Source organism: Mesocricetus auratus, unplaced genomic scaffold (genome assembly GCF_017639785.1).
Source record: "Mesocricetus auratus isolate SY011 unplaced genomic scaffold, BCM_Maur_2.0 Super-Scaffold_100691, whole genome shotgun sequence".
Lineage (NCBI taxonomy): Eukaryota > Metazoa > Chordata > Mammalia > Rodentia > Cricetidae > Mesocricetus > Mesocricetus auratus.
Window position 1 is genome coordinate 27,118,553 of NW_024429267.1, and position 64,479 is coordinate 27,183,031.

At 40.2% G+C, this 64,479-nt stretch overlaps 1 protein-coding gene across 1 annotated transcript; it reads left to right on the top strand.

The window, feature by feature from the left end:
• The first annotated feature begins 5,525 nt into the window (after positions 1-5,525).
• On the top strand, positions 5,526-60,540 carry LOC121137579. The gene is made up of 12 exons (XM_040740153.1): positions 5,526-5,572; positions 6,424-6,519; positions 6,808-6,905; positions 40,797-40,870; positions 41,699-41,723; positions 47,349-47,424; positions 48,247-48,269; positions 53,391-53,464; positions 54,291-54,315; positions 58,358-58,428; positions 58,988-59,012; positions 60,398-60,540. Exons 3-12 carry the CDS (start codon positions 6,818-6,820, stop codon positions 60,529-60,531), a joined length of 615 nt encoding a protein of 204 aa, XP_040596087.1. The 5' UTR covers positions 5,526-5,572; positions 6,424-6,519; positions 6,808-6,817; the 3' UTR covers positions 60,532-60,540.
• The last annotated feature ends 3,939 nt before the right edge of the window (positions 60,541-64,479 follow it).

The window sequence follows — 64,479 nt, forward strand, 5'->3', positions numbered from 1 at the left end:
CTAGATGTCTGAGGGCTGGAGAGATGGCTCAGAGGTTAAGAGCACTGGCTGCTCTTCCAGAGTTCTTGAGTTCAATTCCCAGCAACCACATGGTGGCTCCATAGTGAGGTCTGGTGCCCTCTTCTGGCCTGCAGGCAGTCATGCAGAGAGAATACTGTATTCATAATAAATAAGTCTTTTAAAAATCAAACAAACCAAGAAAAAAGACCTAGATCTCTGTCTCACGTGCAACAGAAACTTGTTGTTTTTTGTCATCCAGGATTGTTGTGGTGAACTGTCTGTCATTAGAAATAAATACAGCCGTCTGTCTTTCTGCTGTACCATCGTGGTGTGTGGTTTGCATGATCTGAATTGCATTATGGGTCTGTGTGTTCCTGTAGCTCTGGTCATGGGGGGTCCATATTCCAGACAGCTAAGAATGTCAAGAAACACTGAAGCATACATAAAAGGTCAGTACTTCTTTTTAAAGAGGTTTTCCCTAAAATCCTGCTCCAAAAGCTTTATTCAAATATCTCTAGAAATGGTCATGGTAAGATTCAAAGAAAGGTGAAAATGTCTCTTTGGGCACTTTGATACCCCACCTATTCTTAGGGCAGGGAATATCTAACCCATCCATGGACAATGTCTTAGTTTGCTTCTTTTTTTATTTTTTATTTTTGGTTTTTCAAGACAGGGTTTCTCTGTATTGTTTTGGAGGCTGTCCTGAAACTCGCTCTGTAGACCAGGCTGGCCTCGAACTCACAGAGATCTGCCTGCCTCTGCCTCCCAATGCTGGGATTAAAGGGGTGTGCCACCAATGCCCAGCTGCTAGTTTGCTTTCTATTGTTGTGATAAAGGTCATGACCAAAACAAATTTGGGGAGGGAAGGGTTTATTTCAACTCACAGTTTTATATTCCACCATGAATGAATGTTAGGGCGGGAACTCAGGCAGAACCTGGAGGTAAGAGTTGACACAGAGACCATGGAGAAATAGCTGCCCCTCCTTTTTTGTGCAACCCAGGCCAACATGACTAAGGCCCACAGTGGCCTTGGACCTACATTAATCAGGAATCAAGAAAGCCACACAGACTTGCCTACAGGGCAATCTAAGGGAAGCATTTTCTCAGTCGAAGTTCCATTTTCCAGATGACTTTGGCTTGTGTAAAGTTGATAAAACAAAACAAATCAAACTTGTCGCTGTAATGATAAATGGCACACTTGTTGAGGGTGTAGGTAACTGTTTTTAGTAGAAATTACTTACAAGAGGAAACGGGCAACCTAGATGAGTCAAGTAGCTTTTGCTATGAAACCGGAATCTGAAAAAGAGAGAGTGCAACTCTGCTGTAGTATTTTATAAGAACCTCTGTACACGCATCTAGTCACGCCCAAAAGTGGGCCTGGATAGTGAGGTAATTCACTGTCCTATCATTACCACATCTGTATGTGCCTCTAGCTACTCCCTGCTTGTCACCCTCTGTCAAATGCCACGCCTCTCTCCAAGATCAGGTGTGGCTGACCAAACTGTATTTGTTCTTCCTTGGTAGCCTAATGTTTCCTGTACTGCCCCTTAAAGTCTCACAGTCTTTGGTGATCAGAGAGATTGTTGATGGCCTCTCGTCTAGTCCTGTCAGAATTCTTCACCCAGGCTCCTACGTGGGTGAAAGTCTGGTAGATGGACCAGGTGCCTGCAAGACTGCCAAACGGGGTAGAGCATTCTGGTGTTGGTCTTGTAGCTGCTGGGCCAGTGGTGCTGAAGATGGAGAGTCCACATTCCATTGACTGCTAGTGTCTCTGGGTTTTCACGATGCTGGTGGTCTGGGATCAAGACAGTGGGTGTGCTTTGCCTACCAGGCCTAGTATGGAATGCAAGCATGGTGGTATTTAACTCTTCACAGCCCTGTGAAGTTGCTCTGATTAAACCATTATGAATCACAAATTGAGGCTTCAAAAAGTGAAATCACACACATACAAGACTTCTGTTCAGCTGGCCATCTTAAGAGACCTCTCTTAAGGTCTCCTAGGTCTGGACTCCTGACAGGGGATCCAGGTGCTTCCAAGGTTGTAATCTGCATCCCAGGCCACGAGATCCCAGCATCCTGCCGTGTGACCTTCCATGTCAGGGCCCAGGGCCCTAGCAGTCTGAGCCAGCCATGGAATCCTATAAACAGCAGAGGTTCTTCATTTTATCAGGATCGTTCAGGGTCTGGTCCATGTCCTGTACTACACTACTTCTCTAACACCATTGAAAATAAACTTTCACCTTTGTAATTTGTAGTGCTGAGGAACATCTACATTTAAAACGAAATCAGAGTCTATTATTTCTAAATTTTCTTAAGTTTCTATTTTATTTCTAAAGTTTTTACTAGGAAATAAAAAGTCAATAGCTAGTTATGTGTGCTCCTCCTTTCTTTCTACAGGAAGCCAAGTGTCCATTATCTTCTTGAAAACAAGCTGCCACACAACTTTAATTCCAGATGCAGGCAGACCTCTATGAGTTCGAGGCCAGCCAGGTCTACATAGTGAAACTCTGTCTCAAAAATGAACAAATGAACAAACAAACAAACAACTCCCCCAAACCTCAAACAAAACAAAACCAAGCTGTTATTCCTATTTCCGTTTTGCCCAATTGAGTTGGTGTTGTTATTGTTGTTGCTTTGTGTCTCCTGTGTGTGTGTCTGTGTGTGTGTCTGTGTGTGTGTGTGTGTGTGTGTGTGTGTGTGTGTGTGTGTGTCGGTACTCAAACCCAGGTGTTCATAACACACGTGATAACCAATCTTTTTAAAGCAGCCACCCACATCATTCACGGGCTTCAATTTCTTTCTTCCTTTTTTTTTTTTTTTTTTTTTTTTTTTTGGTTTTTTGAGACACGGTTTGCTGTGTAACAGCTCTGATTGTCCTGGAACTTGCTCTGTAGATCATGGGCTTCAATTTCTAGTTCTTCATTCCCCGGCCTGTTCTAGGTTGGTTTCTACTTTATGCCTGCATAGAATTTGTGTTTATCCAACTAACTTCCTGGTTGAATTCACATTCCCTATTTCCTAACTTGACTTTCCTAGAACAATGCTTAACTCTAAACTTTATATGAAAATTGCCTAAGCATTTTTTTTTTTTTTTTTACATCAGAAGTGTTCTTTCCTTCTCAGAAGGAAAGTGTCAGTTACATAAAGTAATTCCATCCTGGACCAGACTCGGTGCTCATGAAAGTCGATGAAAGCAAACACGTGTCTGATTAGTGACCTTTTCATCTCTCTGTGTTATTAGGGAGTTGTAACGGAAAAGTTACTTTCTTTATTTAAGTTTTATTTTTCAAACTGTTGTTTTTAAAAGTTAAATCACTTTCCCCTTCCGTTTCTTCTCTACAGCCCTACCCATGTTCCTGCCCTACAACTCCTCCCATGTCATCCACCTCACTCTCAAACAGATAACCTCTTTTTCTTTATTATTATTGTTACACACACACACACATCAACACATGTTTAGATAGATGCACACTATGTAAACGCAGCCTATGGTTTCTGTTGTGTGTATATGGATGGTTTCAGGGCTGGCCACTTTGAATCAGATAACCAATCAAGGCCTCACTCCTAGGATAGACTAATTCTCTCTTCTTAGCAGATATTAGTTGCCTGTGGTTGTTTGTCTAGGGGTAGGACCTGTGAGATTTCCTTGCTTTGGCATGAGTATGTCTATCTTAGTCAGTGTTCTATTGCTGTGAAGAGACACCATGACCAAGGCAACTCTTGTCAAAAAAAAAAAAAAAAGAAAAGGAAAGCATGTGACTGGGGGCTTGCTTATAGTTTCACAGGGTTAGTTTAGTGTCATGGCAGCATGTGTGGTGTTGGAATAGTAGCTGAGAGCTTTACATCCTAATTTACAGGCAGCAAGTAGAGGGGGGGAGGAGAAGAGGGAAGGGGAGAGGGAGAAGGGAGAAGGGAGATTGGGCCTCACATGGGCTTTTGAAATGTCAAAGCCCACCCGTAGTGACACACATCCTCCAACAAGGCCACACCTCCTACTCCTTCCATCACAGCTCATCAATGGGGGCTGAGCATGCAAATGTGTGAGCCTATGGGGTCAATCTCATTCAAACCACTGCAGTGTCTATTGATACGTCATTGTTCATCTCATTCAAACCACTGCAATGTCTATTGATATGTCATTGTTCAGATCTTGTTTATGCAGCCATTTCTTCCTTCCTGCCTTTCTTCCTTTCTTGTGTTCTTCAGACAGGGTTTCTCTGTAGCTTTGAAGCCTGTCCTGGAACTCACTCTGTAGGCCAGGCTAGCATTGAACTCACGGAGATCTGCCGGCCTCTGCCTCCCTAGTGCTTCCAGATGGGTCAGAGGTTAAAAGCACTTGCTACTCTTCCATAGGTCCTGAGTTCAATCCCAGCAACCACATGGTGGTTCACAACCACCTGTAATGAAATCTGGTGCCCTCTTCTGGCCTGCAGTCATACATGGAGGCAGAATGCTGTATGTTATATGCAGAATAAATAAATGCTTTTTTAAAATTAACTATTACACAATCTAAAATCAAAGGGTCAAGAGGAAATGCAACAGCTTACTTTACCAAGATGGCCCCCAATTGATGCTTGATAGGTGCCCACTGAGATTCCCAACTGAGAAATCTCAACTTAGTTCTCAATAAGTAAAGACGTTGAAATCGGGCAAAATTCTGTCATATTAAAAAAATACAGTCAGGTGCTGATGGCACATGCATTTAATCCTAGCACTCGGAAGGCAGAGGCAGACAGATCTCTATGAGTTTAAAGTCAGCCTGGTCTACAGAGTGAGTTTCAGGACAGCTCGGCCTGTTATACAGAGAAACCCTATCTTGAAAACCCAAATCAAAATACTAACCATGGTAGTACATAGCTGTAATTCCCAGCACTCTGTTGGTAGAGGAAGGAATATCAGGAATTCACGGTCAGTCTTGAGTGTGTAGTGAGTTGACGACTTCAGCTATGTGTGTCAAATGAACAACAAACAACAAAAAATCTCAAGCTAAACTAAACAGGATATAGTACAGCAGGTTAAGTGCTTGCCTAACATGCATGAAGCTCTGGGTTCGATCCCCCGCACCACAACCTTTCGATTTGATGAAGATTTTCTAAGATTTACCCCTCAAGTCTAATCTTTGATTTCTGTAATTTGATATTTTCTCTGGTACTTCCTTTTTCCATGGTTTCAGTTGCCTCTTATACCCCAATCTCACGGGGATTTTATTTACAGACATTTTGATTTAGAAAATTATTTTTTAAAAATAATTTATTTAATTTGCATTTGTGTGAAGGTGTCAACCCCTGAAACTGGAGTTACAGACAATTGTGAGACCTCATGCGGGTGCTGGAAATTGAACCCAGGTCCTTTGAAAGAATAGCTAGTGCTCTTAACTACTGAGCCATCTCTCCAGCCCCATTGTTTTAGCACATTTTGTTTTGTTTTATTTTGTTTTTACGAGACAGGGTTTCTCTGTATTGTTTTGGAGGCTGTCAGTCCAGTCTGGCCTTGAACTCACAGAGATCCGCCTGCCTCTGCCTCCCAAGTGCTCACACACAGCCCCATTGGAGCAGCTGCTGAGGGCCAAATGGTAAGTGATACTTGGGAGAGAATGTGAAAGCTGAAGAGGGAGGCTTAGCAGAACACAGCAAGACGCTTGTCCTGATTATGAGGAAGCCGCTGTTTTTTGGGATGCTGGCACTTTATTAACAGCTAATGAAGAAAGGGTGACTGAATGTTAAGATCCCTTGGAAAGCTGGGCGTTGGTGATGCCCACCTTTAGTTCCAGCACTTTGGGAGGCAAAGGAGTGAGTTACAGGACAACCTCCAAAACAATATAGAGAAACCCTATCTCGAAAAACCAAAAACAAACAAACAAACAAATAAAGATCCCTTGGGAGACACAGCCTGTCTTTCTTTCTTTCTTTCTTTCTTTTTTTTTTTTTGGTTTTTACGAGGCAGGGTTTCTCTGTATTGTTTCAGAGGCTATCGTTCCAGCCCAGCCTCGAACTCACAGAGATCTGCCTGCCTCTGCCTCCTGAGTGCTGGGATTAAAGGTGTGCTCCACCACCGCCCGGCCAGCCTATCTTTCTACTGAGTGATACTTTATGCCCAGGTCACTGGAAAGGAAACACTAAATTCATATCTTTTAAAAGTGTCTATGGCTGAAGACTAAATATGAAAGTACTTTGTATAGTCAACTAGAGAGAGAAGCACCTGGGAATCCCAATCTTATTCATATTATCAAGACATTAGTCATAATTATCAATCATTTCTTTTGAGCAAAGAGGTATGATATTCAGTGTTTTGAAATCTAAAATTCATTGTTACAAAAAGTAAAAAAAGAATACTGTGCTCCTTTTACTTTCCCTTACTGATTGTATTTATTGTCCACCAGGCTGTTTATTAAGTTGATATTCATTGTTGATATTCATATTACAGGAGAAACTTCTAAAACAAATGGCATCTCTATGGGAGAAGATCCAAGAAAATCAGGAGAATCTAGAGGCAGAGAATAGTATGACAAATCGGTGGAGAGTGAGTATGAGGTTCATGCTTAAAATCTGGTTGAGGCAAATATTTTTAAAAATTCCCTTTAGGAGGATGGAATGCTGGTATTAAATGAGTCAGCCACCAACTCCCAGCTCAGGAGACAGTCTTCGTCTTCCGTTGTGAGTTCCAAGGGTTAAACTGAAGTTGCCAGACTTGTATAGGAAGAGATTTATTCCCTGAGCCATTTGTCTGAACCTGGAGTGAGGTTTTTTTCCTAATCACTCTAAAGATGTCTTTAGCATTAGGCAGATCAATATTTTCTTCTCCTTTCAGGAGTGAGTCAATGCAGCTGTGCATGCCCCAGGCTATGAAACCAGAGCTCAGTGCCCTGCCCATCACTGGACTGACTGAAAGGTTCCAGTCCTTCAAAGGTGAGTGTGAACAATGATGAAATGACCAGAGGTACTCTTCAACAGTGAGATAACCTTTACACAGAAATATTTACTTCCCCAGAATGATGTCTAGGTAATCACATTATAATCTTATTTAATTATGTGGGCATTTTACAAACAAACAAACAGAAACGAATATCAATATCATGTTGTGTGTAATCATGGCAGAAAAGAGAGTATCAGTTATTCATTGAGGCATAAGGAATGGCAAATTAATTAAGGATAGTCTAATTCAAATTAAGTGTACCCATTGATGGATATATTTGGTTATTTTCCTTTAAACATTTTAGCAATTGATTTCTTATACTACATTATAGTCTTTAAAATTTTTATTAGTTTATTTTTTTACATTCCAATCCCAGCTCCCCCTCCCTCCTCTCCTCCCCCACCCCCCCTTACGTCCCATCTGCTCTTTGGAGAGGGTAAGGCCTCCCCTAGGCAGTCTACTAAGTCTGTCCATCATCTCATTGAGGCAGAACCAAGGCACCCCTCCACCCGCCACACTCCTGTCTAGGCTGAGCAAGGTATCTCCATATAGAATGGGCTCCACTAAGTCAGTTTGTACATCAGGTGTTAGATCTTGGAGTCACTACCAGTGGCCTCATATATTGTCCCAGCTGCACCATTGTCACCTATATAAAAGGAGTCCAGTTTGGTCTTAATGCAGGTTCCCCATTTGTCAGACTTGAGTCAGTGATCTCTCACTAGCTTGGGTCAGCTGATTCTGTGGGTTTCCCCTTCATCTTCTTGACTCCTTTGGTCATATTATCTCTCCTCCCTCACTTCCATTGTTGTACTCCAAGAGCTTGGCCCATTGGTAAGTTGTGGATTTCTGCCTCTGCTTCCATCTACTCCTTGAAGAGGGTTCTAGCTTCTCTGGGGTTATGGATTGTAGGCTGGGTATCTTTTGCTTCATGTCTGGTATTAACTTATGAGTGAGTACATACTATATTTGTGTTTCTTGTTATGCATTATCTCACTCAGGATGGTTTATTCCAGTTCTGTCCATTTGCCTGCAAGTTTTAGTATGTCATTGTTTCTTACTGCTGAGTAGTGAGTACTCCATTGTGTAAATACACCCCATTTTCTTTATCCATTCTTTAGTTGACGGGCATCTAGGTTGCTTCTAAGATCTGGCTATTACGAATAATGTTGCTGTGAACATAGTTGAGCAAATGTCCTTGTGGAGTGAATTTCTTCCTTTGGGTATATGCCCAATAGTGGTATTGCAGGGTCTTGAAGTAGGTTGATCACTAGTTTCTTTTTTCCCCTAGACAGGATTTCTCTGTGGCTTTGGAGGGTGTCCTGGACTAGCTTTTGTAGACCAGGCTGGCCTCAAACTCACATAGATCCTCCTGCCTCTGCCTCCTGAGTACTGGGACTAAAGGCATGCTCCACCACCACCTGACTTGATTCCTGATTTCTGATAAATCACCATACTGGTTTCCACAGAGGCTGTACAAGTTTGCACTCCCACCAGCAATGGAGGAGTGTTCCCCTTTCTTCATATTGTCTCCTGCATAAGCTGTCATTGGTGTTTCTTTTCTTAGCCATTCTGATGAGTGTAAGATGGAATCTCAGAGTTTTGATATGCATTTCCCTGATGACTGAGGATGTTGAGCATTTCCTTAAGTGTCTTTGCACCATTTGAGATTGTTCTGCTGAGAATTCTCTGTTTAGGTCTGTATCCCATTTATTAATTGGATTATTTGGTAGTTTGGCATCTAGTTCTTGAGTTCTCTCTTTGCATATTTTGGATATCAGGCCTCTGTCAGATGTTGGGTTGGTGAAGATCTTTTCCCATTCTTGTTGACTTTCTTCTTTGCTTTTAGAAGCTTCTCAGTTTCAGGAGGTCCCATTTTTTTAATTGTTGCTCTCAGTTCCTGTACTACTGGTGTTCTATTTAGGAAGTGGTCTCCTGTGCCTATGAGTTCAAATGAATTTCCCACTTTCTCTTTATGAGGTTCAGTGTGGATGAATTTATATTGAGGTCTTTGATCCATTTGGACTTGAGTTTTTTGCATGGTGATAGATATGGATCTATTGGCATTCTTCTACATGTTGAAGACAGTTACACCAGCTCCATTCGTTGAATAGGTTTTCTTTTTTCCATTTTATATTTTTAGCTTCTTTGTTAAAAATTAGGTGTTCATATGTGTGTGAGTTTTTAATATCAGGGTCTTCGATAAGATTCCAGTGATCTATTTGTCTGTTTTTATGCCAGTATGGCACTGTTTAATTACTATCGCTCTATAATAGAGCTTAAAGTCAGGAATGGTGATGCTGCCAGATGATCCTTTATTTTATAGGTATAATCTATAGTTTTAAAATACACAAGATAGGGTGCACACTAATAATCCCAACTCTAAAAGCATTGAGAAGTGAGGATTGCCATTGAGTTTGAGGACATTCTGGTCAACATAGTGAGTTCCATGCCATTCAAGGATGAATAACAAGACCTTGTCTAAAAGGGACTGAAAAAGAAAAATCATAAAGTAATTAAACAAAGCGTCATATCATGAGCAATGAAAATGGAAAAAACTGAGACAGAATCTGAACCCTCCTTGTAGATCTAAAAATCAACTGTAAGCTCCCAGGAAATAAGTATCAAGAACCAGAGGTTAAAGGAGGACAGTTACTACCACGGATACACTTCTAAAGCATACTTAGCTCTTCCTATAGTATAAATATGATTAATTACTTGGAAATCACAACACCATTATGAAAGCCATCACTACTCACATCTAAGGAATGAGCTTTTTATTTAGACCCATGAGAAGTGTTTGCTGTCATTGCAATATACACATCTTCCTTTTGCCAGGTTTAATTAAAAGTCTCCTGCCAGAAGTAGAGTGAGGCTCCCTTCTTGACATCATCTACAAAGTCACAAAACTTTTAATCATTCTATTCTGTTTCTTGTGGAAATCCTTGACTTTGATGTGTCTGAGCCACATTTAACCCCTAGTCTTATCTTGTTTTTAAAATCCAAGAAGACTCCAGAACTTCTCTTACCTGAGAAATGTAAATGGTGATTTCAACTAAAATGTTGACTCTTCCCACAGGACAAGTATTCTTTCTAGAAAAAAACTCTGCCCCTTGCAAGAAAAACTTATTTAATGTCATGAGAAGATCTAGCTTCAGACCTCACCATCAGGACCCATCTATAGATTTTTCTTGGATGCTATACTGCCTTCTGGAGATCGCAGAGTTGCATCTCAGGGAAATATTACTGGGATTTGGTAGTGAGGGACTCTTTGGACTGGGTTGTAGGAGTCTGAATCAATTCCTCACTTAGGAAGAGAAACCTATGTGTTGGATGTATGGTTGTACTTCTTGTGTGTTTTAAGGAGGGTAATCGGTCCAATTTCCTCTCTACATGGCCATTTATCCATATTTATATAGAGAAGCCAGTGAGCCAGGTTGGTGTGCTCCTTGATTGTGACGAATGGATGTTTAAGTTTCCTGGATGTTGCCAGGAGTTCCCTAATATACAAGTTTTCTCCTGGATCCATCAGTTTCCCTGCCCAACCTTTTTTCTGCAGGTGTAGTGCGGCATTTTAGTATATTTGAAGTATTTTCTGCTGTAATGTTACATGTAGAGTGCAGCCTGCCCCTCCATCTGCCTGGACCCTGCCACAATTGCAGTCCCCAGATAACACACAGGATGCTATATTAATTATGAAGCTGTTGGCAGTTTGCTTGTTTCTTACTGGCTAGCTCTGACTTAATTATTTAACCCATAATTGTTAATCTAAATATGTCTCTTACTGGAGAAAGGGTCCAGACCTCTTACTCCTATGGCGGGTACATCGTGACTCCAACTCTGCCTCTCTTTCCCAGAATCCTCCTTGACTCCTAGTCCCACCTATCTTGCTTCCCTATTGGCAAACAGTGCTTTATTCAACAACCAATAAGAGACAGATTTACAGAATGGCATCTCCCATCATCTCCTCTTTTCTGTCTAAAAAAAAGAAAGGTTTTAACTTTAACATAGTCAAATTATATATAACAGAACATGTATAAAGTAAGAACATAGTTACGATATTTTGGCCATTAACATTTAGTAAGATTTAAAGAAAGTATCATCTGTCCTATCATTGTGTGTCTAAAGTCTTATATGTAGCTTATCTTTTATCATAACTTTTTTATCATAGCTTTTGTAGACCAGGCTGGCGTTCAACTCACAGAGATCCACCTGCCTCTGCCTCCTGAGTGTTAGGATAACACCCAGCTCTTAGTGGTTTTTATCTTGTTTTGTTTGTTCAAACTTGTCAGAGTTACTCATTAGGACAAAGGCTAAAGCCCTTAGTTCACTGCTAGAGCCCTTTTAAGTAAGCATGCTGAGGAACCTCATTGAATTATAGCACACATATAAACAGCATATAGCAGTTTATATGTGTGTGTATACGTATATTCATCCATGTATACATCCAGCTTTGTAACATTTTACTATCTTATTGGTGCCAGGCAGGAACACAGATGTCCTGGCTATTTTTATTTAATCTTAACTCATGCTACAGTCATCTGAGGAAGGGAACCCTCTTTGACAAAATACCTTTATAACAGTGGACTGTGGGCCAGCATTTTCTTAAATATCAATGAGGGAATGAGCATAACATTGTTGAAAGGGCTTTCCCTGGGCTGCAGATGGTGGGCTCTATAAGAAAGCAGACTGAGCGTCCATAGGGAGCAAGCCAGTAAGCAGGATTTCTCCATTGCCTGTGATTTAGTTTCTACCTCCATGTTCCTGTCCTGAGTGAGTTTTTGTCCTGGCTTTGAACATAATAAGGAAGTGTAAACCAAATAAACCCTTTTCTCCCCAAGTTGTTTTGGTGAAGGTGTTTGATCACAGCAATAGTACTCCAAAATAAGACAGTTTATTACCAGTATAGTGGGGTATCGCTGTAATAGATTTGACCATGTTGATTTGGGGAACGTTGTGGAAAGATTGGAGACCTTGGCTACAAAAGCCTTTGAGTGTTAAGATCCCAGTGACCTGTTCTATAGAATCTTGGAAGGCAAAAAAGGTAGATACCTCCTCCCCTGGGCTCCAGACTAGGGCCCACAGCCGTGGCTGCCTTATGGGAGGCCAGGCTGGTCATAGAAACTCCAGATAAGACTCCACACACTGTCCAATGCACAACTGTGGTGATACTTTGTCCTCTAAGAAAGCCTGCCTGAAGATCAGAGGGTGGAACCAGCCACTGTACAGCCATAGAGGTCTGGAGGTCTGTACAGATAGACAGGAAGTGATATGACTGGGCATAGAAAGGAATACAAGGCAGGGGAAGACAAGTAATCATTTGCTTTTCAGCCTGAGGATTTTATAGATGTTAGAGTTCTAGTGTCTGGCTACTCTGCTTCTCTGATCTTTAGGTCTCACACCCTAATATCTGACTCCAGGTTTTTATTAAGATCAATTAGGACTCATGCTACACATGGCACCAATTGTAAGGCATGAATTCATGAACAAGACAATTGCCTGTGGACTTGCAGCCATCAGCACATGCTGGAGATTCACACTGGACTCTTGTTAGAGTTCCCACCTCACAGGCTAGGTTCTTCTCTCTTCCCCAAGCCTGAAAGTGAGTTTGGAATTTTGTTGTTGTTGTTGTTGCTGCAGTCTATCTGCAACAAACTCCACAGACCCCAAACTCCAGAGCACCTGGACTCCAAGTGGCAGCAGCTGGACTTACCTGCTCTACACTGGCTGACTCTGCCTTCAGGCAGCTCCTGCCAGATGTGTTTCTCCCATGCAATCTTGTTTGTGGTTTTTCTGACTTCTGGCTTCCTCTCCCCTGTGGGATGCATGCTTCCCTTAGACCCCCCCTCTCCTGGGGTTACCACTCTCAGAACATGGCTGTCCTCAGCCAGCCTGTTCACCACTTGTGTTCTCTGTTCAGACATGCTATGCCTCCATTCCAGTGTCACTGCTGGCTGATTTGGTGAAGACAGTTCAGGGCTGAACTCAATAAAATAGAAACAAAAAAAATTATACAAAACGTCAGCTAAACTAAGAGTTTCTTCTTCGAGAAATCCAACAAGACAGACAAACCCTCATTCAAACTAACCAAAAGACAGAGAGAGAATATCCAAATTAACAAAATCAGAAATAAAAAGGGGAACATAACAACAGACACTGAGGAAATTCAGACAAACAAGTCATACTTCAAAGCCCTCTGTATTCCAAATAAGTGGAAAATTTAAGGGAAATGGACAATTCTCTGGATAATTACCACATATCAAAATTCAAGTCAAGATCAGACAAGCAAATTAAATAGACCCATAACCCCAAAGGAAACAAATAGTCATCAAAAGGCTCCCAATCAAAAAAAAATCCCAGGACCAGATCTTTGCAGTGCAGAATTCTACCAGAATTTTAAAGAAGAGCTAATATCAACACTCCTCAAATTGTTCCACAATGTAGAAAGGAAGGAACATTGACAAACTTTTTGTGATGTTATGGTTACCCTGACACCCAAAATATACAAAGATTCAATGAAGAGAATTGTAGACCAATCTCTTTCATAAACATGGATGCAAAAATACTCAATAAAATACTGGAACCCCGAATCCTAGAACATATCAGAACATCCACCATGATGAAGTAGACTTCATACCAGAGAGCAGGGATTGTTGAATATAAGAAAATTCATCAATGTAATCTACCATACAAATAAAAGGAAAGAAAAAAACCCCACATGATCATCTCCTTAGATGCTGAAAAATCCTTCCACAAAATCCAACATCCCTTCATGATAAAGATCTTGGAGAGATCATGGATACAAGAAACATTCTTAAGCCACGTGTTGGCCCCTCATGCCTTTAATTCCAACACTTGGGAGGCAGAGGCAGGCAGATCTCTGAATTTGAGGCCAGCCTGGTCTCCAGAGCTAGTTCCAGGACAGCCTCCAAAACAGTACAGAGAAACCCTGTCTCAAAAAACCAAAAAATGGTTTCTGTGGCAGCATCAGGTAAACAGGCTGGCTTCCTGACCTGTGTTCCAGTTCCTGCGGATTGCCTGGGAACTGCACAGAGCTCCCAATCCCGGCGGGAGCCAAGCACCCCAGGCTCCAAGTCTTCTCTCCTACCAACAAGACCAGGAAACCAGAGTAGTTCACGGAGGCAGCTGTTCCTGCAGCAGCATCAGGTAAACAGGCCGGCTTCCCGGCCTGTGTTCCAGTGCCTGCGGATCGCCTGGGAACTGCACAGAGTTTCAAATCCCGACCGGAGCCAAGCACACCAGACTCCAGGTCTTCCCTCCCACCAAGGAGACCAGGAAACCAGAGGAGCTAGGGAGACCAGGGGAGTAGCTATTCTGGATCAGGTACAACAGGACCCAACATAGGGTCCAGGGAACCAGGTAGGAGGCTGAGCGCCCCAGATTCCTGTTCTTCTCCACCCACGGGACCAGAACAAGGAATAGAAGAACCACCAGATTATTGGACTTGCTAGCACCCACCAAAAAGGGAACTCTGGTCCCCAGACCAGTAAGGGGCTCTTTTTGCACCCACTAGAAGAAGAGATGGAAAAGAGACAATACAAAAACACACTCAGCAACAGAAAAACAAATATGACACCACAAGATTCTAGAGACTCCACACCAGCAAGACTCCAACATTCCAATGCGAACGAAGCAGAAGAGAACGACCTTAAAACCACTTTCATGAAAATGATAGAGGCCCTAAAAGAGGATATAGGAAAATCCCTCAAAGAAATGGAAGAAAAAACAAACCAAAAAATGCAAGAAATGGAAGAAAAAACAAAGCAAAAAATGCAAGAATTGGAAGAAGAAGCATACCAAAAAAGGCAGGAAATGGAAGAAGAAACAAAGCAAAAAATGCAAGAATTGGTAGAAAAAACAAAGCAAAAAATGAAAGAAATGGAAGAAGAAACAAAACAAAAAAAGGCAGGAAATGGAAGAAGAAACAAAACAAAAAATGTAAGAAATGGAACAAAAAGCAAACCAAAAAATGCAAGAAATGGAAGAGAGAACAAACCAAAAAATTCATAAAAGGCAACAAATGGGCGAAAAGATAACCCGAAAATTGCAAGAAGTAATGCAAACACTGCAAGGGTTGAAAACTGAAATAGAGACAATAAAAAAAAAAGCAATCTGAAGAAAGGCAGAAAATAGAAAAGCTGGGCAAACAGTCAGGCACTACCAATACAAGCATTACCAACAGAATAAAGAGATGGAAGAGAGAATCTCAAGTGTTGAAGATACACTAAGAGAAATGGATTCATCAACCAAAGAAAACCTTAAGTCCAACAAATCCTTAACACAAAACATCCAGGAAATATGGGACACCATGAAAAGGCCAAACCTAAGAATAATAGGTATAGAAGAAGGAGAAGAAATCCACCTCAAAGGGGCAGAAGACATATTCAACAAAATCATAGAAGAAAACTTTCCCATCCTTAAGGAAGACATGCCAATGAAGGTACCAGAAGCCTACAGAACACCAAATAGAGTGGACCACAAAAAAAATCCCCTCGCCACATAATAATCAAGACCCCAAACATACAGAATAAAGAAAGAATATTAAGAGCAGCTAAGGAAAAAGGTCAAGTAACACATAAAGGTAGACCTATCAGAATTACACCTGACTTCTCCATGGAAACTCAGAAAGCCAGAAGGTCCTGGATAGATATTCTACCTACACTAAGAGACCATGGATGCCAGCCCAGACTACTATACCCGGCAAAGCTCTCAATCACTATAGATGGAGAAAACAAGATATTCTATAACTAAACTAGATTCAAGCAATACGTATCCACTAACACAGCCCTACAGAAAATTTTGGAAGGAAAACTCCAACCCAAGGAAGCTAACTACAACCAGAAAAACATAGGCATTAGAGAATCCCTCTCTACCAACATCCAAAAGAACAAGGGGTGAAATTCCACACATAATTCCAACAACAACAACCACTGCAAATCGAAGAAGGATGAGCAATCAATGGTCATTATTATCCCTCAATATTAATGGCCTTAACTCACCCATAAAAAGACACAGACTAGCAGAATGGATTCGAAGACAGAACCCTTCCTTCTGCTGCATACAAGAAACACACCTCACCCTCAAAGACAGACATTACCTGAGAGTTAAAGGTTGGGAAAAATGTTTTCAATCAAATGGACCCAAGAAACAAGCAGGGGTAGCAATCCTAATATCTAACAAACTAGACTTTAAAATAAAATCAATCAAAAGAGATGAAGGAGGTCATTACATACTCATCACAGGTGAAACCCACCAAGATGAAGTGTCTATCCTGAACATCTATGCCCCAAATACAAAGGCATCCACATTCGTAAAAGAAACATTATTAGAACTTAAATCTCATCTAAAGCCCCATACAGTTATAGCAGGAGATTTCAACACACCACTCTCACCACTAGACAGGAATACCAGACAGAAACTCAACAAAGAAGCAAAGGGTCTAATAGAAGTAATGACCCAACTGGGATTAACAGACATCTATAGAACATTTCATCCACATAAAAAAGAATATACCTTCTTCTCAGCACCACATGGAACCTTCTCAAAAATCGACCACATACTTGGCAACATATCAAACTTCAGCAGCTACAAAAAAATTGGAATAACTCCATGCATCTTATCAGACCACCATGCTTTAAAATTAGAATTCAACAACACAAATTGCAGAAAACCTACAAACTCATGGAAATTGAATAATGCTCAACTGCACCATCCCTGGGTCAAAGAGGAAAAAAAAAAAAGAAATTAAAGACTTCCTGGAATTCAATGAGAATGAAGACACAACATACCCAAACCTATGGGACACTTTGAAAGCAGTGCTACGGGGGAAGTTCATAGCACTAAGTGCCCACATGAAGAAACTGGGGAACAGTTATACTAGAGAATTAACAGCACAGCTGAAAACTCTAGAACACAAAGAAGCGAACTCCCCCAGGAGGAATAGACGCCAGGAAATAATCAAATTGAGGGCTGAAATCAATAAAGTAGAAACTAGGAAAACAATACAAAGAATCAATGCAACGAAGAGTTGGTTCTTTGAGAAAATCAACAAGATAGACAAACCTTTGTCCAAACTTACCAAACAGCAGGGAGTGAACATGCATATTAACAAAATCAGAAATGAAAAGGGGGCATAACAACAGACTCTGAGGAAATCCAGAGAATCATTAGGTCATACTTTGAAAACCTGTACTCCACAAAATTTGAAAATTTAAAGGAAATGGATGACTTCCTGGATAGCTATCACTTGCCAAAACTAAATCAAGAACAGATAAGCAATTTAAATAGACCTATAACCCCTATGGAAATAGAAGCAGTCATCAAAAGTCTCCCAACCAAAAAAAGTCCAGGTCTAGATGGCCTCAGTGCAGAATTCTACCAGAAATTCAAAGAACAGCTTATACCAATTCTTCTCAAAGTATTCCACACAATAGAAGCAGAAGGGTCTTTGCCAAACTCTTTCTATGAGGCTTCAATAACCTTGATCCCCAAGCCACACAAAGATACAACTAAGAAAGAGAACTTCAGACCAATATCCCTCATGAACATTGATGCAAAAATACTCAATAAAATACTGGCAAATCGGATCCAAGAACACATCAAAACAATCATTCACCACGATCAAGTAGGTTTCATCCCAGGGATGAAGGGATGGTTCAACATACGAAAATCCATCAACGTAATCCACCATATAAACAAGCTGAAAAACAAAAATCACATGATCATCTCACTAGATGCTGAAAAAGCCTTTGACAAAATCCAGCACCCCTTTATGATAAAGGTCTTGGAGAGATCTGGGATAACAGGGACATACTTAAACATAATAAAAGCTATATACAGTAAACCAACAGCCAACATCAAACTAAATGGACAGAAACTCAACGCAATTCCTCTAAAGTCAGGAACAAAACAAGGCTGTCCACTCTCCCCATACCTTTTCAACATGGTACTTGAAGTTCTAGCTATTGCCATACGACAACAAAGGGGATCAAGGGGATACAAATTGGGAAGGAAGAGGTCAAACTTTCACTGTTTGCAGATGATGTGATAGTTTACATCAATGACCCAAAGAACTCTACCAGCAAACTCTTACAGCTGATTAACACCTTCAGCAAAGTGGCAGGCTACAAGATCAACTCAAGAAAAATCAGTAGCCCTACTATATACAGATGATAAAAGGGCTGAAAAAGAAATCAGAGAAACATCACCCTTTACAATTGTCAAAAACAACATAAAATACCTTGGGGTAACGCTAACCAAACAAGTGAAAGAACTGTATCGCAAGAACTTTGAATCTTTAAAGAAAGAAATTAAAGAAGCCCTCAGAAAATGGAAAGATCTTCCATGCTCTTGGACAGGTAGGATCAATGTAGTAAAAATGGCAATCCTACCAAAAGCAATCTACAGATTCAATGCAATCCCCATTAAAATCCCAGCACAATTCTTCACAGACCTTGAAAGAAAAATAATCAATTTTGTATGGAAAAACAAAAGACTCAGGATAGTCAAAACAACCCTGTTCAACAAGGCAACGTCCGGAGGTATCACCATCCTGACCTCAAGCTCTATTATAGAGCTATAGTCCTGAAAACAGCTTGGTATTGGCACAAAATTAGACAGGTAGACCAATGGAATCTAATTGAAAACCCGGATATTAACCCACACATGTACGAACATCTGATCTTTAACAAAGAAGCTAAAAAGATACAATGGAATAAAGAAAGCATCTTCAACAAATGGTGCTGGCATAACTGGAGGCTGGCATGTAGAAGAATGCAGATCGATCCATGTTTATTGCCATGCACAAAACTTAAGTCCAAATGGATCAAAGACTTCAACATAAATCCAGCCACACTGAACCTCTTAGAAGAGAAAGTGGGTGGTATCCTTGAACGAATTGGTACAGGAGACAGCTTCCTGAATATAACACCACTAGCACAGACAGTGAGATCAACAATTAATGAATGGGACCTCCTGAAACTGAGAAGCTTCTGTAAGGCAAAGGACACAGTCAGCAAGACAAAAAGGCAGCCCACAGAATGGGAAAAAATATTCACTAATCCCACATCTGACAGACGGTTGATCTCCAAAATTTACAAAGAACTCAAGAAGCAAGTCTCAAAAACATCAAAGGACCCAATTAAAAAGTGGGCTGCAGAACTAAATAGTGAGTTTTCAATAGAGGGGTCTAAAATGGCTGAGAGGCACTTGAGAAAGTGCTCAACATCCTTAGCCATCCGGGAAATGCAGATTAAACCAACTCTGAGATACCATCTCACTCCTGTCAGAATGGCTAAAATCAAAAACACCAACGACAATTTATGCTGGATAGGATGTGGTGAAACACTCCTCCATTGCTGGTGGGAGTGCCAACTGGTTCAGCCACTTTGGAAATCAGTATGGAGATTCCTCAGAAAAATGGGAATAAACCTACCACAAGACCCAGCAACTCCACTCTTAGGCATATATCCAAAAGATGCCCATTCATACAACAAGGATGTCTGTTCCACTATGTTCATAGCAGCATTATTTTTAATAGCCAGAACTTGGAAGCAACCTAGATGTCCCTCAACTGAAGAGTGGATAGAGAAAATGTGGTACATTTACACAATGGAGTACTATTCAGCAGAAAAAAAAAATGGAATCCTGAGATTCGCAGGCAAATGGATGACACTAGAAGAAACCATCCTGAGTGAGGTATCCCAGTCACAAAAAGAGAAACATGGCATGTACTCTCTCATATATGGATTTTAGACATAGATCTGAGGAGTGCCAGCCTACAATCCCATGGCCAGAGAGTCTGGGAAACAGAAACTCATTTAGTGGTTGATCGAAGAAGAGGCAGACTCCCTCAGTTAAGTACTGAGCTGAACTCAAGAAAGCCAGTAACAGAGAGGGAGGACTGATGACCAAAGGGATTAAGACTGGGCTGGTTTAACCCCCAGAAACAGCTGACCTGACAAAGGTTAACTCTTGAATCCCAGGCATTAGCCTGGGAATCTAGCATGGGACTGATCAAGATCCCCTGAATGTGGGTGTCAGTGAGGAGGCCTAGGTAATCTATTAAACCTTGGGCAGCAGATCAGTACCCATCCCGAGTATACACACGGACTTTGGACTCCCATCCAACAATGTGAGGTGCACTCTCACCTTGAACTCTTGGGGAAGGGTCTAGGCCCTGCCCTATATGAAATGACAGACTATGGGCACCCCCATGGAGGGCCTCACCCTCCCTGGGGAAATGAGGAGATAATGGGGGGGGTTGGGAGGAGGGCACGGGAAGAGGGGAGGGAAAGGGAGAGGGCCCTGGACTGACTTGTGAAGCAACCTTGTTTCTTATCTAAATTTAAACTGAAAAATATATATATATAAAAAGAAAGAGAAGTGTGCTTAGGATTAATTTAATAGTACTATATTTTACCAAAGGCATAATATCTGTCAAGCAATTTTTCCATTTTGATGATAACCAGGAAAAACATGCAGTATCTAAAAAGACATATTTAATGTTAAGTTTAATAGCATCGCAATTCAAAAAAAAAAGGGAATTCTTAAGGGAATTAGTTAAAACAGAATTATTTCCCATATTAAATTATGGCAAACTATTACAATGGAGGAAGTTAGTTCTTTGTATGATAATATAGTTGACAGTTTGAAAATGGAACAATTTAATGAGAGGTTAACTAATTTAGGTAGGATTTATGTAATGTCAATTATAAACATTATCAGTTCTATCATTTTTGTTTTATCACTAAAAAGCTAGTTAATATGAGTGCTAAGGTGCAATTTTTAGAAAAATTTAATAAAACAGATCATAGAGCTTTTTAGAATCAGAAAGAGGAGTTTAATGGAGAAACAATTTCAGGATTGTCTTCTAAGGATAGAGAGAAACAGCCTAAAGTTTTCAAATAACCAGCTTTAGTTCATCCAGTCTCATTACAGGAATAACTGCCAAATGATAGATATCCCCAAGGCTGTGTAAGAGTTAAATCAGCTCCTGTGGAAATGTTATAAGGAGATTCAAGGAAACAATAGTCTCATATGCATGCATTCACTTTTTGTGAAGCTGATGTTAAATTTATGGTCAGTTTGTAATACAATTATCCCTAGATACTGGAGAGACTTGGTTATAGCAGTTTTGGAGCCTGGTCCCCAATTAATATGGAGAACCTGGCTGAAAGAAGAGGCTAAGACCATTGGATAACAATGTAGGCCTAGAGGCATGGAAATCTCCCAAGACAAACTTCTTGGAGAGGGAGATTATGATGATGTACAAAGGCAATCTGTATATGATGACTACATGCCCTAGACTTATGCCATGAAGCAACTTTGCAGGCTTGGAACAGAATTGGAGAAGTAGGAAAGAAAATCGAGTCATTTATTAAAGTTATATAGGGCTCAAAGGAAACCTTAAAGGATTTCTTACAAAGATTGACTTCAGCAGTAAATAGAATGATACCAGTTCAGAAGCTAGACAAATAATAATTGAGTCTCTGACTTTTGAAAATGCTAAATCACAATGCAAAAAGTAATTAGGCCATTAAAGGCAAGATTAGCACCCTTAGAGGAATGGATACAATCAGTATTGAATCTCATGATGAGGATGATGCTTGGATAGCAGAAGTGATTTACAGAGGTTAGAAGAAAAACAAAAATGTCAAGTGTTTAATTGTGGCAACCAAGTCACCAAGAAAGGGATTGTAAACAGGGTGTTCTTAGAAAAAACTTATTTTTTATTTAAATTAGAAACAAGCTGGCTTCACAAGTCAATCCCAGCTCCCTCTACCTCCCCTCCTACCCCGCCCCTCAGGTTCCCCAGTCCCTTCACCCAATCCCTACTTCCATCCCCCAGGGAGGGTGAGGCTCCTCCATGAGGATCTTCAGAGTCTGACATTTCATTCAGGCCAGGACATAGGCCCTCCCTCAAGAGTCCAGGCTGAGAGAGCATCCTTCAATGTGGGATGGGCACCCAAAGTCCATTTGTATGCCAGGGATAAATACTGATCTACTCTGCAAGGCCCCATAGACTGCCTAGGCCTCCTCACTGACACCCACATGCATTTTTCAAGCAGAACATGACGAAGGTGTAACAAAGGCAGACATTAGACTAATGAACATAGATCAACAAGGGGCAGCCAAGGTAACCCTTTGTCACTGGGAAACTCCTTTGAGGCCTCTGTCAGGCCCCCATGTCAAATTCAGTTCAGTTGTTTTCTGTTGCCACCAAAGACCAAACAAATGCCTTTGATCTGGGCTACCACCTGTGGCCATGAGGGTGTCCAAGAGCCATGCTGCCACCAGGGCCATGCTGATCTGAGTGGCCTGTGCTGCCTTAAGGGCCATGGTGATGTCTGGCCCAAGCTGTTGCCAAGTACCATGAGTGAGTCTGTGGTCCTACTACAGCTGGGGTCTTTGATGATGACTGTGTCCCTGTTGGGGTGGGGGGTCATTGGAACCGTGCTGTGCTGAGCTAGCCCCACCTTTCACTGGTCCTGGGATAGCTGGCTCTGCCCATTGATGGATACTGAAGCAGGAGAGATGGTCCAGCCCCTCAGGAGAGTTCTGACCCCGCCCCCACACTCAGGAGAGATGGCCCCACCTATCACTACAGGCATGCATTTCACCTGGGCCACACACTAACTCTTACTCCTCGGTCAGAGACATAGGCGAACCATCCCTGAGGAGCAGGAGCACTGCACCCCACCCCTTGTCTTCATGTAGTAATATGGATGAGAGAAAGATGCCCTCACCTCCTCACCCATTACCACCTGGAACAGGTGACAGAGCTGGATCCGGGGTTACAAGAGTGAGATGAATAGCCTTGACACCCACTGGCTGTTGCACACAAAAGACCAGGCTTTGCACAACACACTACCCTATTTATTCTACAACTTCTGCAAGTCTTCTCTCACTTTTCTTTTTGGTTGTGGTTTTTCTTTTGGGGGGGATTTGCAAGAGCAAGGGACAGGTATATTAGTGTGACCTGAATGCATGATGTTAACTCCTTAAAGAATCAATAAAAGTTTAAAAAAAACTGGAGGTATCATCATCCCTGATTTCAATTTGTACTCCAGAGCCATAGTAATAAAAATTGCGTGATACTGGCATAATAACAGGTATTCTGATCAGTGGACACCTGATTTTTTTTTAAAGAAGCCAGAGTCCTGCGACTTTATTCCTCCTTTGAGCTTGGGCCACTGGCTTCTCGTCACTTCCCTCATTCCATGGCCCTGAAACTGCAATCTGTGCTCCTGCCTCAGTCCAAGAAACCCAAGTCGGTTCCTGCCGTGAAACTGGAGGACAAGTAGGCCTCTCTTCGCCTGCCTAAGGGAGAAAAAGAACAGCAAGAAGCAATTGAACACATTGACGAAGTACAAAATGAAATAGACTTAATGAACAAGCCAGTGAGGAAAATTTGAAAGTAGAACAAAAATATAACAAATTCCAAAAGCCACTTTTTCAGAAGAGGTCAAAATTGATCACCAAAATTCCAAATTTTTGTGTAACAACATTTGTCAACCATCCACAAGTGTCTGCACTGCTTGGGGAGGAAGATGAAGAGGCTCTGCATTACTTAACCAGAGTTGAAGTGACAGAATTTGAAGACATTAAATCAGATTACAACAACAACAAATCAAACTGCAGAGTGTCACAGTACAAAATAATACAAAAGACAAAGTGGGGGCTTCTTTTCTGAGAAGACTGGCATCAAAGTTGGCTTTTAGAGATAAACAAGATGTCACCAATCGGAGAGTGCAGCATTGTGAAGTGTGTAATTGTGCTTCACCCGTGTGCTTTGTGGTAAGCTAAAGTGTGGACTCCAGTGTATGAATGATGTGTTCAGAGAAGAGTCAGGCATCCAGCTCACAGTAACCCTGAGTACCGGGTTATAAGTTTTGAGTACTGCATTGTGAGCTGAAAGTAAGAGGGACATTTGAAAGGTTTAACATAGGAGAGCAACATGGATAAATCTGTATCTTAGGACTTGTAATTGGACAACTGTATTACTAATGGCTTGGATCCTAGGGAAATTGGTGTCATGAGAACCAGATTTATGTAAGTCCTGTATCTGAGAGAAAGTGTGGTATTAGACTTTCTGAACTCAGTTTATTTCACCTAATGATTTCAGTTGCACCTACTTTCTGACAAATGTCGTGATTTCAGTTTTATTTACAGGATCATAAAACTCTTCTGTGGGGGGTCTGGAGAGATGGCTCAGTGGTTAACAACACTAGCTGGTCTTCCAGAGGTCCTGAGTTCAATTCCCAGCAACCACATGATGGCTCACAACCATCTTAATGAGATCTGGTGCCCTCTTCTTGCCTGTAGGGGTACATGCAGACAGAACATTGTATACATAATAAATAAATAAATCTTTAAAAAATTCTACTGTGAATATGAATCATGTTTCCTTTGTCCATTTATTGTTGATGGACATTTAAGCTGATTCTAATTCAGGCAATTATAAATAGTACAGAAATAAATGTGGAAGTGTAGGTAAGGTATTTCTGTGCTGTGTTAGCTTAGCATCCTTTACATACATACATAAGTAACATAGGAGGTTGAAGTGGTCATTCAATTTTTAATTTTTTGAGGAGCCCCCATACTTATTTCCACAGTGGCTGCACAGGTTTGGCTTCCCACCAGCAATGATTAAGGATTTTCCTCCCTTCGCCCCTCCCCTGTCCTCTCATACATTTTGTTATTTGTTTTCTTGATCATGGTCATTCTAACTGGGTAGAATTGGAATTTCAAAATAGTTTTGCGTCTCCTTGATGATTTTGAACACTTTTCCAAGTACTTACTGTCCATTTGTGTTTCTTCATTTGAAATCTATTCAGTTCATGGGCCCATTTACTGATCTGGATGCTTTGTTTTTATGTGTTCCTTTTAACAGTGCCTTAGAAATTAATGACTTCTCTTATGTGTATTTTGTTTCTTCATTCTAGTGTTGTTTCCTTTGCTGGGCAAAGTTGTTTTCATTTCATGTAATTTCTCATTTGTCAATTCTTAGAACTATTTCCTTCGTATTAGAGTTCTTTTTCAAAAATGCTTGCCTTTGCCTGTGTCTTCAGGTGTTTTGCTTAGATTTTCTTCTAACTTTTGATAAGTTTCTTGTCTCACTTTAATGTCTTTCATCCATTTTGAATTGATTCTGTGGAGGGTGAGAAATGGAGATCCAGTTGTATCCTTTTACAGTGTAAATCATTTGCCTGGAGTCATTTGTAAGAGAGGCTATTTTGTCTCCAATTTATATTTTGAACAGATGACTGTGGCTATAGGACTTTAATCCCAAGGTCATCTATTCTAGTCTGTTGACCTACATATGTGGTTTGTGATAGTACCACACTGTTTTTGTCACAATAACTATGTAATACAATTTGAGATTGGACATTGAGACATATCCTGTATTATTCTTTCTGCTAAGAATTACATTAGTTACTAGGAGTTCTGTGCTTTCATATGAGCTTTCAGATTGTCTTGTTCTGTGAAGAATACCATTGCCATTTTGACAGGAATTGCTTTGAACATGTACATTGCTTTCAGTAACATAGCCATCCGTATACACAATATTCTGCCTATCCAAAAGAACAAGAAGTAGTTCCAACTTCTAGTGTCTTCCTCAATTTCTTTCTTTGGTTCCTTACATTTCATTGTAGGTCTTTTACTTTCATGGATAGGCTTATTCCCAACTATTTTTAAAAGCTATTATGAATGGAATTTCACCCTAACTTCGTTCCCAGTGAGTTTACTATTGATATATAGAAAGAGTACGATTTTCGTGTTAATTTTTATATCCTGCTACTCTGCTGTGTTTGTCAGAGTTTATAGTTTACTTGTAGAATTGTTGGGATCTATTATGTATAAGGTTGTGCTGTCTGCAAATAGCAGTAATCCACCTTCTTTCCGTTCTGTTTGTTTTCCCTTTCTCTAATTCTCTTGTCTTAAGGCTCTAGCTAAGATTTTGTATTTAATAACAATGGAAGGAATGTATACCCAGTTTTCACTGTAGATTTCAGAGAAAATGCTCCCAGTTTCCTCCAGTTAGTGTAACACTAGTATTTGTTGTATACTGCCTTTATGATCTTGAGATTATCTTTTCTTCTGTTCCTAGTTTGGCATTTTATCATGAAGGGATGATAGAATTTATCCAAGATCTTTTTTTTCATTAATATGATTATGTGCTTTCTATCTCTAAGTCTATTCATGTTCTGAATTACACTTATTTATATTGAAACATTCATGCATCCCTGGTTTAAAACCAACTTGGTCTTGTTATGTGGTTTTCTTAATATATTCTTCATTTCAGCTTACAAGAATTTTATTGAGACTTCTTGGATCAATATTCAGAGAAATTGATTCATAATTATTTTTATGGTTCTGTTTAAGTTCTCTGTAACTTCCTGTTTAAATTTTGATAGTCAATTTGTCTAAAATTTATCTGTTTATTCTATATTTCTCAGTTTGGGGAGTTTGCAATGCACCCCTTAATGATTCTTTGCATTTAACTAATTTTTCAGTTTGGGTGTTTTCTCTCTTTTGACAAGTTTGGCAGGGTTTTGTCAATCTTTTTAAATTTTTTATTGGCTCTATATAGTATTCTTTTTCATCGCTGTTTTCTTATCTTTTGCCTTGATCTTCATTATTTATCTACTACTTTAAGTTTGAACTGTTCTTGTTTTCTAGAACCTTGAGGTACATCCTTAAGTTACTATAGATTGTTTTGGTTTTAAAAAGTACTCAAAACTTTGATATAATGTAGTTTCATTTTCATTTGGTTCTGGGTTTTTTTTTAGTTTCTTCAACAGCCCTTCTTGTCATTCAGTAACATACTGTTCAGTTTCTGTGTATTTTCTTCAACAGCCCTTCTTGTCATTCAAGAATGTACTGTTGCGTTTCTGTGTATTTGTCATTTCTGTAGTTGTCCTTGCTACTTAATTGTAGGTTTTTCTTTTTTTGTACTGTGATCCGCTAAGATAAAATATATTATTTTAGTAATTTTGCATTTACTAAGATTTGATTTGTGGTCTAGAATGTGGTCTGTGTTAGAGAAGGCTGATAGGCTCCTGAAAAGGATGTTTATACTGGTTCTCTTGGAAGAAATGTTCTGTGTACATCTGTTAAGTCCATTTACTTTATAGTATAATTTAACTGTGGTTTTTTTTTGTTTTTTGTTGTTGGTTTTTTTGTTTTTACTTTTAGTTTGGATGGCTTCTCTTGAAATGAGAGTAGGGTATTAAAATTACCCAATATTAGTGTACTGGGATCCACCTGACCGCTTATGTCCATGGAACTTAGTTTTATGACATTGGTGACACAGATATTTAATGTATGTATTTTTACATTGCCATATTTTCTTTTTCTTATTTATTTATTTTTCTTTAAAATTGTTTTTTTATTCTTTATACCAATCCCAGTTAACACTCCCTTCCCTCCTCCTGCTACCCCCTGTTTCTCCCCACTCCAACCTCCACCCATTCCTCAGAGAAGGAAAAGCTTCCCATGGGGAGTCAAAGAACTCTAGCACCTTACTTTGAAGCAGGACCAAGGCCTTCCCTCCCCCCATATGTAGGCTGAGCAAGGATACCTCCAAAGAGAATGTGCTTCCAAAAGCCAGTTCAAGCACCAGGAATAAATCCTAGTCTCACTGCCAGTGGCCCCACAGACTGCCCAAGCCACACCACTGTCACCTACATTCAGAGGGCCTACTTAGGTTCTATGCGGTTTTCCTCACTGTCAGTCCAGATTCAGCAAGCTCCCACTACCTTAAGTCAACTGTTCCTGTGGGTATCCCAAACTGGTCTTGACACCTTTGCTCTTGTTGTCACTCCTCCCTCTCTTCAGCAGGACTCTGGGAGCTCTGCCCAGTGTTTAGCTGTGGATCTCTGCATCTGCTTCCATCAGCTACCCAAACCTATGGGAGACAATGAAAGCAGTACTAAGAGGAAAGTTCATAGCATAAGTGCCTACATAAAGAAAGTGGAAAAATATCACACTAGTGACTTAACAGTACACCTGAATCTCTAGAACAAAAAGAAGCAGACTCATCCAGAAGGAGTAGACAACAGGAAATAATCAAATCAAGAACTGAAATCAATAAAATAGGAACAAGGAAACAATACAAGAATCAATGAAGCAAAGAGCTGGTTCTTCAAGAAAATCAACAAGATAGACAAACCCTTATCCAAACTAACCAAAAGGCAGAGAGAGATAATGCAAATTAACAAAATCAGAAATGGAAAGGGGGATATAACAACAGACACTGAGAAAATTCAGAGAATCCTTAAGTCATACCTTGAAAACATGTACTCCATAAAAATTGGAAAATCTAAAAGAAATGGACAATTTTCTGGATGGGTGCCACATACCAAAATTAAATTAAGAGCATATAAGCAATTTAAAAAGACCTATAATCCCTAAGGAAATAGAAACAGTCTTCCAACCTAAAAAAGCCCAAGGCCAGATGTTTTCGGTGCAGGATTCTACCAGAACATCAAAGAAGAGCTAATACCAGCACACCTTAAATAGTTCCACACACAGAAGGAACATACACAAATATTTTATGAGCGCATATTTTCTTAATAATTGTTCCATTTTTCAGTATGAAGTAGTTTTCTTTGTCCCTTCTAATTTTGATTTGAATTTACTTCATTTGGTAGAAGAACATCTTTGTCAGATTCTTTCGTTTCCATTTGCTTGGTTGTTTCCCATCCTTTTGTGATTAGTCTGTGGTTGTCTTTACTAGTATGTTGTGTTTCTTAGCAATAACAGAAAGGTAGATCTAGTGGTTTTTGTTTTGTTTTTTTAATTCAGTGAGCCAGTCTTTTCTTTTCATTAGTGAATTGAATCCTCTTGTATTTAAGGTTTTTATGAAGCTATACGTTCTGTGTTTGATAATTTTGTTAGCTGTTTATTGTTTGATTTTCTTTCTAATCTTTCTATTAGGGATTTTCTGATTTATGGTGCTAGACAGGATGAACTCTTTTTCAGCTCTTCATTGTTTAGGCATTTCTCCCACAAAATGTGTTTCCTGTGCTCTTGTATTTGAGCCTTTCTTCTCTCCACTTCCTTTTTTTGTCTTTTAAAATTTAAATTATAAACAAGGTTGCTTCACATGTCAATCCCAGCTTCCTCTCCCTCTCCTTCCCCTATTCCCACACCCTCCCACTAATCCCTCTCTCCCCTCCCCCAATCCCCACTCCTTTCCCCAAGGATGGTGAGGCCTTCCAGGGGGTTTTCCATAGTCTGCCATTTCACCCAGGGCAGGGCCTAGGCCCTCCCCCAAGAGTCCAGGCTAAGAGAGCATCTCTCATTGTGGGATGGGCACCTAAAGTCCATTTGTATGCCAGGGATAAATACTGATCTACTACCCAAGGCCACATAAATTGCCTAGGTCTCCTCACTGACACCCACATTCAGGGGGTCTGGTCAGTCCCATGCTGAATTACCAGCAATCAGTCTGGGGTTCAAGAGCTCTCCCTTGTTCAAGTCAGCTGTTTCTGTGGGTTAAACAAGCCCAGTCTTGACCCCTTTGCTCATCAGTCCCCATTTCCGTCACTGGGTTCCTTGAGTTCAGCTCAGTGTTTAGCTGTAGGTGTCTGCCTCTGCATCTATCAGTTATTGGTTGAAGGTTCTGTTACCCAGACTCTCTGACTGTGGGATTATAGGCTGGCACTCCCCTACTTTATATCTAAAATCCATATATGTGTGAGCATATACCATCTTTGTCTTTTTGTGACTGAGTTATCTCACTCAGGATGGTTTCTTATAGTTCCATCCATTTGCCTGCAAATTTCAAGATTCCATTGTTTTTTTCTGCTGAGTAGTACTCCATTCTGGATTTTAGACATGGATCAGGAGATTGCCAGCCTACAATCCCAAGAGTCTGGGAAACAGGAAGGACCCTAAGAGAGATATGCATGTTACCCCAGAGAAGGGGAATGAAGCAAGATCTCCTGAGCGGATTGGGAGTATGGGGAGAGAGAAGGAGAGTGGATAGAGGTGAAGATGAGGAGGGGAGAGGAGGACATGGGGGAGCACGGAGGTTGAATCAGGGTAAGAATAGAGGAGAGCAGGATGAGAGATATCATAATAGAAGGAGTCATCATAGGTTTGAGGAGAGGTCTGGCACTAGTGAGATTTCCAGAGATCTACATGGATGACACCAACTGGCAAACTAAGCAATAGTGGAGAGACTACCTTAAATGCCCCTCCCTGATAATGAGTTTGATGACTACCTTATGTGTCATCCTAGAAGCTCCATCCAGTGACTGATGGAAGCAGAGGCAGATACCCACAGATAAACACTTTACTGAACTTCTAGAATCCAGTGACAGCGAGAGAGGAGTGGTGAGAAAAGGGGTCAAGACTGGGCTGGTGAATCCCACAGACACAGCTGACCTGAACAAGGGGGAGCTCTTAGACCCCAGACTGATGGCTGGGAGGCCAGCATGGGACTGATCCAGACCCCCTGGACGTGGGTGTCAGTGATGAGGTCTATGCAATCTATGGGGCATACAAATGGACTTTAGGTGCCCATCCCACAATGAGGGATGCTCTCTCAGCCTGGACTCTTGGGGGATGGCCTAGGCCCTGCCCTGAATGAAATGACAGGCTCTGGAGATCCCCCATGGAGGGATTCACCCTCCCTGGGGAATGGAGTGGGGATTGGGCGGGGACTGGGGTTGCTAGTGGGGGCCGGGAGAAGAGGAGAGGGAGCTGGGATTGACATGAAAAGCAAGCTTGTTTCTAATTTAAATAAATAAAAAATTCCATTGTGTAAATGTTGCACATTTTCAGGATCCCCTCATGGACTTCTAAACTGTTTCTAGTTTCTGATCTTTAGAACAGCAATGAACATGGATGAGCAAGTGTCTCTATAAGAGGATGTAGAGTCATTTGGGTAGATGCCCAAGAGTGGTATGTTTGGATCTGATCTTGAAGTAGATGTATTCCCAGTTTCCTGAGGAACCACCATACTGATTGACATAGTGACTTTATAAATTTACACTCCTATCACCACACCCTTGCCAGCATGAGGTGTCATTTGTTTTATCAATGATCTTGTTCATTCTGACTGGTATAAGGTGAAATCTCAAAGTAGTTTTAATTTGCATTTCCCTGATGGCTAAGGGTGTTCAGTGTTTCTTTAAATACTTCTCAGCCATTTGGGCTTCATCTCTTGAGAACTCTCTGCTTAGTTCTGTACCCCATTTTCAATTGGGTTATTTTCTTGAATCTCAGTTGTTTTAGTTCTTTATGGGTTTTAGAAACTAAGCCACCATAAGATACATAATTGATAAAGATCTTTTTTCCAACCTACAGCCTAATGCTTTCTCTCAATGATGGCACCCTTTGCCATACAGAAACTTTTCAGTTTCATGAGGTCCCAATTATTAATGATGGGTTTTTAGTGCCTGTGCCACTATTGTTCTGCTCAGAAAGTATTTCATTGTGCCAGTGGGTTCACTTTTACTTCCATTAGATTCAGTGTATGTGGCCTTATCCTGAGGTCTTCACTCCATTTGGGATTGAGTTTTGTTCAAGGTCTTAAGTATGGATCTATTTCAATTCTACACATAATTATTCAGTTTAGCCAACCACATTTGTTGGAGATGCTTTGTATTTTCAATTGTGTATTTATGGTTTCTTTATCAAAAATCAGGTCCCCATGGGTGTGTACTTCTTTCTGGGTCCTCAATTAAATTCCATTGACCAACATTTCAGTTTTTGTGCCAGTACCATACTGGGAAGTACAATGTGAGGTCAGGGATGGTGATATCTCCAGCAGTTCTTTTATCATTCAGGATGGTGTTAGCTATCCTGAGATTTGTGTGTGTATGAGTGTGTGTTTCCATGTGAAGCTGAAAGTTACGTTTTCAATTTCTGCAAAGAATAGTATTGGAATTTTTGGGAGACTTGCACTGAATCTGTGGATTGCATTTGGCAGAATGGACATTTTTATAATATTAATCCTACTGTTCCTTGAACATGGGAGATCTTTCTATTATTCAATGTCTTCTTCAATGTGCTTCTTCAATGTCTTAAATTCTCTATTACATAAGTCTCTCACTTGCTTGGTTAGAGTTATTCCAAGGGTTGTCTTTTTTATTTTTGCTTGTTTTTGTTTTTGTTTTTTTGAGGCTACTGTGAAAGGTGTTGCTTTCCTGATTTCCTTCTCAGTCTGTTTGAAATTAGCATATAGGAAGGATACTAATGTATGTATTTGTTAATTTTTAATCCTGCTACTTTTCCTAACCTGTTTATCAGCTATAGAAGTTTCCTGGTGGGGTTTTATGGTAATTTATATATACAATCATATTATCTGCAAATAAAGATACTTTGATTCTTTTCTTATTCATATTTCTTTGGTATCTTTCAATTGTCTTTTTGTTGTAGCTAAGACTTCAAGTAATATATTGAATAGGTATGGAGAAAGTGGTCATCTTTGGCCTGTTCTTGATTTTGGTGGAAATACTTTGGGTTTCTCTGCATTTAGGTTGTTGTTGGCTGTGGGCTTTCTGTAAGTCACTTAGTTATGTTGATGTGTGTCTTTTGTATCCTAACTCTTCATGAAGGAGTGTTGGATTTTGTCAAGGGTCTTTTCTGTATCTAATAAAGTGATCATGTGGTTTGAGCTTTTAGTTTGTTCATGCGGTTGCTTACATTGATTGACTTATACAGGCTGAACCATCACTGCATCTCTAGAATAATGCTAGCTTGATCATGATGGGTAATCTTTTTCATGTGTTCTTAAATTTGTTTTTTTTTATCATTTTTTATTTTAATTTTAAATAGCTTGTTTTACATGTCAATCCCAGTTCCCTCTCCCTCCCCTCCTCCCGCACTCCCCTTCCCCCCTCCCTCCCACCCTATTGCCAAATCCTTCCACATAGGGGATATCTAGAGTCTGTCATTTTACTCTTGGTAGGGTCAAGGCACTCCCCTAAGAGTCCAGGCTGAGAGAGCATCTCTCTTTGTGCTATAGGCACATGAAGACAGTTTGTATACCAGGGATAGACACTGATCCACAGCTCAGGGCCCCATAGGTTGCCCAGGCCTTCTCACTGACACTCACATTTGGGGGGGTCCAGATCAGTCCCATGCTGGCCTCCCCACTGTGGGTCTGGGGTCCAAGAGCACTCCCCTGTTCAGATCAGCTGTCTCTGCTGGTTTTGCCAGCCCATTCTTTGCCAATTTTCTCATCACTCCTCTCTGTCACTGGGTTCCTTGGGTTCAGTTCAGTGATTAGTTGTGTGTTTGCCTCTGCTTCCATCAGTCACAGGATGAAGGCTCCCGGATGGTTATAGACATCAAGTTCATTATCAGGAATGGGCATTCGAGGTGGTCCTTCCACTATTGCTTAGCTTGCCAATTGATGTTATACCTGATGTCACTCTGGTGCCTGATCTGTCTTCGATCCTATGATTCCCTCTTCCCCCTATTCTACCCCCACTCCCTCAACTTCCTGTTCCCCCATGACCAACTCCCTTCCTCTTTACACCTTCTATTCTTCCCAGGTCCCACTCCCCCCCACCCCTCGCCGTGTTCCCCATCCATTCAGAGGATCTTGTCTCCATCCTCTTCTCTTGGGTACTATGCATATATGCATATCTTTTAGGTTCTTTCCTGTTTCCCAGACTCTCTATCTGTGGAAGTGCAGACTGGCACTATCCTGATCCATATCTAAAATCCATATATGAGTGAGTACATATCATGTTTGTCTTTTTGCGACTGGGTTACCTCACTCAGGATGGTTTCTTCCAGTGCTATCCATTTCCCTGTGAATTTCAAGATTCCACTGTTTTTTTCTGCTGAGTAATACTCCATTGTGTAAATGTACCACATTTTCTCTATCCACTCTTCAGTTGAGGGGCATCTAGGTTGCTTCCTGGTTCTTGCTATTACATTTCCATGAATTTGCAGGGTTTCTGCAATTTTTATTGTTGTTGAATTCTACCATTAAAGCATGGTGGTTCAATAAAATACCGGTGGTTATTCCAATTTTTTGTATCTGTTGAGGTTTGCTATGTTGCCAAGTATGTGGTCGATTTTAGAGAAGGTTCCATGTGGCGCTGAGAAGAAGGCATATTCTTTTGTGTTTGGATGGAATGCTCTATAGATGTCTGTTAAACCCATTTGGGCCATAACTTCTATTTGTTCCTTTGTTTTTTTTTTTAAGTTTCTGTCTGTAGGTCCTTTCTAGTGGTGAGAGTGAGGTGTTAAAGTCTCCCACTATAAGTGTGTGAAGTTTTATGTGTGATTTGAGTTTTAGTAATGTTTCTTTTATGAAGGTGGATGCCTTTCTATTTGGGGCATAGATGTTCAGAATCGAGACTTGATGGATTTTTCCTGTGATGAATATGGAATGTCCCTATCTCATATTATGATTGATTTTAGGTTGAAGTCTAATTTGTTAGATATTAAGATTGCTGCACGTGTTTGTTTCTTGGGTCCATTTGATTGGAAAATCTTTTCCCAACCCTTAACTCTGATGTAACATCTGTCTTTGAAGGTGAGGTGTGTTTCTTGTATGCAGCAGAAGTATGGATTCTGTCTTCGTATCCATTCTGGTAGCCTGTGACTTTTTATAGGAAAGTTAAGACCACTAACATTGAGGGATATTAATGACCCTTGATTGTTAATTCTTATTTGTTTTGGATTTGGTGGTGGTGGTGGTGGTTCTGTATGTGGATTTCCCCCCTTTTTATTTTGGCTGTTAGTAAAGTGGGATTATCTATTGCCTATGTTTGTGTGAGTTTAGTTAACTTCCTTGGGTTGGAGTTTTCCTTCTTCATTCAATTCTAAAAAGTTTTAATTTCCAACCGAGCAGTGGTGGCACATGCCTTTAGTCCCAGCACGCAGGAATCAGAGGCAGGCGGGTCTCTGTGAGTTTGAGACCAGCCTGGTCTACAAGAGCTATTTCCAGGACAGCCTCCAAAGCCACAGAGAAATTGACTCAAAAATAAAAAAGTTTTGATGATTTCCTTCTTCATTTCTGTCTTGGCTCCATTTTCATTAGTAGTTAGTTGTTCAGTTTCCATGTTTTTGTACACTTTCTGTTTCTGCTGTTGTTGTTATCTAGGTTTGATCCATGGTGCTCAGATAAGATACAGAGTACTATTTCAGTTCTTTTGTATCTGTTGAGACTTCATATGCAGTTATATGGTCAATTTTGGAGAAAGTTCCATGAACTGCTTAGAAGAAAATATATTCTTGTATATCTGATTGAAATATTACTTAGTTATCTACAAGGTACATGTAGTTGAGGGTATTATTTAAAACCAGCATGTCTCTTATTGGGTTTTGTCTAAACAACTTGTGTGTTGAATAAAGTATATTGAAGTCACACTTGCTGTGTGAGGATCACTGATTTTAGCTGTAGTACTTTTATGAATATGGGTGCCTTTGTGTTTGGTGCATAAATGTTTAGAATTGTAGAGTCCTCTTAGAAGATTTTTCATTTGATGAGTATGTATATTTTGATTTCGGAATTTGTGGTGTTTTGTGTGTGTGTGTGGGTGTGTGTGTGTGTTTCTGAGAGAGAAAGAAAGAGAGACAGAGAGACAGAGAGAGAGACAGAGCATGGATTTGGATTGGTAGGAAGTTGCCATGGTATTGACACACCCCTAGATAGTGAGGCTATCTTTGCAGATTGAAGGAAATGCCAAAGACCTGATTTGCTTAGGATATTAGTTTCATGTACAGGGCAGCCTTCCCTCCAGCCTGGTTTCAGAGCTGCATCAATCCCAAATGAACACACAGGAGGTTATATTAATTATGAAGCTGTTGGCCATTTGCTTGTTTCTTACTGGCTATCTCTCACTTAAGTATTTAACTCATCTAAGTATTTCTCTTACTGGAGAAAGGGTCTGGACCTCTTACTTCTATGGAGGCTACATGATGTTTCCTTTGTCTCTCTTTCTCAGAGTCCTCCTTGACTCCTAGTCCCACCTATCTTGATTCTCTATTGGCCAACAGTGCTTTAGTGACATATACACAGCACTTCCCCATAAGTATGGGTTGTGTTACACTTGGTTATTCTCTGGAATATTTGTTTAATGATGCAAAATTGTGTCGCTTTGCTTTTCTAAATCACCTTATTGGACAAATAAAGAGATGAATGGCCAATAATTATGCAACAGAAAGAATAACTGGGGCTGTCAGGTAGAAAGAATAAATTGGAGGAGAAATCTGGGAAGAGAGATCAAGGGTCAAGAATAGGAGGACAGATGAAACCCATGGGTCAGTCAACCAACTACACAGCGTGCCATGGAGTAATAAGGAAAAGAAGGTATATAGAATAGAAAGAATAAAAGTACAGATGCAAAAGGTACATGGTATAAAAGTTAAGAAAAGCTGGCTAGAAGCCAAGATAAGGCTGGGCATTGATGCAGGCATTTGTTTTGTTTTGGTTTGGTTTTACGAGACAGGGTTTCTCTGTATTGTTTTGGAGGCTGTTGGTCCAACCTGGCCTCGAACTCACAGAGATCCGCCTGCCTCTGCCTCCCGAGTGCTAGGATTAAAAGCGTGGACCACCACTGCCCAGCTTCATGCAGGCATTTGTAGCACATGCCTTTAATCCCAGTACTGGGGAGGCTGAGTCCAGCCTGGTCTACAGAGCAAGTTACAGGACAGCCTCCAGAGCAAGGCAGAGAAACCCTGTCTTGAAACTCCACAAATAAAGGCTTTGCATTTATAAGTAAGAATAAGTCCTTATTTGGGATCTGGGTGGTGGTTCCCCATAGAGCGAGAATTGAAAAAAAAACTACAGAGATCTTTTCTGAAAAGCAAAAACATAACAGTGTAGAGAAGGTAGGAGTTTGGTGAGGAAGGCATGGCCATGTATGGTGTAGTCATTACCCTGTCTTAGGTAGAATTAATCAAGGCTGTACAGATAGACAATGAGGATTCACCTGGAAAGTGATGTGTACACACACTTTTTATTCCATTACCAATGCATCTGGCTGCTGTTCTTGTCAGTGTACAGTGAGATCATATCCAGGTTTGGCACGTTGAGCAAAAGTTTCTTTTCATCCTAACCATTGAATGACAACTTGGCTTTGAGTGATTTTGAACCTGAACTTTTCCAGAAAATATTCAAGCCTTGTTTACCTCTTAATGTGGTCCTCTGATCCAAGAACCACTCACTGAGAGGCTACATTCAGGTTTGATGCATAAAACACTGGAGGAAGACCTCATATTTCTGTTAATCTTGGCCCCTCCTAAGACTTCTTAAATGAACAGTGAATGAATGTAAGGAGTGAAAATAAATACTTTCTCTATCCTTGGTTATGTGAGATAACCAAACCTCATGCTCCCTGGATTCACTCATATGTAGCTGACTCTTCTGCCATTTAACAGATACTACAGAGCAATTCTGTTGTTTATGTCCATTTTTGTGAGGGCAAGGTTTGTGTGGGGCGGAGGAGGTATTTACTTTAGAGTTGATGGTTCTTAGTAAAGTACGCTGGCATTTATAAAAACCCAACCTGTAGTCTTGGGGTATATGAGCATATTTGACTAGATAGCAGCTGTTGGATATCATAGAATGTATTGTATTATGAGTTCACTATGGGACTTCTATGACACCCTGCTGATATGTGCTTAGATATAGTCATGCCTCAGGTCTGAATGTCAGTACACTCAGAGAGTTTCCTCATGTGTACATGGTTATAAAGTGTGGAGTTAGAGTTATAATTGTGTTGGAATTAGACTAAATGGGGAACTGTTGTAATTGTCGAGGTATGTCATTACTAGTCATTGAGTACTCCTTCAATTAGACTAGCTAATATTTGTCAAAATATCTTCTTTAATAACTTCTGTATTTTAGGACTATGTCTTATATAATGTGTGTATTATATTCTCTATGAAAAAATTGACTTTATAATTTAATGTATATATGTGTGTGTATTATATATATTATACAATTTCATATTCACTCCCTCAAGTTTGTCCTTAGTAGATATACCTATATATAAATACTGCAATATTCTTTCATAAATATACATGTAAGTACTTGGTTCTCTGTATTGAAATTATTCATCTCAGAAACACAGAGTGACCCACAGCAGGAGAAATATTATGATAAATTTCACACTGTAACGAGATTGTTTTGTCCTGAATGAGTGATCGCTATTTGAGCTCATGAAGTAGAGACTGAGGTGAATTATAGAGACTGATGAACTAAGTAGAGAGTTGATATCAATTTCGAGTCATCAGTAAATATAAAGGGTGTGTATATGGTGAACGAAAAGAATTGTTTGCAAGAGCAATTGTGTTTCTGTGTATATAGAACCACAGCTCTGAAAAGACATGTTAACTCTTATTTCTGTTTTCATACGTTATGTGATTTAGTTATCCTGACCTGCTTTCAGAGCTCTTTCAGAAAGCTGAGCTATAGCTGTCTTCATGAATTGATCAAAACTAAATGTAGAGATGCCCTCATTTTATGGAGAGCTGCTATAAAAGATTTTAGGTTTTCTTTTTTTTTCTCTGCCTTTGGTTAGTTTGGATAAAGGGTTGTCTATCTTGCTGATTTTCTCAAAGAACCAACTCTTTGTTTCATTCATTCTTTGCTATGTTTTCCTGGTTTCTACTTTATTGATTTCAGCCTTCAATTTGATTATTTCCTGGCATCTTCTCCTTCTGGGTGGGTTTGCTTCTTTTCTCCTAGAGTTTTTAGCTATGCTATTAATTCTCTAGTGTGACTCTTCTCCAGTTTCTTCACTTGGGCACTTAGTGCTATGAACTTTCCTCTCAGAACTGCTTTCAAAGTGTCCTATAAGTTTGTGTATATTGTGTCTTCATTCTCATTGAATTCCAGGAAGTCTTTAATTTCTTTTTTTAATTTTTCAGTAGAAATTTAGATGAGAAACAAGGTTGCTTCACAAGTCAGTTCCAGGGCCCTCTCCCTTTACGTCCCCTCCTCCGTTGCCCTCCCGGCAACCCCACCCCCATTATGCCATCATTTCCCCAGGGAGGGTGAGGCCCTCCATGGGGGTGTGTATACTCTGTCATTTCATATAGGGCAGGATTTTAGGTTTTCAATGGTCTTATAATACTAGAAGTTTTGATCTGTCAAAGAATCTAGGGTTCATTTCATTAAACAGGGATTCACTGTTCACTGTCCATGGTAAAGCAGCTAGAATAGTCTGGAAAACAATGTTTGTCTTTTTTTTTTAGGCATGTAAATGGATTATATACTTAGGACAACATAGGCATCATTTTAAAATCTTTACTTCTTTTTAATGGAGGTTGTCAAGTTTGAAATGTAGGCTCTTAGGAAAAGCAATCATATATCATTAGAAGAAGAGTGACCTAGGCATTTAAAATTTGGGGCTGTAGATAGCAGGACAGTTTAAAATTACTAACCTTTCTGAGTGTTGACAGTGCTTAGATTACTTTCATTGAATCACTTAACAACAGCCCAGATACATGTTTTTGTTTATTGACTATGTGAATTTCCAGGGTGGAATAACTAACACACACACACACACACACACACACACACACACACACACACACACACACACAGACAATGGTGAATGTGGTCTTAGATGGAAAAGCCTCGATGTGAGCCCAGACATATTGCCCACTATCCTGAGTCTCTAAAATGTTGCCTTACTCACCAAACAAGAAGTCCTATCGTTGTGTACATGTCAGGATATCTGCAAGTCTATAGAATCCTAAGCATTACATACTTTATGACATAGAGTCCATGCATGGTCACTTAGCCCAGGACAGGTATTGCTACATCAGTGCCACATTTCAAACGAATCATGCTAAGGAAGTTCCAGTCTCACAGATTCTTAGATTTGGGACATTCACCTTCACACCTGGCCTAAAGAGATCTTTAATTGGTATCTAATGCCAATACGAATGTGGTCTTTGTCTAACAGCAATACAAATGTGTCTCTTAGAAGTGCAGAGACATTTGACCTACACACCCAGAAAGAGTGATACATAGGTTAAGAGTATCCATCACCCCTGAAGCAACTCTCATGTAGAGCTACGTTAAAGGACTTGAGTGGTCAAAGGGATCCGGAAACTCATTTTCCCTTGTCACTGCTGGTTTTAAATTGGATCCCACAAAACACATGAATACAAAACTTTACAGAATAATAAACACTAGAAGGAGAAACAAGACACAGCATGCTTATGATTATTACTGTTTTCCACTCTTTAATAAATTCTTGTTCTATGTCAAAGTGCGAATAGATAAATACAGTTACATCATATATATGGCTTATACTAAACTCACTTCCCCAGTAAAATGTTTGATACCAAAGCTAAAACTGTATGTTCTTTATGATGAAGGCAGAAGCAGAATGTATCAGTTGGTGGAGGTTGAAATATGCTTGTGAGATATGCTGAATGATTGTCAGTTCTTCTAGGGTTCAAAATGATCTCAGAAGTTGATGGTGATGTGTAATTTAATTGTGAGATTTATTTGACTTGACAGAGGGAGATGGTTCAGTAGTTATTAGTGCTTATCACCAGACCTGGTGTTCTGATTCTAACTCCAGAACCCACATACTGAAAGGAGAGAACTAGACACCAAACATTGTCCTCTGATGTGCTCCCTCCCAACTGAATAAATGTACAAACGTTTCTGAGACATGCACTCAGTAGTTACATATAGAAACTGATTCTCACATTGCTTTGGGTTCCCATTCTCTAGAAAGCAGAAAAAATAACTCTGTTTTTATATTTTTAAAATCTTTGCCTACATTTGCCATCAGGAAGACAGTCCAGTAGTCACCTAACTAATGACATGTGCTGGTTACAGACACTTTTATCCAAGCCAAGTAGAGATGGCTTGGCTGAATAATGTACCATGAGCTGACAGTTATTTCCTGTTCGTCTAGTTGTTCCTATTGAACCCGAAATTTTTCCATATTCCTCAACTTCTGAAGAAGAGAGTCAAGACACCTTGTTGGAGGTAAAAGGTTTCTTTGCTTTATGTAAGAGAGAAAAGTTAGTTTAATGATTATTCCCTATGTTTTAGTGGCTATCACACTGAAAAATAAATTTGATGAGGTTACCATGAGCATGAAATAGTATATGTAGGAAGAAGGGAAAACAGAATCATACCAGATTTGTGACTGGACAGAACATTCACACTTGCTTATGTCAGGAGCAAGTATGACTGGGGGTGTGTCTTTGGGAAAATAATGTTCTGCTTTAGACAAAAGCATGCAAATTTCACACAGAACTTGATGGGCTTATCTTCCTTGTGGGTTTCAATGTTAATGTAAGGGGAGCCCCTCCTTGTATGACTTCCAGAGCCTCTGGCTTAGGTTGAATTTGGGTGTGTTCCCTAAAGACATATGTGGTAGAAGACAGTGTGGGGATGTCTGGGTGCCGAGAACTTTAAGACATGGGGATGTGTGCACATGATTGGAGTGCTCCATAAGAGAGATTACTATCATAGTAAACAGATGTGAATTATTCTGTCGTGTGTAATGTAGCTTAGCTGAACCGTCAGTGGAGTCCAAACACACAGGGTTGCCAGATATGGCCTCGAGTCAGCAAAAGTGGCAAACATACTAGTTTTTATTAGTTTGCTTGTTTTTGGTTTTTGTCACAAATCAGACATACTGAGCCATTCTGAGTCAGTATCAGGTGACATAGTAATCCAGAATCTTCCACCCAAGGGCTTGGCAGTCCTTTCTGTAATATGCCTGGGAAACAGGTGAGCCAAAAAGTTGTACAAACAGAACCCACCATAATTCAAGCCTCACATTGTTTTCTTTCCTGTGTATTGCAGGAGGAGCCTACACAATACGAACCTGGTATGTATTCTGGCGTCACTGAAGACATGTTTTAGATGTGAATTGTGTGAATACTGTTTGTCTTGTGTCTAGTGCACCAGAGTAAGAAAAAACACATCCATCAATTTACAGTTGGGAGTTTGATTTAAAAAAAAAGTGATCCTCAAGTAAGAAATCATAGTCATCTGACTAAAGTTGCTGCATGCTGTGTTGACCTTCTTAGTTTGAGATTTTGTGGGCCAGACTGTGTCTTAACTTAATTTATCTAGACAGGTATATATATTGCTAGCCCAATTCCCACGGAAACTGCTGAGAAAAAAAACCAGGATTTGAGCCACTTTGTCAGCTATGGGGGACCCTGCCCAGACTCCGTCCCTGTTCCGGGAGACTTTTTTAACTTAAGAAAAAAATTGGTATTCACAATTTTCCTATAAATAGTGTGTTTAAAGCTCACCACAGCCGTATGTAGTAGTTTGATTTGTGTTTTCCTAAACAAGTGAATAAACCAAGGCTCAGAATATGGGATGAGAGTCTTTTACACATGCAGTACGGCCACTGCATTTAACACCATCGCGGTGACAATAATCTCCACGAAAGGGTATCCAGATTTCAAACATCTGGCTGAAATAAATCAAAGCAATGGGAATACCCCAAGACTGTCTCCTCTGCCACAGTGGTCAGAAGGCTGGGACAGTGCAATTCACCTGCCTGCAGACGTTAGCAAGTAGGAAAGAAAACAGCCCACAATGTGGTGCAGGGCAGAGACTGTGTGCTAACCACTCCATTGACATTCGATGGTTGTGAACTGGATTTGAGCTAGACTTGGTTGGTTCCTTCCAGTAAAACCTGAAAAGCTTTAAGGCATTTAACAACATTGGTATGGGCACCAAAAGCAACACAATTTGGGCACCGTGTTCACTAAGAACTCCAGTCACCACCTGGATGTTGATCTGTGCTGTCTGACTTTCTGGACAATACTGAGTTTTAGTTTTGGGTTTTGCTGTGGTGTTTTTTGTTTGTTCGTTTACTTGCTGGCTTACTTGTTTGAGACAGGGTCTCACTGTGTATCCGTGTCTCTCCCAGGACTATCTCTGTATATACATTTCTGACCTGGAACTCACACAATTCCACCTGCCTCTGCCTACAGACTACTGTTATAACAGGAGTTGCCTACCACACCCAGTAGGACTATACGTCTAAAAATATGTTACACACTATGCTTCAGTAGTTTTCTTCTCATTGGTGTTTGGTCCCCATATTTTCAGCATGATCACTCAGATACATATGTTCAGCAGTGAACCACATAAGGCTCGGTAACATTCTAAAAGCATTATATATGGAGTGCAACTGCACTTTCAGTACTTTGGCCTATTGTATTTTAAGGGAAGCAAGTATGCTAATATGGACTGGAGGTTTAGGTCCAGTTACCTCAGTGCATGCTTAGCATGTCCAGGACCCAGAGTTTCTTAGTTCTGTTTAAAATGTACCCAGGAGGGTTAACTACTATTAATCCTTGCTATTGAGAAGTTGAAGAAGGAGAAGCATGAGTTCAAAGTCATTGTTTGCTGTGGAGTAGATTTCAGGCTAGACTAGAATGGAGATCTTTTCTGAAAAGGTAGGAGTTTGGTTAGGAAGGCATGGACATGTATGGTGCACTCTCAGTACTCTTGTAGTCATTACCCTGTCTTAGGTAGAATAAATCAAGGCTGTACAGATAGACAATGAGGATTCACCTGGAAAGTGGTGTGTACAGGCACTCTTGATTTTATTACCAATGCATCTGGCTGCTGTACTTCTCAGTGTATGATGAGAACATATCCAGGTTTGGCACGTTGAAAGGAAGTTTCTTTTCATCCTAACCATCGAGTGACAACTTGGCTTTGAGTGACTTTGAATCTGAACTTATCTAGAAAATATTCAAGCCTTGTTTACCTCTCATTGTGGTCCTCTGATCAGACAACCACTCACTGAGGGGCATCAGGCAGCTTTGGTGCATTCAACACTGTAGGAAGACCTCCTATTTCTGTTAAGCTTGGCCCCTCCTATGCCTTCTTAAATGAACAGTGAATGTAAGGAGTGAAAATAATTTCTCTACTCTTGGTTATGTGAGATAACCAAACCTCATGCTCCCTGGATTCACTCATATGTAGGTGACTCTTCTGCCATTTAACAGATACTACAGAGCAATTCTGTTGTTTATGTCCATTTTCTTGAGGGCAAGTTTTGTGTGGGGTGGGGGAGGTATTTTCTTTGGAGTTGATCATTCTTAGTAAAGTACACTGGTATGTATAAAAACCCACCTAAACTTGATGTCTATAACCATCCGGGAGCCTTCATCCTGTGACTGATGGAAGCAGAGGCAAACACACAACTAATCACTGAACTGAACCCAAGGAACCCAGTGACAGAGAGGAGTGATGAGCAAATTGGCAAAGAATGGGCTGGCAAAACCAGCAGAGACAGCTGATCTGAACAGGGGAGTGCTCTTGGACCCCAGACCCACAGTGGGGAGGCCAGCATGGGACTGATCTGGACCCCCCAAATGTGAGTGTCAGTGAGAAGGCCTGGGCAACCTATGGGACCCTGAGCTGTGGATCAGTGTCTATCCCTGGTATACAAACTGTCTTCATGAGCCTATAGCACAAAGAGAGATGCTCTCTCAGCCTGGACTCTTAGGGGAGTGCCTTGACCCTACCAAGAGTAAAATGACAGACTCTAGATATCCCCTATGTGGAAGGATTTGGCAATAGGGTGGGAGGGAGCAGGGGAAGGGGAGTGCGGGAAGAGGGGAGGGAGAGGGAACTGGGATTGACATGTAAAACAAGCTATTTAAAATTAAAATAAAAAATGATAAAAAACCCACCCTGTAGTCGTGGGGTATATGAGCACATTTGACTAGATAGCAGCTGTTGGATATCATAGAATGTATTGTGTGCTCACTATACGATTTCCATGACACCCTGCTGCCATGTAGTTAGATAGAAGCATGCCTCAGATCTGAATGCCAGTACACTCTCAGAGTTTCCTCATATGTACATGGTTATAAAGTGTGGAGGGATAATTGTGTTGGAATTAGACTAAATGGGGAACTGTTGTAACTGTCGAGGTATGTCATTACTAGTCATTGAGTACTCTTTCCATTAGACTAGAAAATACTTGTCAAAATATCTTCTTTAATAACTTCTGTATTTTAGGACTATGTCTTATTATACAATGTGTGTATTATATTCTCTACGAAAAAATTTTGACTTCATAATTATATGTATATATGTGTGTGTATTATATATATAATACAATTTCATATTCCCTTCCTCAAGCTTGTCCTTAGTAGATATACTTACATATAAATACTGCAATATTCTTTCATAAATATACATTCAAGTCCTTCATTCTCGTAATTAAAATTATTTTCATCTCAGAAACACAGAGTGACTCACAGCAGGAGAAATATTATGATAAATTTCACACTGTAACGAGATTGTCTGTTCTGAATGAGTGAGCGCTATTTGATGGCATGAAGTAGAGACTTAGGTGAATTATAGAGACTGATGAACTAAGTAGAGAGTTGTTATCAATTTCGAGTCATCAGTGAATATAAAGGGTGTGTATATGGTGAATGAAAAGAATTGTTTGCAAGAGCAATTGTGTTTCTGTGTATATAGAACCACAGCTCTGAAAAGACATGTTAACTCTTATTTCTGTTTTCATATGTTATGTGATTTAGTTATCCTGACCTGCTTTCAGAGCTCTTTCACAAATCTGAGCTATAGCTGTCTTCATGAATTGATCAAAACCTAAGTGTAGAGATGCTCTCATTTTATGGAGAGCTGCTATAAAAGATTTTAGGTGTTCAAAGGTCTTATAATACTAGAAGTCTTAATCTGTCAAAGAATCTAGGGTTCATTTCATTGTTCACTGTCCATGGTAAAGCAGCTAGAATAGTCTGGAAAACAATGTTTGTCTTTTTTTCAGGCATGGACATGGATTGTATACATAGGACAACATAGGCATCATTTTAAAATCTTTACTTCTTTTTAATGGAGGTTGTCAAGTTTGAAATGTAGGCTCTTGGGAAAAGCAATCATATATCATTAGAAGAAGAGTGACCTAGGCATTTAAAATTTGGGGCTTTAGATAGCAGGACAGTTTAAAATTACTAGCCTTTCTGAGTGTTGACAGTGCTTAGATTACTTTCATTGAATCACTTAACAACAACCCAGATACATGTTTTTGTTTATTGACTATGTGAATTTCCAGGGTGGAATAAAACACACACACACACACACACACACACACACACACACACAGACAATGGTGAATGTGCTCTTAGATTGAAAAGCCTCGATGTGAGCCCAGACATATTGCCCACTATCCTGAGTCTCTAAAATGTTGACCTTACTCACCAAACAAGAAGTCCTATCGTTGTGTACATGTCAGGATATCTGCAAGTCTATAGAAGTCCTAAGCATTACATACTTTATGACATAGAGTCCATGCATGGTCACTTAGCCCAGGACAGGTATTGCTACATCAGTGCCACATTTCAAACGAATCATGCTAAGGAAGTTCCAGTCTCACAGATTCTTAGATTTGGGACACTCACCTTCACACCTGGCCTAAAGAGATCTTTAATTGGTATCTAATGCCAATACGAATGTGGTCTTTCTCTAACAGCAATACAAATGTGTCTCTTAGAAGTGCAGAGACCTACACACCCAGAAAGAATGACACAGAGGTATCTATGCTATCTACCCAGGTTAAGCGTATCCATCACCACTGAAGCAACTCTCATGTAGAGCTACGTTAAAAGACTTGAGTGGTCAAAGGGATCCGGAAACTCCTTTTCCCTTGTCACTGCTGGTTTTAAATTGGATCCCACAAAACACATGAATACAAAACTTTACAGAATAATAAAGACTAGAAGGAGAAACAAGACACAGCATGCTTATTACTGTTTTCCACTCTTTAATAAATTCTTGTTCTATGTCAAAGTGCGAATAGATAAATACAGTTACATCATATATATGCCTTACACTAAACTCACTTCCCCAGTAAAATGTTTGATACCAAAGCTAAAACTGTATGTTCTTTATGATGAAGGCAGAATGTATCAGTTGGTGGAGGTTGAAATATGCTTGTGAGATATGGTGAATGATTGTCTCTTCTTCTAGGGTTCAAAATGATCTCAGAAGTTGATGGTGATGTGTGGTTTAATTGTGAGATTAATTTTACTTGGCAGAGGGAGATGGTTCAGTAGTTATTAGTGCTTATCACCAGACCTGGTGTTCTGATTCTAACTCCAGAACCCACATACTGAAAGGAGAGAACTAGACACCAAACATTGTCCTCTGATGTGCTCCCTCCCAACGGAAAAAATGTACAAACGTTTCTCAAACATGTGCTCAGTAGTTACATATTGAAAGTGATTCTCACATTGCTTTGGATCTCATTCTCTAGAAAGCAGGGAAAAATGACTCTGTTTTTATGTTTTTAAAATCTTTGCCTACATTTGCCATCAGGAAGACAGTCCAGTAGTCACCTAACTAATGACATGTGCTGGTTACAGACACTTTTATTCAAGTCAAGTAGAGATGGCTTGGATGAATAAATGTACCATGAGCTGACAGTTATTTCCTGTTCCTCTAGTTGTTCCTATAGAACCTGAAATTGCTCCATGTTTGCCAAATGCTGAACAAGAGTGTCAAGACACCTTGGTGGAGGTAAAAGGATTCTTTGCTTTATGTAAGAGAGAAAAGTTAGTTTAATGATTATTCCCTATGTTTTAGTGGCTATCACACTGAAAAATAAATTTGATGAGGTTACCATGAGCATGAAATACTATATGTAGGAAGAAGGGAAAACAGAATCATACCAGATTAGTGACTGGACAGAACATTCACACGTGCTTATGTCAAGAAGCAAGTATGAATGGGGTGTGTCTTTGGTAGAATAATGTTCTGCTTTAGACAAAAGCATGCAAATTTCACTCAGCAGTTCATGTGCTTATCTTCCTTGTGGGTTTCAATGTTAATGTAAGGGGAACCCCTCCTTGTATGACTTCCAGAGCCTCTGGCTTAGGTTGAATTTGGGTGTGTTCCCTAATGACATATGTGGTAGAAGACAGTGTGGGGATGTCTGGGTGCCGAGAACTTTAAGACATAAGGATGTGTGCACATTATTGGAGTGCTCCATAAGAGAGATTACTATCAGAGTAAACAGATGTGAATTACTCTGTCGTGTGTAATGTAGCTTAGCTGAACCGTCAGTGGAGTCCAAACACACAGGGTTGCCAGATATGGCCTCGAGTCAGCAAAAGTGGGAAACATACTAGTAGTTATTAGTTTGTTTTTGGTTTTTGTCACAAATCAGACATGCTGAGCCATTCTGAGTCAGTATCAGGTGACATAGTAATCCAGAACCTCCACCCAAGGGCATGGCAGTCCTTTCTGTAATATGCCTGGGAAACAGGTGAGCCAAAAAGTTGTACAAACAGAACCCACCATAATTCAAGCCTCACAGTGTTTTCTTTCCTGTGTATTGCAGGGGAGCCTCCACAACAGCAACCTGGTATGTATTCTGGCGTCACTGAAGACATGTTTTAGATGTGAATTGTGTGACTACTGTTTGTCTTTGTCTAGTGCACCAGAGTAAGAAAAAACACATCCATCAATTTACAGTTGGGAGTTTGATTTAAAAAAAAGTGATCCTCAAGTAAGAAATCATAGTCATCTGACTAAAGTTGCTGCATGCTGTGTTGACCTTCTTAGTTTGAGATTTTGTGGGCCAGACTGTGTTTAACTTAATTTATCTAGACAGGTATCTATGTTGCTAGCCCAATTCCCAGGGAAACTGCTGAGAAAAAAAACCAGGATTTCAGCCACTTTGTCAGCTATGGGGGACCCTGCCCAGACTCCGTCCTTGTTCTGGGAGACTTTTTTAACTTAAGAAAAAAATTGGTATTCACATTTTACCTATAATAGTGTGTATAAAGCTCACCACAGCCATATGTAGTCGTTTGATTTGTGTTTTCCTAAACAAGTGAATAAACCAAGGCTCAGAATATGGGATGAGAGTCTTTACACATGCAGTACGGCCACTGCATTTAACACCATCGCGGGCACAATAATCTCCACGGAAGAGTATCCAGATTTCCAACAACTAGCTGAAATAAATCAAAGCGACAGGAATGCCCCAAGACTGCCTCCCCTACCACAGTAGTCAGAAGGCTGGGACAGTGCAATTCACCTGCCTGCAGACGTTAGCAAGTAGGAAAGAAAACAGCCCACAATGTGGTGCAGGGCAGAGACTGTGTGCTAACCACTCCATTGACATTCGATGGTTGTGAACTGGATTTGAGCTAGACTTGGTTGGTTCCTTCCAGTAAAACCTGAAAAGCTTTAAGGCATTTAACAACATTGGTATGGGCACCAAAAGCAACACAATTTGGGCACCGTGTTCACTAAGAACTCCAGTCACCACCTGGATGTTGATCTGTGCTGTCTGACTTTCTGGACAATACTGGGTTTTAGTTTTGGGTTATCTATGGTGTTTTTTGTTTGTTCATTTGCTTGCTGGCTTACTTGTTTGAGACAGGGTCTCACTGTGTATCCGTGTCTCTCCCAGGACTATCTCTTCTATATACCTTTCTGACCTGGAACTCACACAATTCCTACCTGCCTCTGCCTACAGATTACTGTTATAACAGGAGTTGCCTACCACACCCAGTGGGACTATACCTTTCAAAATGTGGTACCCTCTGTGATTCAGTAGTTTTCTTCTCAGTGGTATTTGGTCCCCATATTTTCAGCATGATCACTCAGATACATATGTTCAGCTGTGAACCACATAAGACTCGGTAACATCATTCTGAAAGCATTATATATAGAATGCAACTGCACTTTCAGTACTTTGGCCTATTGTATTTTAAGGGAAGCAAGTATGCTGATATGGACTGGAGGTTTAGGTCCAGGTGCCTCAGTGCATGCTTAGCATGTCCAGGACCCAGAGTTTCTTAGTTCTGTTTAAAATGCATCCAGGAGGGTTAAGTCCTATTAATCCTTGTCATTGAGAAGTGGAAGAAGGAGAAGCATGAGTTGAAAGTCATTCTTTCTTGTGGAGTAGATTTCAGGCTAGACTAGAATGGAGATCTTTTCTGAAAAACAAAAACATAACAGTGTAGAGAAGGTAGGAGTTTGGTTAGGAAGGCATGGACATATATGGTACACTCTCAGTACTCTTGTAGTCATTACCCTGTCTTAGGTAGAATTAATCAAGGCTGTACAGATACACAATGACGATTCACCTGGAAAGTTATATGTACACACACTTTTTATTCCATTACCAATGCATCTGGCTGCTGTTCTTGTCAGTGTATGATGAGAACATATCCAGGTTTGGCACGTTGGAGGGAAGTTTCTTTTCATCCTAACCATCGAGTGACAACTTGGCTTTGAGTGACTTTGAATCTGAACTTTTCTAGAAAATATTCAAGCCTTGTTTATCTCTCATTTTGGTCCTCTGATCAGAGAACCACTCACTGAGGGGCATCAGGCAGGGTTGGTGCATAAAACACTGTAGGAAGACCTCCTATTTATTTTAAGCTTGGCCCTTCCTATGACTTCTTAAATGAACAGTGAATGTAAGGAGTGAAAATAAATACTTTCTCCATTCTTGGTTATGTGAGATAACCAAACCTCATGCTCCCTGGATTCACTCATATGTAGGTGACTCTTCTGCCATTTAACAGATACTACAGAGCAATTCTGTTGTTTATGTCCATTTTCTTGAGGGCAAGTTTTGTGTGGGGCGGGGGAAGTATTTGCTTTGGAGTTGATCGTTCTTAGTAAAGTACACTGGCATTTATAAAAACCCACCCTGTAGTCGTGGGGTATATGAGCACATTTGACTAGATAGCAGCTGTTGGATATCATAGAATGTATTGTGTGCTCACTATACGATTTCCATGACACCCTGCTGCCATGTAGTTAGATAGAAGCATGCCTCAGATCTGAATGCCAGTACACTTTGAGAGTTTCCTCATATGTACATGGTTATAAAGTGTGGAGGGATAATTGTGTTGGAATTAGACTAAATGGGGAACTGTTGTAACTGTCGAGGTATGTCATTACTAGTTATTGAGTATTCCTTCCATTAGACTAGAAAATATTTGTCAAAATATCTTCTTTAATAACTTCTGTATTTTAGGACTATGTCTTATTATATAATGTGTGTATTATATTCTCTATGAAAAAATTTGACTTTATAATTTAATGTATATACGTGTGTGTATTATATATATAATACAATTTCATATTCCCTTCCTCAAGCTTGTCCTTAGTAGATATACCTACATATAAATACTGCAATATTCTTTCATAAATATATATGCAAGTACTTGGTTCTCTGTATTGAAAATATTCATCTCAGAAACACAGAGTGACTCACAGCAGGAGAAATATTATGATAAATTTCACACTGTAACAAGATTGTTAGTTCTGAATGAGTGACCGCTATTTTAGCGCATGAAGTAGAGACTTAGGTGAATTATAGAGACTGATGAACTAAGTAGAGAGTTGTTATCAATTTCGAGTCATCAGTGAATATAAAGCGTGTGTATATGGTAAACGAAAAGAATTGTTTGCAAGAGCAATTGTGTTTCTGTGTATATAGAACCACAGCTCTGAAAAGACATGTTAATTCTTATTAATGGTTTCATATGTTATGTGATTTAGTTATCCTGACCTGCTTTCAGAGCTCTTTCAGAAAGCTGAGCTGTAGCTGTCTTCATGAATTGATCAAAGCCTAAATGTAGAGATGCTCTCATTTTATGGAGAGCTGATGTAAAAGATTTTAGGTTTTCAATGGTCTTATAATACTAGAAATTTTAATCTGTCAAAGAATCTAGGGTTCATTTTATTGTTCACTGTCCATGGTAAAGCAGCTAGAATAGTCTGGAAGACAATGGTTGTCTTTTTTGTCAGGCATGGAAATGGATTGTATACTTAGGACAACATAGGCATTATTTTAAAATCTTTACTTCTTTTTAATGCAGGTTGTCAAATTTGAAATGAAGGCTCTTAGGAAAAGTAATCATATTATTAGAAGAAGTGTGACCTAGGCATTTAAAATTTGGGGCTTTAAATAGCAGGACAGTTTAAAATGACTAACCTTCCTGAGTGTTGACAGTGCTTAGATTACTTTCATTGAATCACTTAACAACAGCCGAGATACATGTTTATTGACTATTTGAATTTCCAGGGTGGAATAAAACACACACACACACACACACACACACACACACACACACACACACACACACACACACACACACACACACAATGGTGAATGTGGTCTTAGATGGAAAAGCCTCAATGTGAGCCCAGACATATTGCCCACTATCCTGAGTCTCTAAAATGTTGCCTTACTCACCAAACAAGAAGTCCTATCGTTGTGTACATGTCAGGATATCTGCAAGTCTATAGAATCCTAAGCATTACATACTTTATGACATAGAGTCCATGCATGGTCACTTAGCCCAGGACAGGTATTGCTACATCAGTGCCACATTTCAAACGAATCATGCTAAGGAAGTTCCAGTCTCACAGATTCTTAGATTTGGGACACTCACCTTCACACCTGGCCTAAAGAGATCTTTAATTGGTATCTAATGCCAATACGAATGTGGTCTTTCTCTAACAGCAATACAAATGTGTCTCTTAGAAGTGCAGAGACATTTGATCTACACACCCAGAAAGAGTGACACAGAGGTGTCTATGCTATCTACCCAGTTTTAAGAGTATCCATCACCCCTGAAGCAACTCTCATGTAGAGCTATGTTAAAGGACTTGAGTGGTCAAAGGGATCAGGAAACTCTTTTTCCCTTGTCACTGCTGGTTTTAAATTGGATCTCACAAAACACATGAATACAAAACTTTACAGAATAATAAAGACTAGAAGGAGAAACAAGACACAGCATGCTTATGATTATTGCTGTTTTCCACTCTTTAATAAATTCTTGTCCTATGTCAAAGGGCGAATATATAAATACAGTTACATCATATACATGGCTTATACTGAACTCACTTCCCCAGTAAAATGTTTGATACCAAAGCTAAAACTGTATGTTCTTTATGATGAAGGCAGAAGCAAAATTATCAGTTGGTGAGGTTGAAATATGCTTGTGAGATATGGTGAATGATTGTCAGTTCTTCTTGGGCTCAAAATGATCTCAGAAGTTGATGGTGATGTGTGGTTTAATTGTGAGATTAATTTAGTTGGCAGAGGGAGATGGTTCAGTAGTTATTAGTGCTTATCATCAGACCTGGTGTTATGATTCTAACTCCAGAACCCACATAATGAAAGGAGAGATCTAGACACCAAACATTGTCCTCTGATGTGCTCCCTCCCAACGGAATAAATGTACAAACTTTTCTCAAACATGCTCTTAGTCGTTACATATTGAAAGTGATTCTCACATTGCTTTGGATTCCCATTCTCTAGAAAGCAGAAAAAAATGACTCTGTTTTTATATTTTTAAAATCTTTGCCTACATTTGCCATCAGGAAGACAGTCCAGTAGTCACCTAACTAATGACATGTGCTGGTTACAGACACTTTTATCCAAGTCAAGTAGAGATGGCTTGGATGAATAAATGTACCATGAGCTGACAGTTATTTCCTGTTCCTCTAGTTGTTCCTATAGAACCTGAAATTGCTCCATGTTTGCCAAATGCTGAACAAGAGTGTCAAGACACCTTGGTGGAGGTAAAAGGATTCTTTGCTTTATGTAAGAGAGAAAAGTTAGTTTAATAATTATTCCCTATGTTTTAGTGGCTATCACACTGAAAAATAAATTTGATGAGGTTACCATGAGCATGAAATAGTATATGTAGGAAGAAGGGAAAACAGAATCATACCAGATTAGTGACTGGACAGAACATTCACACTTGCTTATGTCAGGAGCAAGTATGAATGGGGTGTGTCTTTGGGAAAATAATGTTCTGCTTTAGATAAAAGCATGCAAATTTCACTCAGAAGTTGATGTGCTTATCTTCCTTGTGGGTTTCAATGTTAATGTAAGGGGAACCCCTCCTTGTATGACGTCCAGAGCATCTGGCTTAGGTTGAATTTGGGTGTGTTCCCTAAAGACATATGTGGTAGAAGACAGTGTGGGGATGTCTGGGAGCCGAGAACGTTAAGACATGGGGATGTGTGCACATTATTGGAGTGCTCCATAAGAGGGATTACTATCAGAGTAAACAGATGTGAATTATTCTGTCGTGTGGAATGTAGGTTAGCTGAACTGTCAGTGGATTCCAAACACACAGGGTTGCCAGATATGGCCTCGAGTCAGCAAAAGTGGGAGACATACTAGTAGTTATTAGTTTGTTTGTTTTTGGTTTTTGTCACAAATCAGACATGCTGAGCCATTCTGAGTCAGTATCAGGTGACATAGTAATTTAGAATCTTACACCCGGGGCTTGACAGTCCTCTGTGTAATATGCCTGCAAAACAGGTGAGCCAAAAAGTTGTACAAACAGAACCCACCATAATTCAAGCCTCACAGTGTTTTCTTTCCTGTGTATTGCAGTGGGAGCCTACACAACACCAACCTGGTATGTATTCTGGTGTCACTGAAGACATGTTTTAGATGTGAATTGTGTGACTACTGTTTGTCTTTGTCTAGTGCACCAGAGTAAGAAAAAACACATCCATCAATTTACAGTTGGGAGTTTGATTTAAAAAAAAGTGATCCTCAAGTAAGAAATCATAGTCATCTGACTAAAGTTGCTGCATGCTGTGTTGACCTTCTTAGTTTGAGATTTTGTGGGCCAGACTGTGTCTTAATTTATCTAGACAGGTATCTATGTTGCTAGCCCAATTCCCAGGGAAACTGCTGAGAAAAAATCCAGGATTTCAGCCACTTTGTCAGCTATGGGGGACCCTGCTCAGACTCCGTCCTTGTTCCGGGAGGCTTTTTTAATTTAAGTAAAAAAATTAGTATTCACAATTTACCTATAATAGTGTGTATAAAGCTCACCACAGCCATATGTAGTAGTTTGATTTGTGTTTTCCTAAACAAGTGAATAAACCAAGGCTCAGAATATGGGATGAGAGTCTTTACACATGCAGTACGGCCACTGCATTTAACACCATCGCGGGCACAATAATCTCCACGAAAGGGTATCCAGATTTCCAACAACTAGCTGAAATAAATCAAAGCGACAGGAATGCCCCAAGACTGCCTCCCCTACCACAGTGGTCAGAAGGCTGGGACAGTGCAATTCACCTGCCTGCAGACGTTAGCAAGTAGGAAAGAAAACAGCCCACAGTGTGGTACAGGGCAGAGATTGTGTGCTAACCACTCCATTGACATTCGATGGTTGTGAACTGGATTTGAGCTAGACTTGTTTGGTTCCTTCCAGTAAAACCTGAAAAGCTTTAAGGCATTTAACAACATTGGTATGGGCACCAAAAGCAACACAATTTGGCCACCGTGTTTCAGTCACCACCTGGATGTTGATCTGTGCTGTCTGACTTTCTGGACAATACTGGGTTTTAGTTTTGGGTTATCTATGGTGTTTTTTGTTTGTTCATTTGCTTGCTGGCTTACTTGTTTGAGACAGGGTCTCACTGTGTATCCGTGTCTCTCCCAGGACTATCTCTTGTATATCCCTTTCTGACCTGGAACTCACACAATTCCACCTGCCTCTGCCTACAGACTACTGTTATAACAGGAGTTGCCTACCACACCCAGTGGGACTATACCTTTCAAAATGTGGTAAACTCTATGCTTCAGTAGTTTTCTTCTCAGTGGTATTTTGTCCCCATATTTTCAGCATGATCAGACTCGTTAACAACCTTTCCAAAGCATTATATATGGAGTGCAACTGCACTTTCAGTACTTTGGCCTATTGTATTTTAAGGAAGCAAGTATGCTAATATGGACTGGAGGTTTAGGTCCAGTTGCCTCAGTGCATGCTTAGCATGTCCAGGACCCAGAGTTTCTTAGTTCTGTTTAAAATGTACCAAGAATGGCTATATCATATCAATCTTTGTCATTAAGAAGTGGAAGAAGGAGAAGCATGAGTTCAAAGTCATTCTTTGCTGTGGAGTAAATTGCAGGCTAGACTAGAATGGAGATCTCTTCTGAAAAACAAAAACATAACAGTGTAGAGAAGGTAGGAGTTTGGTGAGGAAGGCATGGACATGTATGGTACACTCTCAGTACTCTTGTAGTCATTACCCTGTCTTAGGTAGAATTAATCAAGGCTGTACAGATACACAATGACGATTCACCTGGAAAGTGATGTGTATACACACTTTTTATTCCATTACCAAAGCATCAGGCTGCTGTTCTTGTCAGTGTATGATGAGAACATATCCAGGTTTGGCACGTTGGAGGGAAGTTTCTTTTCATCCTAACCATCGAGTGACAGCTTGGCTTTGAGTGACTTTGAATCTGAACTTTTCTAGGAAATATGCAAGCCTTGTTTACCTCTCATTGTGGTCCTCTGTTCAGATAAATCACTAAGAACAGGCCCCAGACAGTTTGAAAACATTGAAATTAGCCATCTTATATTGTTAAGCTAGGATCCTCCTATAACTTCTTACATAAACAGTGAATGTAAGGAGTAAAAATAAATAATTCTCTTCTCTTGGGTATGTGAGATACCAATACAAATCTCATGCTACCTGGATTAACTCATATGTAGCTGACTCTTATGCTATTTAAGGGATACCACAGAGCAATTCCACAGTATAATTCTGTAGCGTAATTAATGAAAGACCCTTCGACAGATATTGGAGTTCAAGCTTCAAGCTTAAGTTCAGAAAAGCAAAGCAGTCACCCACTACCTGTTATCTGTGTCTTAGACTGAAAGACTATCCTGACTCCATAAAAGCTCAGAGTGAAATCCCAGACTCCTGTGCTCTCCTCAACATGTCTGGGGAATCTGAGACTGAGTCTCCTGAAGACTCTGCTCCTATCTTTTATATCATGCCATTGTTGGTATTAAAGGCATGATCTCTGTTAATCTTTTAGACAGATTTAATCTCGGCAAAGGACATTCACAGACTGATAAATAAATAATAGGTTACTCTAGTGTGACCCCATTGCAAACTATCAATGTCCTTAAAAGTAAAGGCCTCATGTGTGTCTTCAGCTTTTAGCAGTCTATGCTCCTTAACTTTAACTGGCATGCTGGGTGACTGAGTCAAGGCAGGCTGAAATCTTTCTCTGACCCTTTGAATTAATGGATGATGGGGAGGGGGAGGATCTCTACTCAGACATATCCTTGATGCTTTTAGAGGTATCCTCCAAGATACAGAGAGTGAGTTTGTGAATTCCATAATATACTTCCCATATTCCTCAGATTAAAGGATATAGACATGAGGGGATTAGCTGTGTAGGCAACCATAGGGTGTGTCTGCCACTTGTGCTATCGATACTTGAGTCCCACCCTCTTGGCCTGGTCTCACATTTCTCACCTTTCCTGGGGACATGAAATTTGATCTAAGTAGTCTCTGTCCTCTCAGTGTCTTCACTGCCATGTCTTCAGTAGGCTCACAATCTAGGCTCCTCAGAAGTATATATGCTTCTATGGATTCTCTCATTCTGTGGTAGCTTTGGGCTCCTTTTCATAGAGTATATCTGTAGATTGAATTAACAGTTTCTTCCTGATTCTGAGCTGTGTGTGACTGAATCAGGATTCCACTTTTGTCTCCCACCTTTCAGTCTCCCTTCCTATTACCTGTGGCCCCTATCCGTCTCAGCTACTTCTCTTTCATGATAACCATGTATCTTGGTCTGGCATGCCATGGAGGCCTATGTGTTCCAGTCTGCCAGTTCCCTTATTGGTGGTTCTGTGTACTGGAAGACATTGTCCAGGCAATGTGGACTAACTACCAGACATGTTCTTCAGCCTTAGTCCTGGGTGTCCTAGATATTTCATCAATCCCTAGATGGCTCACTCTCATATCATCCATGAGATTGAAAAGATCACTGGGAGAGAACAGAAAAGAACCCTTCTCAGAAAAGGTTTGAATCTTGAAAGGCAGTTGAATCTCTAGTAAAGGTGGATCAGACCTCTACTACATGGACATAGGTAATCGTCTGAGCCTGAAGAGGGTGGCAATTACTCTGCACTCACAATCATCCCAGGGACTGGTTGTAGTGTGTGATTTTTATCATGAGATTTGTTTTATGGGGCCAATGAGATGGCTCAGCAATAGAAGCACTTGGTATAAGACTGAGGACAAGAAATTGAACCTGGAAAATGCATGGTGGTCTGAAAGAATCAGGCATAGAGTGTTTAAATTGGATGGATCCATAGCCAGCTGTTGGACCTCCCAAATAATAACTGTAAGAAGTAAGTTTGGGAAAGATTTATTTCATCTTTACACCATATGTCACATTCTTAGAAAGAAAAATTCCCATTCCTTAGAAAGAAAAAAGTATCTGTTTGTGTTCATTTCTTTCCAGATCATCTCTCGGCCTTAATTTCTCTTCTTGGAAGTCTAGCAACAACCCAACCATATTGTTCATTAGGTGTAGTAAAATGTACTGAGACCATAAGCTTTTACCCATATCAAGCAACAATCCCCTATAAATAATAATAATTCCTTGGAATTGAGAGTCACTTTCTATGTCCCTAGTATTTCCTGCACCTGCCTACAGGGCAACTTCACCAAGGTACCAGCGAAGGCCACCAGTGACTATGGTGAAGGTAAGACTGTTTTCCTTTCTTTAAGGCAGAAAGGGTTACATCATTGTTCCCCTCATGTTTCAGTGGGTATCACATTGGAATCATGAAACTGGTCTGAGGCATCATGGGCATTAGAGAGTTTATTTAGTTGGAGGAGGGAATGTAACTGTAGCAACTTGGTCTTGATTCAAGACAGCATACATCACAATGTGGCACAATTTGTGTCCTGCTTTATGAGTGATTCCATCAAGGTGGGTGCCTCTAATGGGCACACTTTCATCATGGTTTAAAGATCTGACAAGCGGAATACTGAACACCCTCAAGCTGGACACAGTAAGTTTCCAACACATGAAAATGCCTTTGACTCAGTAAAGTATGAAAGTTATTATTTTTTGTCTCAAAGTAGAGTCCCACATCTTCTGTGACATAATCAAATCACGTACCCTTTAATATAGTCTCCTCTTTACTGTTTTTCTCTGTCCTGGCTGGAATGATACTGTCAGTAGAAAAACAAAATGGCTTTGTAGACATAGCTCAGCATGATGATGGCATTAAATATTTTCTTTCCTATTGATTGCAGGTGTTATCTAAAAAACGCAGAACTGGTATGTATTGTTGGATCACTTTCCTAAGACACATTTTAAATAGGAATTGTATGAACACCATTTGTATTTTCTGTGATGCACCACTGTGATCAAATATACCTAATGACAGGAGACTTTTGGTTTTAGAATTTTTTAGTGTTTTTTAGGAAAGGACATATTAAGTAAGAAATCATAAATATGTATATGTTCCTTGTATTCAACAGCAATCCTTTGAAATTTTGAGGTTTTGTGCTCCAATTCTTGTCTCAGTCTCCCCCCTCCAAAAAATATCACACCATTTACCCATTCAAATTTTCAGTGACAGATATGCAAATTGAAAATCAGAATACAAGTTACCTACAAAAATGTATTCAAACTTCATCTCAGTTATATAGAGTCAGTCATATGTTTGCGTGTTCATCCATAAATGAATACACCAAAAGTCAGAGATAGATATAAGGCACCTTAACTATGAATCTCAAGAGAAACTACTTATTCTACCAAGGGCACAATAATCCTATCAAAGAGTTCTGCCTTCTTGCATCTGCCTGCAATAAGGCAAATGAATAGAAATCCCAAATGCCACAATGACTGCTGTAGTGGTTAAGAAGTTCTAGGTAGTGTCATTCAGCATGAAACAGTCTATTCTTTGAAAGGCAAAAGATAACATCCTGCTTTTCAGGTGACTAATACTGAAAATTAAACAACATGGGAGAGTGGGGTGCATAGTCCCAAAATTGGTTTCTATTAACCATAATGCATTCCAGTATGTTCTGAAGAAAAGCATAACAGATTATACAACATCAGCATGGATACAAAGAGGGACACAATTTAGGGGCAGTGTGCCCTGAAAACTGCAGTCACCAACTGGAGCTTGATCTATACCATCTCATTCTTTGAGAATACAGTGTTTTCTTTTGATTAGTTTTTGAGGCAGGTACTCACTGTGTCCATACCTATACTAGAACTACCTACACATATACCATACTGACCAGGAACTCACAAAACTTCACCTGCTCCTGCCTATAGAGTGCTGTTATAAAAGGAGTGCTGTCTATACTCAATGAGAATACATCTTTAAAGGCAGGCACACTCTATGCTCCAGAAGTTTTTCCTCTCAGGAAAGGGTATTCTCTAAGATTTGAATGGGAGTACTCATTAGGTACATATATTCATCAGGGAAACACAACACTGTCACACTGACATGGATTTATAACTTCCCTACATCATGAATGTATTGCATGCTGGAGGATGCAGTGCACTCAATGATCTCCCTAATCACCACTGTGACTCTGATGACAATGCCTGCAGAATATTCATGAGATGGATGTAGAAAATCAGACTGATTTCCTCTATTGTCTGCCATGAAACTGACATTTCTGACTCTGCCATTAATGTACTCCCAGTGTCCAAAATGAGGAGAATAACCCGTCGGAAACGCCCTGTTGTTCCTCGGGACACTAGAAGACCTCAAGTCCAAACTGGCACTTTCAGAGAAGGAACACAAAGGGAAATGGAAGGTACTGTTGAAATGCAATAATTTCAGTTGTTGTTATATGATAGTTGTGAATCATTATTGCATTCTAAGGGGTGAAAATGTTGAACTTAGCATTAGTTTCCAATGTAGATAATGTTAATTTGCATAGTTCCTCAGTTGAATTCAGCCAAAGAATTAAAAAGGAATTTTATGTTAAGTGTTGCAGTCATTAACAGTAAACATAGAAGAGGTGAACTCAATCTGCTCTCTGTCATTGTCACCTCACCCGATGCAGGCAGGAGTAGGTGAACCACCTCTCTATTACTTTATCCCAGAAACGATTAATGTAGGTGAATTGAATTTAAACAGTCTCAAGATTGACATGGTGATTTTCAAAATCATCAAGAGTTAGAACAAAATTTGAAACAGTTAACAGCATTTCTGGACTGCCCCAAGTGGAGTGGCTCCCTGGAGTAGTGTGCCACACCCTGAGCTTGTGGGAAAGAACAGAAGGGACAAGGAGGTGGCACAGATAGCATTGCTTTTCCTCTTCCATCATGGTAGTCTAGTTGTATTGTCAGGATTAAGTACTCTTTGCTTCTGGCTCTGTCATTTGAAGGCAGACTTTTAACACTTAATGTTTTTCAGCACTTATCACTACCAAATATCTAATTGTGCTTAGGAGCTCTTCATGGAATTTATGCCTATGGTACTTTCCCAGTTTGTGTGCTGAAATACTGTGACCAAAACATGCCAATGGAGGAGTGTCCACTTTGCCATGCTGTCATGAGCCTTGTTTGCATATTTGCTGAGAGCCCATAGATCCAGGGTCCAGTGCAACAAGAATAAAGCAAAGGAGGGCTTATGCTTTGCTCACCTTCTCCTTATATCGTTGTGGATCTCAGCCCTAGGAACAATACCACCGACAGTGGGATAGTTTACTTCCTCACTGTGAAGATAATGCCCTACTGCCATGGCCCAAGATCTGGCCCTTATCATCTTGACTTTTGTGATTAACCATCACAGTGCCCCAAAAAGGTAGTGATCAGTTTGGTGTTTCAGTATATGGTAAACCAAGTCTTTCTGGTGTAAGACCACTTCCTCCTGTGCACTCAAATATATTTACAAATAATAGTCTTCCAAAGTTCTCCTAGTGATGTAGAATAAACAGATAATTTCCCATTAGGACTTTGTAGTAGTGCCTTCTAGACAACTTTTGATCCTCTTTAAGGAGCATCCTCAAGTTAGAATGCTAAATAGCTAGCAGGCTTCTCTAGTATGGCCTCATTGCAACACTAGCAATGCCTGAAAAGCAAAGGCCTCCTGTGTATCTTCAGCTTTTAACAGTTTATGCTCCTTAACTTTAACTGGCATGCTGGGTGACTGAGTCAAGAGAGTTTATATGCTGATATCTATCTTGGATCCTTTGACTTAATGATGAAAAAGTGTCTACACTCTGGCTGATCTTTGAGGCCTTAGAGGCATCCTTATTTCATCCTCCAATATGCAGAAACTGAGTTTGTGAGTTTTCCTTAAAATACTGCCCGTATTCCTCGGAATAAAGACATGAGGGATCAGCTCTCCAAGTATCTATATGATGTGTCTGTCCCTTGTGCAGTCATACGGGAGTCCCATCCTCTTGGCACAGTGATGTATCTCATCTTTCCTGGGGACATGATTGTGTAATCTAAGGAATTTCTTCTAATTGGCTTCAGGGTTACTTCCTTGTTAGGTTCACAGCCAGGCTTTATAAGAAGTATGTCTTCTTATATTGAATTTTCTCATTCTGCATTTTTGGCTTCCTTTGATAGACTATATCTGTAGGTTCAGTGTCTCCCTGCTTCTGAGTTGGGTGTGACAGACACACAGGATTCCTGTTTTAGCCCCCACCTTTCAGTCTCCCTTCTTATTACCTCTTGCCCCTTTGTTTCTCCAGCCGCTTCTCTTTCATACATGGAGGAATATGTAGTTCCTTCTAGCCAAAACCTATTGGGGATTCTGTCTACTGGAAGACATTTTAGATGCAATGTGGTATAACTTTAATTAATGTCCCCAGTCACATCTCTAGATGTTCTAGGTCTTCCTGTAATCCTTAAATGTCTATCTCATACAAAGTTCATGAGATTCAAAAGATCACTGGGAGAGAACAGAAAAGAACCCTTCTTCGAAAAGGTTTGAATCTTGAAAGGCAGTTGAATCTCTAGTAAAGGTGGATCAGACCTTTACTACATGGACATAGAAAATCGTGTACTGCTGGACAGCTGAGACTGAAGAGAGTGGCAAATAACTCGCATTCAAAACCATCTCAGGGACTGGTTGTACTGTGTGATTTTTAGAAAGATCTCCCATGCTCTTGGATAGGTAGGATCAGCATAGTAAAAATGACAATCTTACCAAAAGCAATCTACAAATTTAGTAAAATCCCCATCAAAATATACTGACACAATTCTTCACATAACTTCAAAGGACAATGCTCAACTTTATATGAAAAAACAAAAGACCCAGGATAGCTAAAACAACCCTGTACAATAAAGGAACTTCTGGAGGCATCACCAGAACTGACTTCAAGCTCTATTATGGAGCTATAGTCCTGAAAACAGTTTGGAATTGGCATAAAAATAGACATGTAAACCAATGGAATCCAATTGAAAACCCTGGTATTAACCTACATACCTATGTATACCTGATTTTTGGTATACAAACTGTCTTCATGTGCCTATAGCACAAAGAGAGATGCTCTCTCAGCCTGGACTCTTAGGGGAGTGCCTTGACCCTACCAAGAGTAAAATGACAGACTCTAGATATCCCCTATGTGGAAGGATTTGGCAATAGGGTGGGAGGGAGCAGGGGAAGGGGAGTGCAGGAAGAGGGGAGGGAGAGGGAACTGGGATTGACATGTAAAACAAGCTATTTAAAATTAAAATAAAAAATGATAAAAACAACAAAAAAAGAAAATGTGGTATATTTACACAATGGAGTTCTGCCTAGTGAAAAAAAAAACAATGGAATCTTGAAATTTGCAGACAAATGGATGGGATTAGAAGAAACCATCCTGAGTTAGGTAACCCACTCACAAAAAAAAAAGACAAACATGGTCTGTGTTCACTTATGTATGGATTTTAGACATAGAGCAAAGGATTCCAGCCTAGAATCTACACTGCCAGAGAAGCTAGGAAACAAGGAGGACCCTAAGAGAGATACACATGATCCCTGGGAGAAGGGAAAAGGCCAAGATCTCCTGAGCAAAATGGGAGCATGGGGGGGAGGGGAGAGGGAGTTAGGACAAAGAAAAGGGGAGAAGAGGAGGGGAGAGGAGGACATGAGAGAGCAGGAAGATAGAATCAGGGAAGAATAAGAGAGAACAAGATAAGAGATACCATAGTAGAAAGAGCCATTATGCGATTAAAGAGAAATCTGGTGCTAGGAGAATATCCAGAGTTCTACAAGGATGACACCAACTAAGAATCTAAGCCATAGTGGAGAGGCTATCTAAATGCCTTTCCCCTATAATGAGATTGATGAGTACCTTATATGCCATCCTAGAGCCTTCATCCAGTAGCTGATAGAAGCAAAAGCAGACAACCACAGCTAAACACTGAGCCAAACTCCTGGAATCCAGTTGCAGAGAGGGAAGAGTGATGAGCAAAGAGGTCAAGACCAGGCTGGAGAAACCCACAGAAACAGTTGATCTGAACAAGGGGGAGCTCATGGGTCCCAGGCTAATTGCTGGGAAACCAGCATAGGACTGTTCAAGACCCCCTGAACATGTATGTCAGCTAGGAGGCCTGGGAAATTAATGGGGCCTCTAGTAGTGGATCAGTATTTATCGCTAGTGTACCAATGGACTTTGGGAGCCCTTTCCACATAGAGGGATACTCTCTCAGCCTACACACAGGGGTGGAGACCTAGGCTCTGCCCCAAATTATGTGACAGACTTTGAAGATCCCCCATGGAAGGCCTCACCCTCCCTGGGGAGCAGAAAAGGTATAGGATAGGGAGTCAGTGGAGAGG

Excerpts from the sequence above, each read along its gene's own strand:
- LOC121137579 (XM_040740153.1), top strand. The coding sequence starts at position 6,818 with ATGCAGCTGTGCATGCCCCAGGCTATGAAACCAGAGCTCAGTGCCCTG. Across the intron at positions 40,871-41,698 it reads GTCAAGACACCTTGTTGGAG|GAGGAGCCTACACAATACGA; the intron begins GTAAAAGGTTTC and ends TGTGTATTGCAG. Across the intron at positions 41,724-47,348 it reads GCCTACACAATACGAACCTG|TTGTTCCTATAGAACCTGAA; the intron begins GTATGTATTCTG and ends CTGTTCCTCTAG.